The 72,089-nt window shown below is 49.5% G+C and overlaps 1 protein-coding gene across 1 annotated transcript; it reads left to right on the forward strand.

Moving 5' to 3' along the window:
• Positions 1-28,125: 28,125 nt before the first annotated feature.
• On the forward strand, positions 28,126-29,034 carry LOC147979787 (uncharacterized). The gene has a single exon (XM_087515345.1). It carries the CDS (start codon positions 28,126-28,128, stop codon positions 29,032-29,034), a length of 909 nt encoding a protein of 302 aa, XP_087371471.1.
• Positions 29,035-72,089: the final 43,055 nt, after the last annotated feature.

Genomic DNA, 72,089 nt, shown 5'->3' on the forward strand with positions numbered 1-72,089 from the left:
TGGAACAAAACACTAGGCGAGAGGCCGAGCCTTCCACCCTTTACCAAGTATATAGATGCATTAAGATAACATGGCAATATAATGATATCCCAACAAGTAAATAAATGTTCCAACAAGGAACGGTCTCCAATCTTCACCTGCAACTAGCAACGCTATAAGAGGGGCTGAGCAAAGCGGTAACATAGACAATCAACGGTTTGCTAGGACATGGTGGGTTAGAGGTTTGACATGGCAATTTGGGAGGCTTGAAAGCAAGTGGTAGGCATCATAGCATTGGCATAGCAAAAGAGCGAGCATTTAGCATAGCAAAGATAGTAGTGATTTCGAGGGTATGATCATCTTGCCTGCAAAGTTGTCAGAGTTGACTGGATCCTCGAAAGCAAACTCAACGGGCTCCTCGTTAGCGAACTCGTGTCCCGACTCTACCCAAACAAGACAAACAAGCAACAAGGACAAAATCAACCACGTGCAAGGATCAAACAATATGATGCAAGGATGGTATGCTATGCGGGATGCGATGCGGGATGCATATGCAAGATTTGAGAAGGAATGCATGAACCTGGCCTCAACTTGGAAATCCAGGTGTTCCACTGGAAAGATGAGATGAAATCGCTTGAAAACGATATAAAGAACACCGGAATCGGAGTTACGGATTGGAAATGGCAAGCGATTCAAATATGACCATGTTCTGCGATTTACAGCAAGTAGCCATCTAAATGCAACAAGATGAACATGCTACAGCACCCAAACATGGCATCAAAATACATGGCAGGGATGCATTCAAGATGCTTAACAAAAGTCTAGCACTGAGCTACGGCCAATTCACCCATTAACAGGTTCAAACAAGCATGGCAAAAATGCATATGGTAAACAGATCTCAAACTTAGTGAAATTAACACTTGTCTGGAATTTCAGATCAGGTAGCACACTTCGGAGCAACAAAACTATATGCTACAGGACCTGAACATGGCAAAGTAAAGCATGGAATGGAGCTACTCAAAGAGCTTATCAACAGTCCCTTAGTGACCTTGAGCCAAAAAGGGATCAGAAAATACAATCGCAAGCATGTGAACATGGAAAAAACATAATCAGTTCTCAGACTTGGTGAAAACTGTAACATGCTGAAAACAGGTATCAAATAGGCATGTTTACGAGCTCGATGCACTCAGTACGGAGCAAGTCATGACAAGCTAAGCATACATCCATCAATAATACACAAAATGCAAGCTAGACATGGCAAGAACAATAGCATAGCATGCACGGATCAACTACAACATCCTCGGCAAAATCGCTAACAAGTAGTCACGAAAGAAAGGTAGAAATGACCACCGGAGGAGAACGAAGCACCGGAATGCAAAACGGACGACAGGGAAAATGCTCGAATGCATGAGATGAACATGTATTCAAATGCAATGCACATGATGACATGATATGAGATGCATGAAAACGATAACAACACACGGAGACAAAGACCCGAACTCGAGAAAATAAAATAACTTAAGGCCGGAAACGGCAAGAGTTGGAATACATATTGTGAAAGTCATATCCGGGGTGTTACAACACTCCACCACTACGAAAGGATCTCATCCCGAGATCTAGGACTGAAAGAACATCGGGTACTCAGAATGGAGGTGATCCTCGCGTTCCCAGGTAGCTTCACGGTCAGAATGGTGTGACCACTTGACTTTGAGGAATTTGATTGACTTGTTGCGAGTCTTGCGTTCAGTCTCTTCAAGAATAGCAACTGGGTGCTCACGATAGGAGAGATCTTCTTGGAGCTCAATGTCCTCGAAGTTGACGGCGCGGTCAGGAGTCTTGAAGCACTTTCGAAGCTGAGAGACATGGAACACATCATGAACATTTGCAAAGTTTGAAGGAATCTCGAGTTGATAGGCGAGATCGCCTCTCTTGCTGACAATCTTGAAAGGTCCCACGTATCTAGGGGCAAGCTTCCCTTTGATACCGAAGCAACGAGTACCTTTCATAGGAGAGACGCGGAGGTAAACATGATCTCCGATCTCGAAAGCCAAATCACGGTGCTTACTGTCATAGTAGCTCTTCTGACGGGATTGGGCTGCTTTGAGGTTATCTCGAATGACTTTGCAAATTTCCTCTGCATCTGTGATTAAGTCATTTCCCAAAAGCTGACGTTCACCGGTTTCGGACCAGTTGAGAGGGGTACGACACTTCCTGCCATACAGAATTTCAAATGGGGCCTTGCCCGAACTTGCTTGAAAACTGTTGTTGTAGGAGAATTCAGCATAAGGAAGACAATCCTCCCACTTCATGTCGAAGGAGATCACACAAGCCCTGAGCATATCTTCAAGAATCTGGTTGACACGCTCGACTTGACCGCTAGTTTGAGGATGGAAAGCTGTGCTGAAGCGGATGTTGGTGCCCATGGCCTTCTGAAAAGAATCCCAAAACTTGGAGGTAAAGATGCTGCCACGGTCTGAAGATATCACTTGAGGAATACCGTGCAGAGAGACAATTTGAGAGGTATAGAGTTCCGCCAATTGAGCTGCAGTGATAGACTCTTTGATAGGCAGAAAGTGAGCCACTTTGGTGAGTTTGTCGATGACAACGAACATAGCATCATTGCCACGCTTGGACTTTGGAAACCCAGTCATGAAGTCCATCTCAATGTGGTCAAACTTCCATTCTGGAATGGCAAGAGGTTGGAGGAGACCAGCTGGCCTTTGGTGTTCTGCCTTCACTCTTCTGCAGACATCACACTCGTTCACGAATTGAGCAATCTCGCGCTTCATTCGAGTCCACCAATAAGCCTGCTTGAGGTCCTGATACATCTTCGTGCTCCCAGGGTAGATGGAGAGGAGAGAATTGTGAGCCTCGTTCATGATCACTTTACGGAGGTCACCTTTGGATACAACAATACGATCCTCGAAGAAGAGAGTGTCCCTGTCATCAAGGCGGTAGCACTTATACTTGGGTTGGCTCCTGGCAATCCCAATCTTCACCTTTTTCACCATAGTATCAAGAAGCTGAGCTTGGCGAATATGGTCTTCCAAGGTAGGAGAGACTTGAAGGTTGGCGAGGAAACCTTGAGGAACAACTTGCAGATTAAGTTTGCAGAAAGCTTCACAAAGCTCGGGTTGGTAAGGCTTAAGAATCAGGCTGTTGCAATAAGCTTGCCTGCTCAATGCGTCAGCAATCACATTGGCCTTGCCTGGAGTATACTCGATACTCGGATTATACTCTTGAATCATTTCGACCCATCGAGTTTTCCCGAGGTTGAGATTAGGCTGAGTGAAGATGTACTTGAGACTCTTGTGATCAGTGAAAATGTCCACTTTTCTTCCCAATAAGAGATGTCTCCAAGTCAAAAGAGCATGCACCACTGTCACCAACTCGAGACCATGAGTGGGGTAGTTCTTCTCATTGGGCTTCAACTGGAGAGAGGTATAAGCAACAACTTTCTTCTCTTGCATCAATACTGCGCCAAGACCTTGGAGAGAGGCATCACAAAAGACCTCGTACGGCTTGGATTCATCAGGCGGAGTCAGAACTGGAGCAATTATCAATTTCTCTTTCAAAGTGTTGAAAGCAAAGTCACACTCCGGAGACCAAACGTACTTGACGTGCTTCTGAAGAAGATTTGAGAGAGGCTTCGCGATCTTAGAAAAGTTTTCAACGAATCTTCGGCAGTAGCTTGCGAGACCGAGGAAGCTACGGAGTTGCTTCACGTTCTAAGGAGGTTCCCAATTCACAATTGCAGACACCTTCTCAGGATTCACCGCAATGCCCTTGGCAGAGATGATATGACCAAGATAAAGAACCTCATCGAGCCAAAATTCGCACTTGGAGAACTTGGCGTAGAACTTGTGTTCCCTCAACTTATCGAGTACCAAACGCAAGTGCTTGGCATGATCTTCCTTGGTCTTCGAGAAAACCAGAATGTCGTCGAGATAGACCAAAACAAAGTCATTGGTGTAGGCGTTGAAGATGAAGCTCATCATGAGAGAGAACGTTGGAGGAGCGTTGACGAGGCCAAAAGACATGACAGTGTATTCATATGAACCATAGCTTGTCCTGAAAGCCTTCTTGGGAATATCTTGCTCACGGATTCGAATCTGATGATAACCCATACGGAGATCAAGCTTGGAGAATACTTGGGCACCTTTGAGTTGTTCGAACAGCTCGTTGATGTTGGGAAGTGGGTATTTGTTCTTGTTGGTCTTCTTGTTCAATGGACGGTAATCAACACAAAGTCGGTCCGTTCCATCCTTCTTCTTCACAAAAAGAACACCACAACCCCACGGAGAAGAACTAGGCCGGATGAGACCCATTCTTTCTTGAATATCGAGTTGCTTCTTCAGCTCCTTCAACTCTTCAGGTCCGAGCTTGTAAGGACGCTTGCACACGAGTTCCTTGCCGGGCTCAAGATCAATGACGAATTCAACTGGCCGGTGAGGAGGCATTCCTGGAAGCTCTTCTGGAAAGACGTCTTGATATTCGCAAACGACTGGAATTTGCGAGATAGCATCCAGTTCACCCTTTTCATTGAGAGAAAACAGACGGATTGTATCATCACGAGCGGCAAAGACAATTACATCCTCAGACGAATGAGTCAATTGAATCTGCCTGGCTGCACAATCAAGCTGAGCCTTGTGCTTAGAAAGCCAATCCATCCCGAGAATAAGATCAATATCCGAGTTACCAAGAACCATTGGGGAAGCCAGAAACTTGAAATCACCCATCATGATAGAAATATCCGGGACTATTGAAGTAGCCCTCATAGACCTAGTCGGAGAAACCACTCCCATAGGTTTACCCAACATTTGCGAAATGAAGTCTTGCTTGGAAACAAATGATCTTGACATGAAGCAATGCGATGCACCAGTGTCAAAAAGAACTTTTGCGGGAAAAGAGTTAACTGGAAAGTTACCCATGATGACATCTGATGAGTCCTCTGCCTGAGCTGCATTCAGCAAGTTGACCTTACCATGCTTGGGGTTATGCTTGACCACAGCTGTACTTGCCGATCTCACAGGAGGAGGAGGGAGACGCCTCTGGTTGAGACACTTGTTGGCATAGTGACCCTTCTGTTGGCACTTGTTGCACGTGACCTCTGAAAGCGGACGGTGGTACGGAGCACTCGATTCTGGAGCTTGAGATGAAGTCTTATTCTGAAAACCAGGGTTGGGTGGGTGGGAAGATCCACTGCCACCTTTGCTCTTCTGCTGATACGGCTGCCGGAACGGAGGAGGAGGAAGCCAATACTTCTGCTGCTTGGCCACTTGAGTAGAGGAAGAAGGAGTAGCGTCTCTGACTCGCTTCTTGGAAGCATCACACCTCAATTGAGTGGCCTCTTGCTTCAATGCCATGTTGTAGAACTCATCGTACCTCAAGGGCTCAAAGAGAACAAGAGCTAGCTAGATTTCTTCTCTGAGACCACCCCTGAACTAGTATATCATCCTCTTCTCATCAGGGACGTCCTGCTTGGCAAAACGGGCGAGCTTCTGGAACAACTTGTTGTAGTCATAGACAAACAAAGAGCCTTGCTTCAGGTTGCGGAATTCCTCACGCTTGCTTTCAACCACGCTTTGAGGGATATGGTGAGCTCTGAAATCTTGACGGAATTCATCCCAAGTGATCACACGTCCACCTCTGGAGTCCTTGTACTGCTGGAACCATTCTGCAGCTTGATCTTTGAGTTGGAAGGAAGCGAACTTGACGAAGTCCTCAGGCCTGACGTTACTGCACTCGAAATTCTTGCACAGATCCACGAGCCAATTGTCAGCATCGGTTGCCTCAACACAATTGCTGAAAGTCTTTGGCCCATTAGCAAGGAACTGGTTGAGTGTACCAAAGTGATTCTGATTGTTGCCTTGGTTCCCTTGGTTGCCTTGATTGCGCTCTTGAAGAATTTGCATGATCAACTGTGTGTTTGCATTGGTTGCTGCCATCACAGCTTGCCATGCCTCCGAAGGAGGTGGAGGTGGTGGCGGATCTTGATTATGATTCTGACTGGTGCTCTTAGCGGGAGCCAGCCTGAAGAGGTTGACCACCGTTAGCACATAGACAGATAAAATGAAGCTCAATCCAACGGAATGAAAATTGCAACAAAAAGTTTTCGCATCCGAACAAAATGAACGAATGCATTCCTCTTGAAATGGTCACCTATCCATAAATTGAGAAGCCACGTAGAATTTAGGTAGAGAAATAAATCAACAAGGTATGGATCAAGAACGAATACTCGATAAGAAATCCCAATCTCAAACCAATTATCCGTGGAAGAAGAACTAGAGCTACTAGAATTCCCACCTACGAAACTCCCGAACCTTTCTGGTTTATGCAATCAGGTGTTGGGGATACAGGGGAAGCATAATATCTCACCCAAATCTAGCAAATCCTACATCCATCTGTATCCATCCTTCGACACATAACCGAGAAAAACTTCAGAAACCATCTACCTGAACCTTCGAAAAGCATCCGTTATACAAGTTATGGCGATACTCCTGAACTCCCGCCCCAGTACTGGGTGGCGTCGAGGTTATCTCACCAAGGAACTACATAAAAGAGATTTTTGATGTCGGCGTACTAAACTCAGGTATTCTAGAACTGCAACAATAAAATTATGACGACAACACCTCAGAGCTCAACTCCCCGGGACACTTCTACAAAACCCCTGACAGGAGGCACCAAGACAATGTTCTCGTCATAAAACCATCGGAACGATTCCAAGATACCCGCGTGATCCTAAAAAATTTTTTAGTGAAATTTGAGAAGAGAAGAGTCAAAACTCTACGTCAGGATGCCTTACCAGAGCGATGAGGAGACTGGGGAGTAAAAAGAATTCCTAAACTCTCCGATATATAATTCCTAAAAGACTCAAAACATTTTTCTAGACACAACTCGGCCGCTAAAACGATCAAGCAATGGGGGCTCCTAAGGTCGGGGAAGGCTCTGATTACCAACTTGTAACACCCTCGATGCGACTATATCTCCCACGTGTCGAGGCACGACTTAGAGGCATAATCGCATTGAAGGCATATGTCGCAAGTTAGGCAATCTTCACAACATCCCATGTAATATATAATAAAAGGGGAGATAACATAGTCGGCTTACACTCGCCACGTCAATCAAGTACATAAATAACATTAGATCATCCAAACACTCATGGCCCTACTACGGTGCCAAAATAAAAGATAACCCAACATGCGACACGGTCCCGATCACCCCCAACTGGGCACCACTACTGATCATCAGGAAAGGAAACATAGTATCGTTGAGAGTCCTCGTCGAACTCCCACTTGAGCTCAAGAGCGTCACCTAGAGCGGAATCATCAGGCCCTGCATCTGGTGTAATAGTAATCTGTGAGCCACAGGGACTCAGCAATCTCGCACCCTCGCGATCAAGACGATTTAAGCTCAAAGGTAAGGCAAGGTAAATATGTGGAGCTGCAGCAAGCGACTAGCAAATATGGTGGCTATCCTGTTCGCAAAAGAGAGCGAGAAGAGGAGGCAAAGCGCGAGCGAGAAACTAGAGGGCAACCTGCGCAAGCATTACTCCAACACCGTGTCCACTTCCCGGACTCCGCCGAGAAGAGGCCATCACGGTAACACACTCAGTTGATTCATTTTAATTAAGTTAAGATTCAAGTTATCTACAACCGGTCATTAAAAAATTCCCATCTGCCCATAAACGCGGGCACGGCTTTCGAAAGTTTAAATCCCTGCAGGGGAGTCCCAACTTAGCCCATGACAAGCTCTCACGGTCAACGAAGGAATATACCTCCTCCCGAGACGTTCCGATCAGACTCGGTATCCCGGTTCTTCAAGACAACTCCGATAATGCTAAAACAAGTCCAGCAACACCACCCGCTGTGCCGACAAATCCCGATAGGAGCTGCACATATCTCGTTCTCAGGGCACACCAGATAAGCTAAGCGTACGGGAGCCAACATAACCCAAGTTGCCAAGGGACGGCCCCGCACGGTGCTCTAGGTTGGACCAACACTCAGAGGAGCATTGGCACGGGCGGGTTTAAAATAAGATGACCCTTGAGTCCGCGAAACCCAAGGGAAAAGGCTAGGTGGCAAATGGTAAAACCAAGGTTGGGCATTGCTGGAGGAGTTTTATTCAAGGCGGACTGTCAAGGGGTTCCCATTATAACCCAACCGCGTAAGGAACGCAAAATCCGGGAACATAACACCGATATGACGGAAACTAGGGCGGCAAGAGTGGAACAAAACACTAGGCGAGAGGCCGAGCCTTCCACCCTTTACCAAGTATATAGATGCATTAAGATAACATGGCAATATAATGATATCCCAAAAAGTAAATAAATGTTCCAACAAGGAACGGTCTCCAATCTTCACCTGCAACTAGCAACGCTATAAGAGGGGCTGAGCAAAGCGGTAACATAGACAATCAACGGTTTGCTAGGACATGGTGGGTTAGGGGTTTGACATGGCAATTTGGGAGGCTTGAAAGGAAGTGGTAGGCATCGTAGCATTGGCATAGCAAAAGAGCGAGCATTTAGCATAGCAAAGATAGTAGTGATTTCGAGGGTATGATCATCTTGCCTGCAAAGTTGTCAGAGTTGATTGGATCCTCGGAAGCAAACTCAATGGGCTCCTCATTAGCGAACTCATCTCCTGGCTCTACCCAAACAAGACAAACAAGCAACAAGGACACAATCAACCACGTGCAAGGATCAAACAATATGATGCAAGGATGATATGCTATGCGGGATGCGATGCGGGATGCATATGCAAGATTTGACAAGGAATGCATGAACCTCAGCTCAACTTGGAAATCCAAGTGTGCCAATATAAAGATGAGATGAAATCGCTTGAAAACGATATAAAGAACACCGGAATCGGAGTTACGGTTTGGAAATGGCAAGCGATTCAAATATGATCATGTTCTGCGATTTACAGCAAGTAGCCATCTAAATGCAACAAGATGAACATTCTACAGCACCCAAACATGGCATCAAAATACATGGCAGGGATTCATTCAAGATGCTTAACAAAAGTCTAGCACTGAGCTACAGCCAATTCATCCATTAACAGGTTCAAATAAGCATGGCAAAAATGCATATGGTAAACAGATCTCGGACTTAGTGAAATTAACACTTGTCTGGAATTTCAGATCAGGTAGCACACTTCGGAGCAACAAAACTATATGCTAAAGGACCTGAACATGGCAAAGTAAAGCATGGCATGGAGCTACTCAAAGAGTTTAACAAAAGTCCCTTAGTGACCTTGAGCCAAAAGGGATCAGAAAATACAATTGCAAGCATGTGAACATGGAAAAAACATAATCAGTTCTCAGACTTAGTGAAAACTGTAACATGCTGAAAACATGTATCAAGTAGGCATGTTTACGAGCTCGATGCAATCACTATGGAGCAAGTCATGACAATCTAAGCATGCATACATCAATAATACACAAAATTCAAGCTAGACATGGCAAGAACAATAGCATAGCATGCACGGATCAACTACAACATCCTCGGCAAAATCGCTAACAAGTAGACAATCTGCCCAGATTCACGAAGGAGCAAAAGTAGAGCTCGATTGACTCAATCTAGGGGGCTCCAAAATTGCACACAAATACATGGATGGATAGAGCACTACAAGATTAACAAAACATCCTTACTGACCATCCTCAAAAGAGGCATGGATCACTAGGAAACAACACGAACATATGGCAACATGAGATAAACAGCTCAAGGACTTAGTGGAATTGCTAAGTCCCTGAAATCAGCATTACCAAGTGCCTCACTTTGCAAGATCGTGCTAGTCACCACACACATCACAAAAATACATGGGTTGCACCTCTGGAAAGATGGCAAAACCCTTAACAAAACATATGTAGAGCACCAGGGCATATCATGCACACAATAATCATGACAAAAATGACAAATATCTAAATGGAGCAGCAGATCTGACAAATATCTCAAGTAGCCCTCTTCTAACAGCATTTCGAGCATCAAGATGAACTCAAATGAAAATGATGCAATGGAATGAAATGATGTACTCTCTGAGACGAACATTTTATATGCTATATGCCCAAAACGGAGTTACGGATGCAAAGCTACGGCACGATGAAAAAGGGCATATGAACTAGGGTTTCGGGCAAAAGTCAACTCTCAGATCCAGATCGGGCGCGTAAGTCGAGGTTCACCGGAATGGAGCTCGGAGTCGACGGAGGTGGCCGGAGTCGTCAGGGTCGCCGGACTTGACGCTTCCCGGCGTGAGAAGGTGCGAAGGAGGGCTCGGACGACGAGGCGGCGGTCGGGCGCGACGCCGGCGCGGCTTGGCGGCGCGTCGGACGGCGGGGAGCTCGCCGGAGGAAGCAACGGAGCCCGCCGGCGATGGCATCTGCGGCGGGGCTGGCCGCCGGAGCGGTAGATGGCGGCGGCGGGGCGAAGGCGCGGGCGGCGACGCGCGCGTGAGCCGGTAGGGCCCCTCGTGGGCCGAGCGGGCCGGCGGCGGGAGGAGGCGGCGATGTGGGCGCGGCTGCCCACGTGGCGATTTCATCCGGCCGGCACGAGGTGGAATTTAGGGTTTGGACGGGGGAGAGATCCGGATTTGGGAGAGGGGTTCTATATAAAGGCATAGAGGGAGCTAGGAGAGTCCAAATGAGGTGCGGTTTTCGGCCACGCGATCGTGATTTAACGCTCTAGATGATGGATAGGGTTTAGGTGGGTTTTGGGCCAACTTGGGGGGTGTTGGGCTGCAACACACATGAGGCCTCTTCGTTCCCTCGGTTAACCGTTGGAGTATCAAACGAAGTCCAAATGATACGAAACTTGACAGGCGGTCTACCGGTAGTAAACCAAGGCCGCTTGGCAAGTCTCGGTCCAATCCGGAAATGTTTAACCCCCACACACGAAAGAAAGGTAGAAATGACCACCGGAGGAGAACGAAGCACCGGAATGCAAAACGGACGACGGGGAAAATGCTCGAATGCATGAGATGAACACGTATGCAAATGCAATGTACATGATGACATGATATGAGATGCATGACAACGATAACAACACACGGAGACAAAGACCCGAACCCAAGAAAATAAAATAACTTAAGACCGGAAATGGCAAGAGTTGGAATACATATTGGGAAAGTCATATCCGGGGTGTTACAGTCGTGCAAGTGAAAGGCAATTATGATGATATATGATAGACTGACTGAGATGAGAAAAGCTGGTATGAACTCGACCTCTTTTGTTTTTGTAAATATGATGAGTCCCTCGTTCTTGATTCAGCTTATTTTGAATAAACATGTTTGCAATGACAATTAGAGATCGTAGTTGCTTGTGCCATGCTTGATTAGCTATGAGTTATAATGATTTACCTTGTGTGCCAACATGCTATTAAGATGGTTATGATGTGGTATGATGGGGTGGTATCCTCCTTTGAATGATTTAAGTGACTTGACTTGGCACATGTTCACGCATGTAGTTGAAACAAATCAACATAGCCTTCACGATATTTATGTTCATGGTGGATTATATCCTACTCATACTTGCATCCAATGTTTATTAATTCTAATGCATGTACATGGCTGTTGTCGCTCTCTAGTTGGTCACTTCCTAGTCTTTTTCTAGCCTTCACCTGTACTAAGCGGGAATACTGCTTGTGCATCCATTCCCTTAAACCCCAAAGTTATTCCAGATGAGTCCACTATACCTTCCAATATGCGGTATCTACCTGCCGTTCTAAGTAAATTTGTATGTGCCAAACTCTAAACCTTCAAATAAACATTCTGTTTTGTATGCTCGAATAGCTCATGTATCAACCAAGGTTGTCCTTATCTTCCGTGTTAGGCGGGTTATTCTCAAGAGGAGTGGACTCCGCTCCTCACTCACGAGAAAATGGCTGGTCATCGGGATGCCCAGTCCCATGCTTTATGCAAACTAAATCAAAATTAATTGCAAACAAAACTCCCCCTGGGAACTGATGTATGTTGGAGGCACTCGTTGTTTCGAGCAAGCCATGGATTGATGTTTGTTGGTGGAGGGGGAGTATAAACTTTACCATTCTTTTTGGGAACCGCCTATAATGTGTGTAGCATGGAAGATATCGCCATCTCTTAGTTGTTATGTTGACAATGAAAGTATACCGCTCAAAATACAATTTATCTCTATTGCAAAACCGAGCTCTGGCACCTCTACAAATCCCTGCTTCCCTCTACAAAGGGCCTAGCCATTTACTTTTATGTTGAGTCATCACCCTCTTATTAAAAAGCACTAGCTGGAGAGCACAGCTGTCATTTCCATTCATCACTATTAATTTATGTTGGGTGTGACTATGATTGGATCTCTTTTACCATGAATTACAATGTCTAGACAGTCCTTGATCTTTAAAGGTGCTCTGCATTTATGTTTTGCGGTCTCAGAAAGGGCTAGCGAGATACCATCTTGTTATATCATATTATGATTGTTTTGAGAAAGTGTTGTCATCCGAGATTTATCATTATGACTTGCTAGTTGATTATGCTATTGATACGAGTAATTGTGAGACCTGAGAATTATTGCAAATGTGGTTAGTTATGATCTATGCTGAAAACTTGAATGCTGGCTTGACATAGTTACAACAACAAGAGCAAACAGAGTTTGTAAAAGTTTTTCTTTCTTTCAGTTTGTCAACGGAATTGCTTGAGGACAAGCAAGGGTTTAAGCTTGAGGGAGATGATACGTCTCCATCGTATCTACTTTTCCAAACACTTTTGCCCTTGTTTTGGACTTTAACTTGTATGATTTGAATGGAGCTAACCTGGACTGACGCTGTTTTCAGCAGAATTACCTTGGTGTTGTTTTATGTGCAGAAAGCAAATATTCTCGGAAAGTCCTGAAACTCCATGGAATACCTTAGAAAAAATAATAAAAAATCCTTGCCAAATATGAAGACCAGGGGGCCCACACCCTTTCCACGAGGGTGGGGGGCGCCCCCCCTAGGGCACGCCCCCCTACCTCGTGGGCCCCCTGGAAACCCTCCGACGCCAACTCCAACTCTATATATTTGCTTTCGGAGAGAAAAAAATCAGGGAGAAGAAATCATCGCGTTTTACGATATGGAGCCGCCGCCAAGCCCTAAAACCTCCCGGGAGGGCTGATCTGCAGTCCGTTCGGGGCTCCGGAGAGGGGGATTCGTCGCCGTCGTCATCATCAACCATCCTCCATCACCAATTTCATGATGCTCACCGCCGTGCGTGAGTAATTCCATCGTAGGCTTGCTGGACGGTGATGGGTTGGATGATATTTATCATGTAATCGAGTTAGTTTTGTTAGGGTTTGATCCCTAGTATCCACTATGTTCTGAGATTGATCTTGCTATGACTTTGCTATGATTAATGCTTGTCACTAGGGCCCGAGTGCCATGATTTCAGATCTGAAACTATTATGTTTTCATGAATATATGTGAGTTTTTGATCCTATCTTGCAAGTCTATATTCACCTACTATGTGTTATGATCCGGCAACCCCGAAGTGACAATAATTGGGACCACTCCCGGTGATGACCATAGTTTGAGGAGTTCATGTATTCACTATGTGTTAATGCGTTGTTCCGGTTCTCTATTAAAAGGAGGCCTTAATATCCCTTAGTTTCCAATAGGACCCCGCTACCACGGGAGGGTAGGACAAAAGATGTCATGCAAGTCCTTTTCCATAAGCACGTATGACTATATACGGAATCCATGCCTACATTACATTGACGAACTGGAGCTAGTTCTGTGTCACCCTATGTTATGACTGTTACATCATGAACCGCATCCGGCATAATTATCCATCACTGATCCGGTGCCTACGAGTTTTCCATATACTGGTTTACGCTTATTTACTTTCCCGCTTTTACTGTTACAATCACTACAAAATACCAAAAACATTACCTTTGCTAGCTTTACTTTTGTTGCCGCTACCACCACTATCATATTACTGTGCTACTAAACACTTTGCTCCAGATACTAAGTTTCCAGGTGTGGTTGAATTGACAACTCAGCTGCTAATACTTGAGAATATTCTTTGGCTCCCCTTGTGTCGAATCAATAAATTTGGGTTAAATACTCTACCCTCGAAAATTGTTGCGATCCCCTATACTTGTGGGTTATCAGCGAGCTTCCCGATTCTCCCGCGTGCTGATAGATGGTGGGAGCAGCATCAACATACTATACCATGACACCATGGAGAAGCTGAGCATCAAGACGAAGCAGCTCATGCCCAGTCGGACTATGTTCCATGGCATCGTACCCAGCCTGTCCTGCTCCCCAATCGGCAAGACCAAGATAGATGTCCTCTTTGGGGACAAGGATCATTTCCGCCGAGAGGCGGTGTGGTTTGAGGTAGTGAATCTGGAGAGCCCTTACCACACGTTGCTTGGCCGACCTGCTTTGGCCAAGTTCATGGCTGTACCCCACTATGCCTACCTCAAGATGAAGATACCAAGTTCCAAGGGCATCATCACCATAGCCGGAGACTACAAGAAATCCTCCGAGTGTGCGAAAGCCAGCAGCCGGCTGGCCCAGTCCCTCGTGATTGCTGAAGAGAAGAAGATACAAGACCAAGTCGTGGCCATGGCCGGCAAGCAGCCGGCCCTGTCCCCCAACCCCAAGGAGTGTGATGCCCAAGGTTCTTTCCAGCCGGCCAAAGAAACAAAGAAGGTACCTCTGGACTCGGAGCACCCCGAAAGGTTTGCCACCATCGGGGCAAACCTGGACAGCAAATAGGAAGGCGAGCTCGCCGATTTCCTCCGTGAGAATCGGGACATCTTCGCATGGTCCCCGAAGGACATGCCGGGTGTGCCGAAGGAATTCGTCGAGCACAAGCTACACGTCTGAGAAGGTGCAAAACCAATCAAATAGCCCCTCCACCGACTGTCGGAAGAGAAGAGAAGGATTGTAGGAGAAGAAATAGCCCGGCTTCTGGCAGCCGCCTTCATTATGGAAGTTTTCTTTCCAGAGTGGCTCGGCAACCCGGTCCTCGTGCTGAAGAAAAATAACAAGTGGAGCATGTGTATAGACTACACTAGCCTCAACAAGGCCTGCCCCAAAGATCCCTTCACCCTGCCAAGGATTGATCAAGTAATAGACTCCATAGCTGGATGCGAGCTGTTGAGCTTCTTGGATGCTTACTCAGGCTACCACCAGATAAAGTTGGATCCAGCTGACCGCCTGAAGACCGCCTTCATCACACCATTCGGAGCCTTCTGCTACCTGACTATGACATTCGGCTTGAGAAATGCCGGTGCCACTTTTCAGCGTTGCATGCAGAAATGCCTCCTCAAGCAGCTCGGCAGAAATGCCCACGTCTATGTAGACGATATTGTGGTGAAGACGGAGAAGCGCGGCACCTTGTTGGAAGACCTCAGAGAGACGTTTGAAAACTTGCGCTGGTTTCAAATCAAACTCAAACACGAGAAATGCATGTTCGGAGTACCAGCCGGCCAGCTTCTAGGCTTTCTGGTCTCGGAACGCGGCATCGAGTGCAACCCGATGAAGATCAAAGCCATAGAGAGAATGGAGATTCCCACCAAGCTACGAGACGTCCAGAAGTTCACTGGATGCTTGGCTTCCCTGAACCGCTTCATCAGCCGGCTCGGAGAGAAAGCCCTCCCCCTCTACCGACTCATGAAGAAGTCCACTCATTTCGAGTGGAACGACCAGGTGGACCAAGCTTTCCACGAGCTAAAGAAGATGCTGACCACGCCGCCTATCTTGGCGGCACCGACTAAAAAAGATCCCATGCTCCTTTACGTTGCCGCTGCTAGCCGGGTGGTCAGCACAGTTATCGTAGTCCAGCGCCCAGAAGAAGGCCGAGCTCAGTTGGTCCAGAGGCCGGTGTATTATTTAAGCGAAGTATTATCCACCTCGAAGCAGAACTACCGACACTACCAGAAGATGTGCTACGGTGTGTACTTCGCTGCCAAGAAACTCAAGCCCTATTTTCAAGAGCACCCCATCACGGTCGTGTGTACTACCCCTCTCGCTGAGATCATAGGCAGCCGGGATGCATCCGGCCGGGTGGCAAAATGGGCCATTGAGCTGGCCCCCTACACGATCTTCTACCAGCCCCGCACCGCCATTAAATCCCAGGAACTGGTCGACTTCCTCGTCGACTGGGCCGAAACCCAGTACCTGCCACCGGCACCCGATTCCACTCATTGGCGGATGCACTTCGGTGGGTCCAAGATGCACACCGGCTTGGGAGCCGGCATTGTCCTCACCTCTCCCAAGGGCGACAAGCTCAAGTACACATTGCAAATTCATTTTGCCGCCTCCAACAATGTGGCCGAGTACAAGGCGCTCATACACGGGCTCCGGCTAGCCAAAGAGCTCGGCATCCGCCGGATCCTGTGCTATGGCGACTCGGATTTGGTGGTCCAGCAGTCATCTGGCGACCGGGACGCCAAGGACGCGAACATGGCGAGCTATCGTTTCCTCGTTCAGCAAATCAGTGGATATTTTGAAGGATGTGAGTTCCTTCATGTACCACGTGCCGACAACATGCAAGAAGATGCCCTGGCACGAGTAGGCTCCACCCGGCAAGCTATACCAGCCGGCGTTTCTCTCCACCGCCTCCTCAAGCCGACTATCAAGCCATCTCCAGAATCTGATTCCATCTTCGTGCCGACTGACCCCGACGCAGTCGGATCCGACTTGGGGAACCAAGCAGGCGGCGCGGGGACTTCGACAGGCGGCCCGGGGACTGCCGTAGTCGCACCCAGCCCGGGGACTTCGGAACTCAACCCGGGGGCTACTGCAGCCGTCCCGGGGACTGCATCGACACAACAGGCGGTGGCCGACTCCAACTCTTCACCACCCAGCCCACCCACCTTGGTCACAGTAGCAGTCCTGACAATAGAAGAAGTCATAGCTCCATCATGGGCCCAGCCCATCCTCAACTTCTTAGTAAACAGAGAGCTACCAACCGACGAGATCTCGGCAAGACAAGTTCAACACCGAGCCGGAGCATACACAATAGTCAACCAAGAGCTTGTTAGGCGCAGCGTCACTGGAGTCTTCCAGCGCTGCGTCGAGCCAGAGAAGGGCATAGCAATCCTCAAGGACATCCACCAAGGCGAATGCGGCTACCACGCAGCCTCAAGATCACTCGTCGCCAAAGCTTTTCGCCATGGATTCTTCTGGCCGACTGCTTTGGATGACGCCAAGGAACTAGTCAAACACTGCAAAGGGTGCCAAGTTTTCAGTTCCAAGCAACACCTGCCGGCTTCTGCACTCAACACCATCCCCCTCACCTGGCCCTTTGCCATCTGGGGGCTGGACATGGTGGGCCCATTCAAGACGGCACATGGCGGCATGGCACATTTGCTCGTTGCTGTGGACAAATTTACCAAGTGGATTGAAGCAAAGCCGATCAAGAAGCTGAATGGGTCGACTGCCGTCACTTTCATCACAGATATTACAACCCAGTATGGCGTGCCGCATAGCATCATCACCGACAATGGCACACATTTTGCAAAGGGAGCACTGGCACGTTTCTGTGCAACACACGGCATCCGGCTGGACCTAGCGTCCGTCGCCCACCCGCAGTTAAATGGCCAGGTCGAGCGAGCAAACGGCCCCATCCTCTCCGGCATCAAGCCCCGACTGGTCGTACCACTGGAGCATTCGGCCGGCTGTTGGCTCGACGAGCTGCCGGCCGTCCTCTGGAGTTTGCGCACTACCCCAAACAAATCAACCGGCTTCACCCCTTTCTTCCTTGCACAAGGTGCCGAGGCTGTCATCCCAACTGACATCGAGTTCGACTCACCTCAGATCACCATGTACACGGAGGCGGAGGCTAAGGAAGCACGAGAAGACGACGTTGACCTACTGGAAGAAGGCTGGCTGTTAGCCCTCAGCCGGTCCGCCATCTATCAGCAGGGCCTGTGCCGCTACCATAGCCGGAAGGTCAAGCCAAGATCCTTCCAAGAGGGCAATCTTGTGCTCGGGCTGATCCAGCGAACAGCCGGCTAGCACAAGCTCTCGGCCCGTTGGGAGGGCCCCTTCATCATCAGCAGAGCTTTAGGCAACGACTCCTACTACCTAATCGACGCACAAAAGCCGAAGGCACGCAAGAGAGATGATTCCGGCATGTAGTCGGAATGACCGTGGAACGCCAATCTCCTCCGAAGATTTTACAGTTAAAAAGGAGTACGTAGCACGCTACCGTTTGTACTAAGTACGAGACAAAGGGCACCCGAGGAGCAATCGAGGACTACCCTCCTTTATCTATGAATGATGAGTATCACACATGATTATGTTACTACATTTGCTTTTCTCGTCCGGCACCAGGTTCGACCAGTCAGCCCGGGGACTCGCCGCCTCGAGTTATATCTGAAGTTCTGCCTGCAGTCGGACAAGTAGTGTGCCGGCACCCAAGCCCCCTCTTGCCAAAAATCACATCTTGAAGAACCGACTGTCCGATTGGCAAGAGCCAAGGGCAGGAAATCATGCCCACATGAAAAACAGCTAGGGACCAATGAACTTATATAACACGAGCCGGCCTCCCACCGCGCCAGCCGGCTACCAGAGCAGCCGGTTGGCCGGCTTCCTGTTCACCTTGCTGCAATCTAAGAAAGCTCGAGTACTTGCCTTCCCAAAATGACCAAGTCCTTCTCCAGCCACAGACTGCAAAGAAGCTGTCCGGCTAGGAAGGCGGCGGCCAAGGGAAGGCGGCAAAGGAAAAAGCCAAAAGGATGAAAAGCAAACATGAACGGAAGCCAAACACATGCATAATATTTACACAAAAGACCTTCGAAAGGCCAGCATTCAACATAGTCTGAATACACCCCCAGTGGGTGGAACTGTGCAAATTTAAAGATTGTTCAAAAGAGTAACAAGCAGGAAAGCAAGGACGGTGGATCAGGCCAAGGGGACGACGGGCGAGTTGGGAAGGTTGGTGGAGTCGGCAGTGCCGGCTAGAGGAGTGACCGGCTGGCGAGTCTCGGCATCGTTGCTGGAGGCATGATCAAGCTGAGGCGGGCTGGTCGCTTCGCCGTCTAGCACAACGTCTTCACCATCCTCTCCCTCTTCCCCTTCGCCCTCATCGCTGGAAGCAATCTCCTCCACCGAGTCCTCACCTTCTGTTGGGTTCAGCCCGAATCATTCCTCCGACTGAGCGACGCCGGCATCATCCACCTCAGGGGCAAATGCGCTGGTGTCGATGTACTCGGCGATCGCCGAGGCGCGCTGGACGATAGCCGGCCGCACCGCCTCCAGCTCCTCATCAGCCTCCTGCCGCCAGGTGCTCAGCTGGTCCAAGTTCAGCCCAGGATACCAAGCTCGGACGAACTCCAGTGCCCGCCCAGCGCCGGACCGGGCCGCTGACGCCTTCCAAGCCTCGAAGTGGCCGAATGCGACCTCCAGCCAGTCGGCAGTCTGACTTGGGGTGCGCGGAATCACCTCGCCAGGCCAGGGGCGGCTAGCACTTGCACCCCAGCGCGCTGAAGACGGTGGAGCATGCGATGGGCCGGCTGCAGGCGGGCTTGAAGCCCCAGAAGCTGCTCCTCAAGCGCCCGGCTGGCACCCGGTGCGATCTCGGCCCCCGCTTGCCGTCGTGCGTCGCGGTAGGCCTCGATGGCTTGGGTGGCGGCAGCAAAGTAACCGGGAAAGTAATCTGCAAAAAGAAGAAAGCAGTAGCACAAAGTCAAAAGACGAACCAGATAGTAGGGGGCAGGCAAGGAAGCGAAGAAGAAGGTGGCCTACCGTCGATTAAGTCTTCCACCCGGCTATAGCCTTGGCTCAGCGCCTACCTCGTCTCGGCCCAGTTCGCCGCCTTGGTCTCATACTCGGCTTTGAGGGCGGCCTCGCTGTCCTGCGCCGCCTTCAGGGCCGCCTTGTGGCTCTCCTCCTGGTCGGCCAACTTCTTGGCCAGGCAATCGCGCTCCTGAGCAAGGACGGCGCACTCGGCCTCCTTGGCGCGAAGGGCGGACTGGGCTCTGCTTAGCTGGCCCCTCAAGTCAGCATTGGCCCCTGCAAATATGAAGAAAGAAGTTGTCAGGAAAAGATCCGACCCAACTGCTCAGCAGTCGGCTCGAATCTCGGGGACTACACCCAGTGGGTGCGCTGACGCGCCCCCACTTGAGATAAAAAACAAAGCACTTACTCCGGCTCTCTGTCAGGTCAGTGGCTTTCTGATTCAACTCCTGGGCCTGGGAGTTGAAAGCAGCTGTGCGGAGGTTGTGGTACTCCTGCAGATAAGACAAGAGACGCGAGTAACAACAAGACGGCAATCAAAGTCTTCCAAGAAGTTCCAAGCCGCCTACTCAGCAGCCGACTCGGAACTCGGGGACTACACCCAGTGGGTGCGCTAACGCGCCCCCACGGAAGAAATCAAGAGCAATCGACGAAGAGCAGGAGGACTCACCCGAATAACCGTTCGCGTCGTGAGAAACTCCTGAGTGTACTGCTTCAGCGCAGTAGCTTGGGCCTGAAGCCGGTTCCGGACGTCCTGCGCCGCCACATTTAGCACGGCCGTCCCGCCGCCTGGCGTCCACCCGGACGAGCTATCGCTGGCCGCTTCCAGGTCCTGGGCCGACGAGCCGGCGCCAGCAGTTTTTTGCGGGCCCCGCGCTGAAGTCGCCTTCCCCGCGCGCCGACGAGACGGCGACGAGACCACAAGATCCCCTCCCACGGCAGGATCGCCTCCAAGGGGCTGCATGGGCGGCGCTTCAGGCCGGCTTCCTTGGTCCGCTCCAGTCGGCAACGATGGCACCACCTCCCTCTCCATCTCCGGCTAGCCGCGGCCGGCCTCCTCCGACGGGGGCACTGGGATGTCGGGAGCCGTGGCATGGAGGGGAATGACAAGTTGCGGCGGCTGGTTCTGCTGGGCCTCCGCTTCCCTCTCCGCGTCCGCGGCCTCCGCCTCGGCCTTGGCAGCCGCGTCGGCTCGCGCCTCCGCCGACGTCTCCCTCGCCTCTCGAGCCGCCCTCCGCTCCTCCGCCTCCCGCTCCTCCCGCGCTTCCCGCGCATTCCGCTCCGTCGCCTCTAGGAGGTCGGTGCGGGGATCCACACGGCGGGAGCTTGAAAACCCTCCCACGGCTCCGACTATCGAGGCGTCCGGGACCCGCCCAAGGGAAAGAGGGGCCCGGTTTGATAAGTCGAGAAGAAACCTTGGAAGAACATCAACCGAAAAAGAAAAAAGAAAGGCGTAAGAACCGCGACACTTACACTGAAACCGCCTGCGGCTGCTTCACCACCTTGTGGAAGTGGGCCGCCTTCACGGTCGCTTCGTCCCGCTTGGACGCCGCCATGGTACTCTTGGGCTTATTTGGCCGGCTGCCAAAGTGGGTCGACGCGGCCCGGCGCTTCTGCGCGCTGCCATGAGCAGCCGGCCCGGCAGATGGGCCCGCGCCTTGGTGATCAGGCGTCGGTCGGCGGCGCGGAATGACTTCGGCCTCGTCGTCGTCCGGCCAGTCCTCAAAGGCGGCCCCGAGCCCAGATCCGCCTGCATCGCCGCCTTCCCCCGCGACGTCATCTTCCATGGCAGCCGCCCCCAGGTCCGGGTCATCAACGTCGTCCATCGTGTGGTCAGGGAGGAACTGGCGTTCCACCCCCGCGGCCCCGGCTGCCGGCGGAAGCATGGGGTTCTACCAAAAACAAGCCGGCTGGTCAGGAGTTGGCCATCATGAACCCGGCAACAAGCAAAGAAGAAAAGAAGAGAAGCTTACCGTAGGCAGAGGATTGGCGCGAGAGTATGGCTCCTTGCCATACTGCCACTCCTCGGTGAGCTTGCAGTTGGAAATATAATTCACCATATAGGACACCTCGGCGTGAGGCATCTCCTTGGTGCTTAGCCGGCACGGGTCGAAGCGGCCGCTCATATGGCCGATGATGTGAGGTCGGCCTTGGATCGGGAGCACCCGGCGCTCCATGAAGGCGGCCACCAGGTCGGCCCCGGACAGACCCTCCGACTGGATCATCACCCGGAGCCGGGCAACGGAGGCGGCCCCGCCCTAAGACAGTGACCTGGCCCGGAAGGACCATGAGGGCTGCCTCCCAGCCGGCGGGCCGGCTACGTAAGCCGGCAAGTTGATGAAGTCGCCTTGCGGAGCGATGTTCTTCACGTAGAAGTAAGATTTCCGCCAGAGCTTCACTGACTGTATCAGCGGGATGGACGGAAACGGGTGGTTTTCGCTCGTCCTCCGCATGGCAATGAAGGCACCGCATGGGGCGGGCATGCTCGCGACGACAGTGTCAAGCTTGCACTGGAAGAATTCTCCCCACAGTTCGAGGGTGGGGAGGACGCCAAGAAAACCCTCGCACAGGGTGATGAAGGCCGACAGCAGCATCACCGTGTTTGGAGTAAGGTGAGGCGGCTGGAGATGATAAAATTCGAGGAAGGAGCGGAAGAACCCGCTCGCCGGTAGGCCGAAGCCGCCCAAGCAATGCGAGCGGAAGATTACCCGCTCGTCCTCCTCCGGTGTCGGCGAGATCTCCCTCTCCGGCGCGAGACGGACCCGCATGTAGTTCGCGCCCGACAGCCGCCTCGTCCGGCAGAGAAAGTAGACATGGTTGTCATGGACGTTGGAGCCGTCCCAGGAGCTCGACAGCGCCATGAGAACGGCACGGCGACGAGAAAGATGCGGCGGCGGAGAGGCGCGCGACCCTGTCACGACAAAGCAACAGGCGAGCCAAGAAGGTTGGTGGAAGAGCTGAGCGGCGGTGGGGAGTTGCGCGATAGAGTAGAAGAAGAAAAGGAAGGGGTGGGGCGAGGGCGAGCGTGCAAGCGTTTGCCGCTCCCCATCCTCCCCCTACTTACAGCCTCGTGCGACGAAGCCGAGGAGGCGAGGCGTGGGGGGACGTGGGATTAACTGCGCCCACTCCCCCACGTCCCGCGATTATTGTGCCTTCACGGCATGCGGTAACCGCCGCTGGGAGGCGCGCGGTCCATCTGGGCCGCAGAAGATCCAGGAGTGGACCATGGCCCGGTAGTGGCGGGCCCCAGACTACGGCGGCGTCCCGTCGTGCGCGTGGCTTGGCAGGCCCTTCCAGCCATAGGGCGCCACGTGGCGCACGGGCGACGGGCGATCAGCCCGCAGCCTGACTCGCGCGCCGCTTGGTTCCCGCCTACAAACTTCGAAGCCCTCCGGAAGACGGCGCACCTAATCAAAGCCGGCTCCCAGTTTCCGGCTCCTCAAGACAGGAAGCTGTTTGAGCTTCTCGACTCTTTTTCTGCCTCGGAGCCCAACCAGCTTCGGGGACTACTGTCGGAGTAAATGACCACGGGTAGCCTAGCCGGCTCCCCGTGGCACTTCAGAAAAAATTATAGGCCGATCGAGCCTTCAAGCATCCAAGACGCGGGGCCGCCTTCCTCCAGCCGACTGCCCCTCAGGCCGGCTGTGCGAAGGCGGCCCAGGCCTAAAAATCCCCCAGAAGAAAACCCCGAGAGGGCCGGCTCCATGAAGCCGGCCACGAGAAGGCCGACTCCAAGAAGCCGGCCCCCTCCCCCCTCAGCAGGCGGCCCAGGTCGTGCCCTAAAAGTATGCACCCACATAACGGCGATGAGACGGGGCGTGGCTACAGCGAAACCTACGACCCCCGAATCCCGGAATGCGCCTGGCCATAGTACGCCATACGGGGCGGCCATCACCCGTCCAGCGCGGCACTGTTGCCATGTTGACCGTGATGTCACCCACGGCGAGCTGTCAGTACGACCCGTGGGCGGCGGGCCCCATCCGTCATGGAGACATCCGAAGGTGGCCGGGCGTCCCCCAGTCGGCCTGGGGTACGGTCGACTCCCAGTAGCCGGCCAGTCCACTCCCTCAAAGGAGGCACCCCATTAAGGAGATAAGACGAGGTAAGGCTAAAGCGACAAGCCGCCCGATAGCAGTGTTGTAGCCATGCTTACCACGACAAAGCCCTCGTCACCAAGGGCGAGGCCACAGTAACCAGCCCCCGACAGGACCCCCGAGCGGTGGGGTCGGCCTATCGACCAGAGGGCCGATAGCCGGCGGGGCCCGCCAGTCGGTAGGGCCCACCAGTCGGCGAAGAAGCCGGCGAGTGTAGACATAGACGGCTAGGGCCCGTGCCCAGCCGGATTAACATTCTACCCCTGGGGGTAGGCCTATATAAACCCCCCAGGGCACCCATGCATGGAGAGATCTTTTTCAAGAGTTTTAGGCACCACAACGAGGAGAGAAGTGGGCTTTCCTGGCCCTCCTTCATCCTTTCACCGAACAGCTCAAGGAGCATCTTGTAGCTACTTGTCGAGCTAGTGATCATGCGGAGACCCCGCAGAGCAGCATTAGGGGTGTTATCTCCATGGAGAGCCCTGAAGCTGCCTTATCCCGTTTCCAGGCACCGGCGATGTTTTATTGGCTCCCACAATGATAAGCCACCCATTGGCATAAGTCGCACCAACCACCCGACAGGGGGGAGAGTAGAAAATAGATTTGGTGATGATCGTGTGCGTGCCATCCTGCAATATAGGTCGTCGGATTTATATCTAACGGATAGGAAGGAAACTATGGCAATTTTGCAAAAAGATACACACACACCCCTCTCCACGTTTGCAAAAGGCCTTCCCTTGTTCATCCTTTTCTCTCACAAGATAAACTACTCATACAAATGCATCTTGATGTTCCGTGCGACGCATGGGCATCTAGCTAGTTTCTTTTAAAATAGTTACTTCGATAATTGGGTTGAAGTGATATATTCTATGTCTGCCCCGAATGATTTCAGATTCACTAGTAGTAACAAAGAAAAGGTTGCGTTGTTAATTAACAGAAAACAGGGTGAAAACCATCACATGAGGCCAGTAAAAACAAGGCACACTGGGTTCAGCGTCATCGTCACTACAACTGTGCGCGTGCGATAAGTCTACATATCGAGTGGGCTACAGAGAGAGAGACGTATCGACTGTGTCTGAGCGAGGCACAGAGACACAATGTTTAACAGAGAAACAAATTGAGAAATTAAAATCAGATCAAGTTTTCACCCTTCTGTCGGCGTCCTGGGAACAGGGGTACCCAGACTTGCCTGCCTACGGCCCATAGCGTGGCTGCACCAGCGGCCTGGTACGACCCATCATCTGCAGCAAAAACTCAAAACCCTCGCGAGGCGAACGACGCCAAGACCTCCCTGGGGGAAGCATCACTAGGCTGGCTCCCGAGGAGTGGAGATATCTATGCAAGGGGCACCTCGCAAGGTTCACGTGACGTGAGCCATGACGACCAAGGCCAGGCGGGTGCCGGCGGGCGCAGTGTACTAGTTTCCTCTTTGGTGCTAAAGAGGCAGGCACAGGAGAGGAGTCCCGAGGCATTAGGCAAAGGTTTCCTTATCGGTGCAACAAGACCAAGGCTAGCAGGACGGCGGGACGGAGATCACCGCGGAGCCCACTATAGCGTCACCACCAGTCTTTGGCAGGCGAAGACCACCTTTTGTCAGGATAGCTTATACTAGTTGTCCCCCTTGAAACTTGGCCGCTGTTGGATCCCTTCCTGCCTAACATTTGGGAAGAGGACCATGACCTTTATAAATGGGGCTAGCCACCACCGTAGCAAGGGATGGATCATTCGGACCATCCTCACACACACACCAGCTCATCGAGCTCAAGAACACCTCTCCTTAGGAGGCAGTTCATCCATTGTACCAGTTCATCCCTAGCCCTCGAGGCAATCCACCACCACCCCGCTAGACTAGGGTATTACACCACAACGGTGGCCCGAACCAGTATAAACTTCTGTGTCCCATGTTTCTTGGGTTCGTCGAGCTAGGCCGTGGGATCGTCGAGCGAGTGAACTAGAGAGGAGGAATACTTCATGCACACGCCAGTGTTCGAACCTCAAGGGTTAGCCGGAACCCACGATCCGACATTTCACGCGCTAGGTAGGGGTGCGTCAAAGTTTCGTCCCTCCAGCTTCACCTCTCCATCTGGCCTCCATGGCCGGCACCGCTCCTCCGCCCGGACCGACGTGCGCGACGGTGCCATGGGCCTCAGGGCCCTCATCCCCGCCTTGCGGCAAGTACAGTGGCCGCACAAGTTCGGGCCGGAGATGCCGCCTCGCTATGACGGCACAACGGATCCAACGGCCTTCCTGCTAGCATACGAGGAGGCCATTCTGGAAGCTGGAGCAACGACAAGGTCATGGCCAACTGGTTCCCCATGGCCCCCGCTGGCGCGCCGCGTGCCTGGCTGCTCAACCTGCTAGGTTCTTCTGTGGCTTCCTAGGAGGAGCTGTGCAACCTTTTCATCGCACGCTTCACGGTGCTGGCACCACTTGCCGTTGCGGCCCTCCTCGGCGGCTCACAGGCACCGCCCTCCGACCGCCATGCCAAGCAGTTCTTTCACCAGATTGGCGCCGCCTCTGCGCAACAAGGAGCCCCTCCAAGATGGGCAGCACCCAACGCCGACCTCACCTTCGACTCGAGGGACCACCCCGCGACCACTGCTGGCTCGGGCGCACTCCCGATGCTCTGCACACCCACCATCTGCAACATAGCTGTGACCAAGACCCTCATCGACAGCGTATCTGGCCTCAACATGCTCTCCGTGGAAGCTTTTGATTCGCTTCACGTACCATACGGCCAGCTTCGCCCCACCAAGCCTTTCTCCGGAGTCGGCATCCGCTCCACCAGCCTCCTATGGCAAATACGCCTCCAGGTCACCTTCGATACCCGCGACAACTACCGCACTGAGCTGATCAACTTTGACATCGCCTGGATCTGCCTCCCGTACAATGCCATCTTCGTGTATCCTGCCCTGGCTCAGTTCATGGCAGCGATCCACCCGGCCTACAACCTCATGAAGATGTCGAGGAGCAGCGGCGCTCGCACCGTGGCTGGGGACACAAAAGAAGCCCTGATGGAGGGCAGCAGCGGCAGCGCATCCAGCCGACGGAGCCGCCCTGGGGGCTAAGGGCGATGCACCAGCAAAAGAGAAGCAGTTGTTCACTCAAGATCGGGCCAAAACAAAGCATGTGTCGGTGGAGGAGGACGGGGCTTCGGGAGCCACCTTCACCATAGACACCAACCTCGACCCTGACCAAGAAGAGGCACTGGTGAAGTTTCTGCACACGAACAAGGAGGTATTCGCCTGGGAGCCCAAGCAGCTGGTGGGGGTCCCAAGGGAGGTAATCGAGCATCACTTGGGGGTGTGCCCCAATGTGCACCCTGTGAAGCAGAAGGCGCGACGACAGTCCCCGGAGAAGCAGTCCTTCATCGTACAGGAAACCCACAAGCTACAAGCGGCGGGTGTCATCCGTGAGGTCCGGTACCCAGAGTGGCTGGCGAACCCTGTCGTCGTGCCCAAGAAAGGCGGGAAGGAACGCAGGTGCGTCGACTTCACCAACCTCAACAAAGCCTACCCTCAAGACTCGTTCCCGCTTCCGCTCATTGACCAGATCGTTGACTCCACCGCCGAGTGCGACTTGCTGTGTTTTCTAGATGCTTTCTCAGGTTATCACCAGATCAAGATGGCGGTGGAGGACGTGGAGAAGACGGCCTTCCTGACCCCGTGTGGGGTAATACTGCTACACCTGCATGCCGTTCGGACTACGCAACGCTGGGGCGACTTTTCAGCGACTGATGCACATTGCCCTGGGCCAGCAGCTCGGGAGGAACGCTGAGGCCTACGTCGATGAAATCGTGGTAAAGTCTCGGGAGGCGAGGACCCTCATTCAAGACCTGGAAGAGACTTTTGCCAGCCTGCGCCAGGTGGACCTACGGATCAATTCGGAGAAGTGCATGTTCGGCGTCCCCTTCGGCAAGCTGTTGGGTTTCCTCCTATCACAAAGGGGTATTGAGGTGAATCTGGAGAAGGTCAAGGCAATAGAAGATATGAGCCCGCCGCAAACCCTCAAGGACATGCAAAAGCTTGCGGGGTGCGTGACCTTGCTGGGGCACTTTATCTCCAAGCTGGGGGAGCGCGCCCTGCCGTTCTTCAAGCTGATGAAGAAGAAGGGCCCGTTTGAGTGGACCCCGGAGGCCGACCTGGTGTTTCAAGACCTCAAGAGATACCTGACCAGCCCACCGCTGAGGTAGTGCCTCGTCCCCTCAAGCCTTTGGTGCTCTATCTGGCCGCCACGCCTCACTCCGCCAGCGCGGCACTGGTGGCTGTCCGGGAGGAGTGCCAGGTCAAGAGCCCGCCGCGCAGTGCCGCACCTTCAGCAGGGGCGAGGCAGCACCAGGACGGCACCACAAGAGCTGTAGCGATGCCAGCGGATGATCAGGCCCCACAAGACGGAGCTCTTGGGTCAGCGGAGGCCCCGATGGGTGACCAAGCTCTTGAGGTCCCTCCACCTCAGGAGGTGTCCCAACCTTCGGAGGCCTCGGGCTCAGTCAATGCTCCCACCCTCGTCGAGCACCCGGTGTACTTTGTCAGCATGGTACTACGGGATGCAAGGGCACGATACCCCATGCCAGAGAAGCTTCTGCTCACACTCCTAGTGGCCTCACGCGAGCTGCGTCATTATTTCCAAAGTCACCCAATTAAGGTCGTCTCAGCCTACCCGCTGGAGAGGGTGCTCCGGAGTCCCAACGCTGTAGGAAGAGTCACCAAGTGGAACACCGAACTGCAGGCATTTCAGATGGAGTTCAGCACAACCAGGGTCATCAAGGGAGCCGCCCTCGCTGACTTCGTGACAGAATGGACCGACGCTCCGAAACCCGAAGCAAGCGAGTACCGATCCCTCTCGCCAGGAAGTGAAGTGCTAGATGGTTGGGTCATGTACTTCGATGGTGCTTTCGCACGCCAAGGCGAGGGGGCTGGGGCCATGCTCATCTCGCCCACTCAAGACAAGCTATACTACGACGTGCAGCTCCGCTTCCAGCAGGGCGAGAAGGTCTCCAACAACATCACGGAATATGAGGGGTTAATCGCCGGCCTCAAGGCTGTAGCAGCCTTGGGGGTGAAGCGTCTCGCCATCAAGGGAGACTCTCAGCTCCTCGTCAACTTCTCCAACAAGGTCTACGAGCTGAAGCATGATCACATGGAGGCATACCTCGTGGAGGTACGCAAGATGGAGAAGCAATTCTTGGGCCTGGAACTACAGCATGTGCCCCGCGGCACGAACATGGAAGCCGACGACATCGCCAAGAGGGCGTCCAAGTGTCAGCCATAGGTACCAAGCATCTTCGAGGAGCGGCTCTTCAAGCCTTCTATGGCCCCTCCGGCCGCGGAGCCAACACTGCCCTGAGACGAGCTTCGCCCACCACCAGCCTCAAGAGCCCCCGTCTGTGGCTAGAGCCTAGGAGTGCGTCTGCTCCTCGCACTCGAGCCTCAGGAGGGGTGTTGGACCAAAGAGTTCAGGGCATACCTTGGGCAAGGAACACTGCCGGAGAAGGAGGAAGATGCGGAGCGCGTGGCTCGGCAGGCTACGGCGTACTGCATCCAGGATGGTGAGCTATACAGAAAGCAACCAAATGATGTTTCCATGCGATGCATCTCTAGGAAGCAGGGGTACGAGCTGCTAGTTGGCATACATGGAGGAGATTGCGGGCATCACTCGTCGTCATGGACCCTAGTGGGCAAGGCGTTCAGCAGTGGGTTCTACTGGCCCACGACACTCATTGACACAACTGAGCTGGTAAGATCCTCCGAGGCCTGCCAGTTTCATGCCAAGCAAATCTACCAGCGTGCCCAGGGCCTCCAGACTATCCCACACTCGTGGCCATGCGCGGTCTGGGGGCTGGATATCCTGGGCCCTTTCCCTCGAGCGCCTGGGGGTTATCACTACCTCTACGTTGCCATCGACAAGTTCACCAAGAGGGCGGAGGTGGAAGCCGTCCGCACCATCCCAGCAGGCTCCACAGTCAAGTTGATCAAGGGCCTCGTGAGTCGGTTTGGGGTCCCTAACCGCCTCATCACCAGCAACAGCTCGTAGTTCACTAGCAATCTTTTCAAGACATATTGTGCTAACCTTGGAACGCAAATATGCTACGCCTCAATGGCACACCCGAGGAGCAATGGACAAGCCGAGCGCACCAACACGGAGGTCTTGAGAGGCCTCAAGACCAGGACCTTCAAGAAGAAGCTCGAGGCTTGCGGTAGGGGCTGGCACGACGAGCTCTAGTCCGTGCTATGGTCCATCCGCACCACCGCCACCATGCCAATAGGCAGACCCCATTCTTCCTCACGAGGCCAGGCATCGCTCCGCGCGGGTCCTGGCGTTCGACGAGGCACGTCGGGACGCCATGCGGGGCATGGACCTCGTGCTGGGGGAGGAATGCCGCCACCAAGCCTCACTCCGGGCGGCAAGATACCAGCAGGCGCTACGACGGTATGACTGCCGCAGCGTCCGCCCCAGGATGCTCGAGGTGGGCGATCTCGTCCTGAGGCGGGTGCTCTCCAGGGAAGGGCAGCATAAGCTCTCACCCATGTGGGAGGGCCCGTTTAGGATTACCCGCGTCTCCAGGCCTGGCGCCGCGCGCCTGGAGACACTGGACGGGATCCTCATCCAAAACGCCTGGAACATCCAGCACCTCCAGAAGTTCTACCCATGAAGCAAGGCCTAGTGCATGTGAAGGTCTCCGCTCGTGACACTCTCACATAATAATGAGTGGGGATGTACATGCCGCGGAGTCTCCGGAGTGCCACCCTCGAGCCTCGTGGGCTCCCTCCCACGTCCTAGTGGTAGCACTTAGCTTCGCGCTGGTGAGAAGACTAGACTAAGTGCCGGACACGGCTGTTCATTTGCTTTCTGTAGTTGGCTTGCAACCTTTCTTATGGAATTTGAAGTTCTAGTGTTTCTTAATTTGCTTGGTTGAATCCCTTCTTCTCTATGTTTCTTCGCTCGGTTCTTGCTTTGCGCCGGGGAGGACGGCAGTTGCCTGACACTCCCACTCGTGCGCCTCGTGCGGGGGCTGGGCAGGTGTGTGCATGTGCTAGCCTAACCCGGTCGCGGGCACACCTCGCCAAAGCCCTGTCGCTCCAGAGGTTCGGCTCCCCTGATCTTCGCGAGGCACCCTCGATTGAGCTCATGATCAGCGCACCCTTCTAAGTCCGTGCCCCACGGATACCGCGACGTGGTGCGCTAGGCCATGATCATCCTATGCCTGAGGCCTCGCACAAGGAAGGATAAGGATTCCTAACGAATTTTTGCAGCTTCGCGTGTCTCCCACGTTCAGCGGCTCCCGAGTTGGCAGTTGGGAAGCCTCACCAGATGCGAGGAGGCGCGCGCCATCGTGAGGTGGAAACTACCTCGGATATGTTAAGCTAAGTTATCCCTCTACGCCTACATAAAGCACATATACCGCAACACATCATAGAAACGATAAACATAACATGAGCGGCATGAAAATTACGGCTCATTACACACCCTCGCAGGGCCCCATACTTGTTTATTGGAATATAGGGAAAAAGGAAAGGACAAGCAAAAGCGACGCCCATGCCCGCAGCAGCTCACGAGGGCTGGCCCCTAGCGCATCCCCCGGACTCAGCCAGAGTCCTCTTCGCGCTTCACAGGGGCGCGACAGTGGGATGACCACCATCGTCCTCATAGCGAGTCCGGCGGCGTGGCGATTGGTCATAACCACCGCTGCTAGAGCATTCACCGGAGGAGGAGCTGCCACCACTGGACAGGCCACGGCCATCGCCAAGGGCGAGCCCGCCCTCGGCGTCATCAAGACCCAGCTCATTGATACTGCCGCTGTCCTCGGGCAGCTCCCTGCACGGCGGCCATCCTCCCCAAAAACCCTCACGTAGAGGGTCGCGACGCCATCGTACTTGAAGTGGAGGGTGCACCTCCTGCCAAAGCCGCACGCACGAGCAAACGTCTGCCAGCCGCGGGCCAGGACTGCGTTGCCCACAACGGAAACCTCCACCGCGGCACATGAGGCCTTGCTGCAGCAGCCATCAGCTTGTAGCTAGAAGCCGTCGAGACCTGCGGCCGGCAGCTCACCGGCGAAGGAGCGCGGGAGCTGGAGCCAAGTGCTGCCGGCTTCTCCGACCACACAACGAACTCCGGGAGCACCTTCACCGAATGGAAGTTTGGCCGAGGGGGTCGGGCGACGACGGCGCGCCTTCCCTCGACGCAAGGGCTGCTTCGCTTGGAATGGCCCCCGTCGCGGGAGGAGGCACCACGGCGGCCTCCAGGGATGACACCACCGGTTCCCAAGGGAGTACGCCCGCGCCCCTGGGGTGCTGCGGGAGGGGTCGCAGCGTGCTTGCGGCGACGGCCGTGCCCCCTCTTTGGCAGTGGTGAGCCGGGCCCCTCTTAGCGCGTCTTCCCCTTCTCTGCGGCTGAGAACCTCTTCGTCGATGCCATGGGTGTCGCGGCAAGATGACGAAGTGAGGAGGAAGAAAAAGAAGTAGGCGGAATGGAGGAAGAGATGAGCGACGGGGCTCTGCACCCCTCCTCATTTATAGCCAGAGGGAGGCCAACCGCCAGCCTCCACGATCACAGGTAATGGTGGTTTTCTTCTGCATGCAGTAGAGACTCGTCACGTCGAACAGATATCAAGGCAGCATGGGGAAGCGGAGGCGCCCACGTCCCGTCAATTGCCACGCGACGACCAAGGGCGCAGGCGGTTGGGGCCCGCGGCGCTCCGCACTTGCCCTTTGGCTTCGCCTCGAAGCCAAGTTCAAGCGCACCTTGGGCCCGAGGGCTACTGTCGGCGTCATGGGTATGGGGGTACCCGGACTTGCCTTCCTATGGCCCACGGCATAGCTCCACCAGTGGCCTGGTACGGCCCATCATCTGCAGCAAAAATTCAAGACCCTCGCGAGGGGCCAAGCCCCATGAGGCGGACGACGCCAAGACCGCCCTGGGGGCAGCCTCACTAGGCTGGCTCCCGAGGAGCGGAGATATGTATGCAAAGGGCACCTCGCGAGGTTCACGTGACATGAGCCATGATGACCAAGGTCACGCGGGCACCAGCGGGCGCAGTGTACCAGTTTCCTCTTTGGTGCTCAAGAGGCAGGCGCAGGCGAGGAGTCCCGAGGCATCAGGCAAAGGTTTCCTTATCGGTGCAACAAGGCCAAGACTAGCAGGACGGCAGGACGAAGGTCACCGCAGAGCCCACAGTAGCATCACCACCAAAGTCTTTTGCAGACGAAGACCACCTTTTGTCAGGATAGATTGTACTAGTTGTCCCCCTTCAAACTTGATCTTTCTTGGATCCCTTCCCGGCTAACATTTGGGAAGAGGGCGAGGGCCTCTATAAATAGGGCTAGCCACCACTGTAGCAAGGGACAGATCATTCAGACCATCCTCACACACACCTGCTCATCGAGCTGAAGAACACCTCTCCTTAGGTGGCAGTTCATCCATTGTACTAGTTCATCCCTAGCCCTCGAGGCAATCCACCACCACCACACTGGAGTAGGGTATTACACCACAACGGTGGCGCGAACTAGTATAAACCTTTGTGTCCCGTGTTCGTTGGGTTCGTCGAGCTAGGCCATGGGATTGTCGAGCGAGCGAACAAGAGGGGAGGAATACTTCGTGCGCACCCTAGGGTTCGAACCTCAAGGGTTTTCCGGAACCCATGATCCGACAACTTCTGCTGTCATTGTTGGGGTGGGGTGGGGAGAGGGGAGAGAGAGAAAGACATATCGAGAGTGTGCACGGTAGGCACAGAGGCACAATTAGGGGGTGTGTGTATGTGTGTGTGTTTGAGAGAGAAGCAGTAGATAGATTACTATCAAGATCGAGGTGCCACCCTACTCCTTCGGTGTCGGGTAGTGTGTGTGTGTGTGTTTGAGACAGAAGCCAGTCGATAGTTTAGTATCAAGATCATGGTGTCACCCTACTCCTTCGGTGCCGGGAAGTGTGTGTGGGAGGTGTGGGGGGAGCAATGACACTTACATATCTCTACTCTTATAAAAACAGAATTGGTGATGATGGTGTGCCTGCCATCCTAAAATATAGGCCATCCGATTTATATTCGATGGATAGGAAGGACATTATGGCAATTTTGCAAAAAGATACCCACACCCCTCTCCACATTTGCAAATAAGGCCTTCCCTCATTCATCCTTTTCTCCCACAAGATAAACTACTCATACAAATGCATCTTGATGTTCCGTGCAACGCATGGGCATCTTGCTAGTAGGGAGAAGGAGTTTGTGCGACACATATCTATATTAAGGGATAGGTAGATAGCATGTGTGCGAGGCATACTTAAAGCATCACGGAGATAAACAAACGATGTGCATGCAAGTGCCATAAAAAATGAAGCGAGAAACAATGTGTACGCACGTGAGTGTGTGTGTGAGAGAGAGATAGATAGAGAGAGAGAGAGAGAGCGAAATCTCAAAACAAAAGGTGCTCTGTCGGAATCCCATTGTATGTATTCATATGGTTCCGGAACTCGAGCTAACCTTAGGCATATGCGTGAGAGACATAATCATACTTTGTGATATTAGTGGCTGTGGGTGGGCGGAATTAAAGGGGTAGGCGTGTTCCACAGAGAGAACATGCATGTTTCTGTGTGAGAGACTTGCAAGAAGGGCTAGAAAGACGAATTCTAACCTTGACGGAGGGAGAGAAATACATGAAGTGCGCGTGTGTGATTCGGATGCCGACGGTGAAATGCGATATGTATGCGTGTGAGAGAGATTGCACAGTTCATTCCTGTATCACTATCTAGCGATCGTGGACATGAATCGCTCAAACATAAATCAATATCTACTTCATATCGTGGCCAAAGGTACAATATCGATTCAACGCTACAAAGATTGGACACTCACATATCACATTTTTTCTATCTAAATAAACCTTTTCAATTGTGCATGCCAAAGTTACAGTGATGTTTCTTCAAACAACCAATGTAGCTATCATCTACATGCACCATTGTTAGTCTTGCATTCAAATTCATTAGTCTTGGATGATTTAAGGTTCTACTATGAAGTAATATATGTAATATTCATATATGAATTCAACGAGTACGCAATTTATGGAATGGAGGCTATGTAATAATATGAGGTAACACTTTTAAGTAGCAGACTACAATATCCATTTCTTTTCTGGGACTACAATATCCATTTCTTTTTGTGCGCCTCTACACTAACACGTCAATGCGTTATGTTTAAAGTAAATAACCAATGGCACTAAATTACCTATTTACATGAGAAATACATAGGTTGAGCGTTTGATCCTTTTTTCGATAACGCGCCTCCACACCCGTACGATTGGTCGTGCCCGTGTGAACGTCCAAGTTATCGGTGCATCACCCTGAGTTATTGTCTTTTTTCCGGGGTGGGCTTCACACCAGTTATTAACTGCTGACGCGTGCCCCGCGTACACAGTCTTGCATGACCTTCCCGCTAGCACGGTCCAAAATTAGTTTAAACTAGATACGAACGATCCCGCAGGTGGAAAATCTCCCGCCTCCTTCTAAAATTTCCGCCACCTAGTATTTAGCAGGCGAAATTCCCCTTTTGTCCTTGCTGCATGGAGAACAACAGTTACAATACCCTCATCTACATAATAGGTCGGGGCTGCTTTGGTAACTTCTGGTTCCCGCACCACACGACACCCCCATTTCCTCCCCGCCTCCCACAAAAACGACTAACTCCACAACACCAGAGCATCTTACATCACGTCGTCTGTATTTCATCGGCCTTTCTAACCCTCCCCTCTCGAAACCCTAGAACGCCCATCCACTGGCGTACCTGAGCACATTCACTGCCAGCGGCGTCCACCTTGCTAGATCTGCTTCTGCGGCCGCATCTACCCCTCTCACCTCCCCTAGAAACAAGTAGACTACTCATCCACCACTGTACCACAGCCCATTCAGTGTCGCCCTTGTCCACGACGCCGGATCTGCTTCGCCAGTACTCTCATCAACCGCAGCGCATCTGCAGCGGCTCCTTCGTACTCCCCACCGGAGACGCTTCGTCCACACCCCCTGGGAGCCGCCCCATCGACGCCCCCGTCGATAGCCTCTGATCCTCTTCGCGGACACCTTCCTCAACCCTACCGGAGCCGCTTCACCGACACCATCGTTAACCCTACCAGAGTAGCTTCGCCTATAACATTCTCAACCCTACCGGGGCCACTTTGCCAACTCACAAGTCCACGGCCTCAGATCTGCTTTGTTGCACCCTCGTCCAACCTACTGGAGCAACTTCTGACGCCCCGTCCACGGCCGTAGATCCGCGTCTTCAACACCATCCTGAACCCAACCACCGGAGCAGCTTCACCGACGCCCTTGTCCACGGCCACATATCCACTTCACCCACACCGTAGTCCACCCTACCGGAGCCGCTCCACAAACACCCTACTCGATGGTTCTAGATTTCCTTACCGGACCCTGACAGCCAGCGCAACATCGTCACCATTGACGTTTCTAACCTGATTCCCACCGTCTGGCAAGATGCCAAGCACCCGCCACGGACTAGGTACTTGTCACCTTTAAACCCGTCCAGCATCACCTGCCCGATGTACTTCAAATATACTAACAGGTCGCTATTACATGTTATGTAGTTGGCAAAAACTACAAGGACGATGTTTCTTCTAGATCTAACAGCTTGGCCAACCAAGATCCTGGACTGAGGCATTGCCATGATCTTGTAAGTGCGTCTCTCTCTATTGTATTGTTGCTAGGATCTTCGACATTAATCCCTTTGTGCGGACAATGATTTCTACTACCGGCTGCTAAATTAGATATGTAGATGTCATACATGGTACTACCTCGTACCCCTGTTCCTAAATATAAGTCTTTCTAGAGATTCCACTATAGGCTACATACAGAGCAAAATGAGTGAATCTACACTCGAAAATGCATCTATATACATCTATATGTGGTCCATACTGGAATCTCTACACAGACATATCACTACAAAAAAAGACACATCCGTGACATTTTGGGCCGAACAAAAAAAATTCTGTCATGCTTATGACACTTCTATGACGATAATTGTGAGAAAACCCGGTATCATCATAGATGTGGTGGGCTCCTACTTCTATGACAAAAAATCATGACAGAAAATGGGCTTCTCATCCTGGGCGGGCCGGAGACGTAGCTGCATGACATTCTTTGGGCCGTCCATGACGAAAAAAACTGTGGTAGAAGCGAGGGCGAGGAAAATATCGGGGAGTTCCCGGTTACGGTGGGTGGTCGGGGCCGAGCGATGCACGTTTCTCTCATACACGTACGCGCGTGGGTGCGAGGCATTGGGCTCTAACTGAACGCGAGCGAGGCGTTCGCCTACTGAACCCGAGCGATTGCACTGCAGGCTATGCGTTACTGAATCCGAGCGATCAATCGATGGCTATTAACTGAATCCGATCGAGCGATTCCTATGCTACTGCTGCTAACTGAAGCTGGTGCTGCCTCTGGATGAACAGTGAGCGCTGTTGGGGGGTTTCGGTGAACAGTTCCCGATGGGGGTTGGATGAACAGGACCCCGTGGTGTTGCCTCTGGATGAACAGGTCCCCGATCGATCGAGCTGGTTGGGGCTGGATGAACAGGACCCCGTGGAGGGCTGGATGAACAGTAGCCGGTGGAGGGCTGGATGAATAGTAGCCCGTGGAGGGGTGGTTGAACAGGACCCCGTGGAGATGGCTGGTTGAACAATAGCCGGTGGAGGAGCGGTGGAGGCTGGATGAACATGAGCTCGTGGATGAACAGTCGCAGGTGGAGGCTGGAGGACGTCGACGGTGGAGATGAACAGTATCTCGTGGAGCCCCGTTTTGTGGTACGCCACACCCCTCCCGATGAACAAGACCCCCGTTTCGACCGTAGTGCTCCAACACAAGTCGGTTTCCTCTGTTTTGTGGTACACCACACCCCTCCCGATCAACAGGACCCTGTTTCAACCATAGGAGGTCCGAGAGAAGTTCGTTTCCTCCGTTTTGTGGTATGCCAGACCCCTCCTGATGAACAGGATCCCGTTTCGACCCTGGCCGGTCGAACACAAGGCCGTTTCCTCCGTTCTACGATACGCCAGGCCTTTTTTTGGTTGGTTGTTCCGTCCAAGCCGGTTGGCTCTTGATGAGCACGGCGTATTCTGTTGCCTCCTGATGAACACAATGCATTCCGTTGCCTCCCGATGAACACGACGACAACGCAGTTCCTCCGTTCCGACCCAGCCATGTACATGAGACCTGGCCGTACGTATGCGTGAGTAGGCGTTCGACACCCTTCTCGTATGTACGTACGTTGCCGTATTTACTTTCTTGCACCCTGGCCGTTGTACGTACGTGTAGACGATATTAATGGGGCTGCGTGACATGCTACATGCGCGCCTCTACAATGACACGTACCCTTCCTTGTACGGCCAAGGTTCATCGCTGCAGCCTGCAGACAGACCAATCGACCAGTATGTACGTACACGTTCGTGACCAGAATGACAACACTACGTACGCTTCGACCAGGTGGGTCCCGACTGTTAGGCACTTCCTTGCGTGCAAAGATGTAGCTAGTGGGTCCCAGCAGTCAGGGGGGAATCGTTTTTTTGCCCGTAATATGGACACACTTCCTTGCACGTGAATATGTAGCTGGTGGATCCAAGCAGTCAGGGAGGAAACATTTTTTTCACGAAATACGGTGGCCCGTCCGGTGGGTCCCCGCTGTCAGGTGGAGGAATCATTATTTTGCACGTAATAAGGAGGCACTTCCTTGCGGCGGCCGTGGACCCAGCTGTCAGCCTCTCCACGTACAGTACTCTTTCGATGGAAGTCGTTCCTTGACCACATTGACCACGTCGCACCGAGAGCACCAAGCCAGTGGACGACGATGAGGCCTAGGAAGGGGACACGCGGAGCCAGGGAAGATGCGATGGTGGATGCCCGCGCGGAGAGACGGAGAGAAGTACGAGGGTTCACTGGTTCGGCTTCAGTATGAGGGCGCCGTCGCCATAGGGCCTGGCCAGCGTGGGAGTAGTAGGGGCGGTGAGGCCTCCACGGCATCACACCCGGCCACGGGAGACAGGAGCACGCGGCACAACCGACGCTGGTTTGGGCGGCTGGAGCAAGAAGACCAGAGGTTGAAGAAGCACGACGGCCATTAGATGGGCATCGTACGGTCACTTCAGCTAGAATTGTTTATATTGACTAAGTTGACAAAGCTCTTGCTATGCGTCAACTTAGTAGGCCCACAGGTCAGCCTCTGAAACGATGCGCCCCAGATGTCAGGGGGAGGAATCAATTTTTGGGCGGCTGAAGAAAGAATATCCGAGATTGAAGAAGAAGCACGACATCCGTTGGATGGACATCCAATAGCCACTGCTGCTAGAACCGTGTGTTGACTATAAGTTGAGAAAGCCTTGCATATTTTTGATGGGATCTGAAATATTTTTATCCCAAAATTTCTAGTCAGATTAAATATAATTTCAAAATAAATTTGTATTGCATAAAAATCCAACAAAATATTGCACGCGCAACAAGTAATGAAATTAAAATTTTCAAATTCCAAAAATAATATATTTTTAAACTAATTACGTGTTTGGTGCATTTTTTTATAGTTACTGCACAGTTTTTATAATTACATCCCATTTATTATTTCTTAAAGCCCATTTTCTTGTTAAGCCTAATGCATCCCTCCTAGGAAAGATTTGCAGCCCAGCGGGGCGGAGAATAACAAGTTGACACGGATTGTGTACAACTGTCGGCCCAGTTGCATTGCTGATGTTGAAAAAAAGGCGTGTGTAGTATAGTACAACCTTACATGGCTACTCAGCCCACATTCAGCGACGTTGGAAAGGCCCAAACAAGGCTTCTATACAACTTTTTGAAGTCACTAAGATCAATTAATAACTTAAGAAAAAAGTTAGAGTACAGTGGAACCTAATTAAAAGATGTCACGAGTGAAGAAATAATTCAACGGGTCCCACTTGTGCATGTGTGTGTGTGTAAGAGAGAGAGAGACCCATCGGTCGATGCTCATAAATACATCTTTCAGTCATATGCATTGATGATGCTCAGTAAAAACTTATATAGTTGACACAATCATATAGAACATCATAGCACACTGAACTTGCATACAAATATTTCACGCAGGCGGCACAATCAGGGTGGAAGCAGTGGATCGCTATGGGTAGGGCTATGTTGAAACTAACGAACTCGTACATAACGGTTCATCATGTTTATCAATGACGGGGAAATATCTTGAATGTTGTGCAAAGAAAACAGACAGACAACACAATATATAAGTTCTGCTAGAACATTAAGTTGATGTACAACCCTTTCTAAAAAAGTTTAGGTAAAAAATAGAACTGGTCACAATCAAATGTACTGGAACATCAGTGGTTCACACCTATAGCTCGGATTTAACTAGTATCTAACAAGATTCAGTTGTTACCTCAAATTAGAGCACATCCAGGCAGCCAGCCCTGCCTCTTCTCCCAAAGAAGCAGTGGCCTCCGCCACGCGATGGAGTAGGCCCTGTGCCATCCATCATTTCGAGCAACACGGGGAAAGTCTGACGATGACTCCTATAATGGAACTCATCGATGGACTCGGGCACCAGCGGGGGCGGCAGGACTTCGATTGATGGATTGACCACTTCTTCGACATGTGCGAACACTCGATACAGGTACATCCCTAACATGGTCCGCGACTGCCTTGGTGGCGATGAATAGTACAACCCCGGTTCCTGCATCGGTATCTCAACACCAATCACCTTCGGTATGGTGGACGGCTTCTTCATCCATGCCATAACCGTTACAGCCCAGCTGTCTGGAGGAACAAACATACTTACGATCTCACCTCCAAGGTCGTTAGTAAGCTCATTCATGGACTCGTCGTTCCAAACACGTCGAGGCATGCCGTGGAAGGTAAGCTTTGTTAAAAATTCAAGCTCAGAGGGCACTGAGCCCCATCCTGGGTGCCACCGATCAAAGCTCACCAGTGCGCCATCGCAGGACAAACGCCGGGAAGATTCGAACACACAATTGTAGTCGAAAGTTTTCTGGAACCTGACGAAGAAATCAGCCGGTGGCGGACAGACTTGCAAGTCACTTATTTGGATGCCGTGTGGAATGCCAAGAGCTTTGATAAGGTCGTCCGACGAGACGAGAGGTTGGTCGCTGTTGATGGTTACCATCAGCACTTTGCCGACAAACTGGTCCTCAAGCGCTGCCATGCCACTGTTGAGCGACAGCACGCAGCGACCAAAGGCAGGACAGACCTCAGGATCTCCGGCTCGGAGATCCGCATTGACCGGCGACATGATAGTGCACTTGAGTACAGGGATTACAGGTGGGGGATTTGGGGGAACATGAGTAGGAATCGAGATTCCAGAGGTGGGGGAGGGGCGGGAGATTGGGGATGAAAAGGTAGCATGAATTTCTAACACGCGCCAATATGCTCTCCGCGTGCAAGCGCACGAAGACACCGGTGGCGCCCACATGTCGGCGCGCAAGAGTCCCAATTCTTTCTTTTTTTGAGAGCCCGACCTTTTTTGAGGATCTTTTGAGAGCCCGGCCTGGGAGTCATAATTGACCTGTTTGGCATTGCATTACTACTCGGCCCATATTCAACGACACCTCACTGGCCTAAACAAGTGTACATCATCGAAAAGACACTGAGCTCAAATTGTAACTTGAAAAAACGAGATATACTCTGAACACTGGAGAATGGTGATGCCATCATTTAGCCCACCACCAGTTCGAGACAATAAATAGTTCGAAACAACGATATATGTACAACATTCAAACACTGACTAGTGACTACTACTGACATAAACAGCAAGACATGATAGTTCATAATAAGTCTTGCTACACCACCAAAACGCACCCATCTGCAGCGCTCAGACTCTCGTGATCCAGACAAGAATGACATTCTAAATAGAGGCAACTATTTCATAGTAAGAGTGACATAGACGAAGATGACCAAATGACAAGGAATATGCATAAGAAAAGAGAGAACTACCCATCCAGAACAAGCAGCAGAGACAACAAGTCATTCAAAGAGGGATGATCCAACACCATCATAATTTGAAGCCCCGCTTCAGCCACCAGTGATCCGGAGAGACCAGTACTCCACCCTTTCGACACAACAGCCCAATTACCTATCAACGTAAATACTTGAACCACATCGCTGGCTGTTGGACTCGGCACATCCAAGGATCAAAGTTAATCCAGATGCCTTTGTCATTCTCGCCTTCTTTTGGTTGCAGGCTGTATTGTTGACAATCAGGGGAGTTTTCTCCAAAACTCCTAGGGCTCGCCGTGTAGACACAGTTTTCCATAACAAACAGAGCATCTCTGCCATCAAGGTCCTTGCCAACGGTGATCTCCCGGTCAATTGGATAATTGAGTCCAAGAAACAGAGAGTGTGAACTAAGGCAGTTTACCCACCTCCAACTCAAAAATCCTGAAGACCCCAACAAGCTGGCATCCTGCTCATAGACGTAACAGCCATTGTCCGGATGCTCATGTATTTCACGGTGCTTGTATACAGTGGGGTTTTTGCAATATAACTTTTCGGGCTCATCTGTCCAAATGATCACCAGTCTTTTGTCGTCATCTAATCGAGCGAGGAACCAGTTGTGCTTCCCTGTTTTTGGCAAAGGTGGTGTGATTACAAAGGGCAGTAACTATAGGGACACTGCATCATATCAAAAAGGACAGGCATTGTTAATGTAAGATCAGCATTGTTCAGAGTATGAGTAGGATAATGCAAGAAACAACATTGATATGTCCCTGTTGGAACTAGGAGGAAAATACAGGGAAAAGTATACTGGGTTCAAAAATATAGAAGTGCCATGAATGGTGTTATCTCATAATTGATTCTTCACAGGAAACTACCAGTTCATGCATGTTATGTAATCATGTTCTGTCTTCACAAACAAATTCTTCAAGGAAACTAACAGACCATGCATTGTTATATACTCATGTTCTATGGGAAAAAAATTGTGAGCATATTATTCTAGCCATTGATTGCTGAAGGGCGAATATAGGTATGTACACATGGTAAGCATTACAAGATTTCACTACCTCCAAATATAGACTTCTCCATATGCACATTTACTTCCCTAATGTATGGTTAGATGAAACCAACAGTGTGATGCATGTTTCTCCATCATGAAAATGAGGAAACTAACATGGCCATTAATACACACTCATATTTAGTAGTATATAGATTACTATAAAATAAGGAGAATATCAATATCTTCCTAACTGTTTGATTATTCGGGGGTACAAATTGGCTGTAATGACATGGTCAAAATCGCATGAATTAACTCATTCCAAATATAGCTGATTTATGGTGTCTCTAATACATTGCCATAGTTCCACTCAAATTCTGCTCAAACAGGGATATGCCAATCATCACAAAAAGTTCAAACAGTGTCATGGAGGCATCATTGACATCAGACGGAGACAACTTACAGGCGTCATCCCAGCAATACGTGGTGCCATCTGCTTTGTCGATCGTGTAGATGATGCCATTGTGTTCAATAGCATCATAGAAGTGTGTATCAGCTTTGATGATGATCCACTACGAGTTGAGTTGCCTCCAGCAAAAGAAGGCACCGGCGTAAAGATAGGGGAGTCTGCGGTCGAACAAGGCAATTAGCTTGAAGTCTGCGTAATCCGCATGTTGTGTGGGCACTTGGCAGATTACAATCTTCTGCAAAACAAGGTTCGTCCAACTGCATGGTAATCTAGATGACTTGGACCGTGATGGTAAAACTCTATATAATCTGACGGAGGAAGGATAATCTCATGGGAGGTCTGGAAGTTCACGAGCACCAACTTTTTCCTGTCTACTCTGACGGCAGCCATCTAGTGGGAACTCATGCCGACCCAGTACATACCTGCCAAGAAGTTTCGGGCAATGGTGATCGGATCGAAGTCGAGGGAAATGATGTACGGTGGCCACTACATACCTGCAAAGAAGTTTTGGCTAATGGAGATCGGATTGAAGTCGAATGGCATCATGTATGCCTCCGTATCATGGTGAGAAAATCTCGCAAGACTGGATAGCAGCAAGAAAGGTGTCTTGAAAAGCTTAGGCCTCACTTCGATGATGGTCGTGTGCATGTCCCTCGAGCATGCAGCCACCCGCAGGGCGCTCAAAATATCCATACATGAACAACAGAGGTCGAGGATGTCACTGGGGAGATTGCTCCAATCGTGGCTCATATGGATGCTGCGCGGTTCGCATTCGGCCATGGTGGAGTTTGGAAGGTGGGGGTTTTCGGGGCTTGATTTATGGTGGAGAAGGCTCTCGGTGCTGGAGCGGCTTGCGAGGGAATAGCGGTACTGGGGGAGGCGAGCGAGGCGAGAGTACGTGGGGGCACAGTGAGATGATGAAGAGCGACCTTAGGATCTCCGCCGAGACGGAGATGGAGATAGAGATGGAGTGGTGCTAAGGGAGAGGGAGATGAGGCGAGGCATGCTATACAGCGACGGTGACAGTGACTACACAGTGCACAAGGTGAGGCTGACTTTGGTAACCAGAACACGCCGCCTGGACTGGTGTCACCTCGGGCACAGGGTCTTGTCAATTCACTGTGAGGACCGGATGAATAATATTTTGACCATTAAGTGTACCATAGTGTAGGATCGAAAGTATGTCTAGAGGGGGGTGATTAGACTACTTGACCAAATAAAAACTTAACCTTTTCCCAATTTTAGTTCTTGGCAGATTTTAGCTATTCTAGGACAAGTCAAGCAATAATCACACAATTCAAGCAAGCATGCAAAGAGTTTATGGGTAGCGGAAAGTAAAGCATGCAACTTGCGAGAATGTAAAGGGAAGGGTTTCGAGAGTTCAAATGCTATTGGAGACACGGATGTTTTTCCCGTGGTTCGGATAGGTGGTGCTATCCTACATCCACGTTGATGGAGACTTCAACCCACAAATGGTAACGGTTGCGTGAGTCCACACAGGGCTCCACCCAAGGGCAATGGTTGCGCGAGTCCACGAAGGGCTCCACCCACGAAGGGTCCACGAAGAAGCAACCACCCACAAAGGGTCCACGAAGAAGCAACCTTGTCTATCCCACCATAACCATCGCCCACGAAGGACTTGCCTCACTAGCAGTAGATCTTCATGAAGTAGGCGATCTCCTTGCCCTTACAAACTCCTTGGTTCAACTCCACAATCGTGTCGGAGGCTCCCAAGTGACACCTAGCCAATCTAGGAGACACCACTCTCCAAGAAGTAACAAATGGTGTGTAGGTAATGAACTCCTTGCTCTTGTGCTTCAAATGATAGTGTCCCCAACACTCAACTCTCTCTCATAGGATTTGGATTTGGTGGAAAGAAGATTTGAGTGGAAAGCAACTTGGGAAGGCTAGAGATCAAGATTCATATGGTAGGAATGGAATGTCTTGGTCTCAACACATGAGTAGGTGGTTCTCTCTCAGAACATATGAGTTGGAATGATGTGTGTGTTCTGATGGCTCTCTCACTGAATGAGAAAGAGGTGGAGGGGTATATATAGCTTCCACACAAAATCCAACCGTTACACAGTTTTCCAATCTCGGTGGGACCGAATCAGGAAACTCGGTCTGACCGAAATAGTAAACCTAGTGACCGTTAGGAATTTCGGTGGGACTGACATGCAACTCGGTAGGACTGATTTGGTTAGGGTTTGGGCATAACGTAATCTCGGTGAGACCGATTACACAAACTCGGTGAGACCGAATTTGATAATTAGCTAACCAGAGAGTTGGTCAGGCAAACTCGGTGGGACCGATTTGCTCTTTCAGTGAGACCGAAAAGTTACAAAGGGGAAACACTGAGTTTACATTGCAATCTCGGTGGGACCGATTCGCTCTTTCGGTGGGACCGAAAAGTTACGAAAGGGAAACAGAGAGTTTGCAACCCCATCTCGGTGGGACCGAGATCCTTATCGGTAGAACCGAATTGCTAGGGTTTGGCAGTGGCTAATGACAAGTGAAACTCGGTGGCGCCGGATAGGAAGAATCGGTAGGACCGAGTTTGGCTTAGAGTTTTGGTCATATGTGGATATGGGAAAGTAGTTGAGGGTTTTGGAGCGTATCACTAAGCACATGAAGCAAGAGGCTCATTAAGAAACACCTCATCCCTCCTTAATAGTATTGGCTTTTCCTATGGACTCAATGTGATCTTGGATCACTAAAATATAAAATGAAGAGTCTTGAGCTTTTGAGCTTGAGCCAATCCATTGTCCTTAGCATTTTGAGGGTTCCACTTTCACATCCATGCCATGCCAATCATTGAGCTTTCCTGAAATAATTATCTTGAAATAGTATTAGCTCAATGAGCTATATGTTGTTATGAATTACCAAAACCACCTAGGGATAGTTGCACTTTCAATCTCCCCATTTTTGGTAATTGATGACAACATATAGATCAAAGCTTCGACAAATGATAATAAGCATGAAATGTATCGTCGCTTTGAGAGGTATGTGATAAGTAAGAGCTCCCCCTAAATTTGTGCATATTTAAAATTTGCTTTGGACTGCAAATGCACAAAGAATTAGAATCATGGGTTACTCTTCCATGTCACATACGTCTTGGTGGAGCGCTCAAAAATGATAAGATTGAAATACATGCACTCATCACCAAGAATAGTGAATGATCACAAACGATAGATAGAATGATAATATTTAAGCAAGCATCAAGCAAATATTAAGTGTAGCTTATGATCAAACACATGATCATCGATGTCTCACAGGCATAAGGACGTAGTATCAAGCACTTTAAAAGCAGAAAAGGTTCGAAAAACCACCAAATAAAGCAAGAGAGAAAAGCAACACTCTCTCTCTCTCGAAGCCTATGATCTATACATCTTCTCCCCCTTTGGCAACAAGTTACCAAAAATTTTCTAGAAAATGCATAGCACTAGATCGACACTCAGGCTTGATCTTCAGGTGGTGGTGGAGTCCGGATCACTCCAAGGACGAAGGCTTCTGTAGATGTTGAAGTAGTCGCTGGAGTTGAGGCTGAAGTAGACGCTGGAGCTGAGGCTGTAGCTGGTGCTGAAGTAGTGGCTCTGGTGTCAGCAACTGGCACGGCAGACGACCTCGGACCTCGTGCCACTCTAGAAAAAGCATGAGTCATGGTCCTGCGTCTCCTCTCATTCATGTCCTCCTGGAGCTGCTCCACTGCAGACTGAACTTCTGTTACTTTGACATCCAAGTCATAGAACTTCTGTTCCATGATCGTCTCTAGGCTCTGCTGATTCTTAGTGAGGTTGGCCATACTTTGCTCAATTCTCAGCGTGGATGCAATCAAGTAACCAAGCTGCTCTTGTTTGGTCTTCAAGAAGTAATCAGATGCCTCCGCTTGAGTAGGCATCCTGGCAGCTTTTTCCTTCTTCGCCTTCTCCTTCTTTGCAAATACTTGGGCAGATGATGGCTCGTTCTCAGTCATAACAACTTCATTGTCCTCGAAATCTGGACGGATGGGCATGTGTTCCTTATCCAACAAATATACGCCCGTGCCCATCTTGGAGTTGATGAGCTCCTGAATCTGAGGGGCATATCCACAGCTCCTCTTCTGATCTGCCGCAGTCCTTTTGATTGTTTCCACTATAAGGCTCATGACTTTGAATTTTTGAGGCACGTCAAAAACATGAAGCAAATTGATCGCGTGACCTCTGATCATCTTGTGATCTCCAGACTTGGGCAGAAGGGTGTGCCTAAGTATCCAGTTGATCGTAGGCAATCCTGAGAGCAGATAATGCACTGAGCCAAACTTGAACGTGTCAAGTGCTTCATTCGGAATCTCCTTGTACATGTTGGACATGGAGTTATGGTCCATCTTCTTCTTGGCATAGATATCCAAGTCATCTGCTTGCTCCTCTGGGGCATTGATTAGCTTCGCCCATTCCTCAACAGTAGAGTGGTACCTTGTACCTTCTGACATCCATGTAATCCTGCCATCCGGATGAAAGTGAGCTGTGGAGTAGAACTGCATGATAAGTTCCTCGTTCCACTTTGTGAGCTTCTGCCCAACAAAGTCCGCTACTCCACAAGCTATGAAGTTGTCTTGCACTCCAGGATAGTGTTCCTCATTCTCCTTGATATATGTCCAATCAACCCATCGCATATCACAGACAATGGGCTTCTTATCTAGCAGCACAGTCTCATAGAAATCCTGTTGCTCCTTGGTATGAAACCTGTAGTCCACTGCAGTCCTTCTCCTAGAAGCATATGGATCTTCTTCTCTCCATTTCCTGAGCCCTGAGTCTCTCCTTAGCTTCATATCCTCAGCCACAGGATGAGCATCGTTGTGGTCTGGGATCTTGGGCTTGAGCTTCCGAAGGACACTCTCTTCTTCTTCCTCTGCAACGGTCTCAGGCACTGGGGCCTTGTTCTTCTCAGTGGCTGGGATGCTTCTTGTGTTTCTCTTTGGTGCACTTTTAGGCTTAGATGCAGCCTTAGGTGCTTCCTTGGGCTTGGATGCAGCTCCCCTTGACCTTATGGAATCTCCCATAAGTTTGGCTGCCTTGGGCGCTGGTGCAGCTGCCTCTTCTTCCTCCTCCTCTTCTATCATGATGGAGGCCTTCCCAAGCACTCTAGCCATAGTCTTTTTCACTCTGTCCTTCCTCTTCTTGCCCTCAGCTGCAACGGGCTCAATGGGAGCAGGCTTCTCAGTTGAGGCTCTAGCCTTTGACATGGGCTGCCTGCCTGCTGGCCTTTTGATTTTCAGGCCTGGCTTTGAGCCTTGACCTGGCTCAACTCTCTTGGAAGTGGCCTCTTCCTCTGCCACATAGTCCTCATCTTCAGAATCTGAGGTTTTCTTCTTCCTTTGTCTCGTGGCAGCTTTAGGCAGGTTGCTGGGTGTGCTCCTGCTGCCATCATCTGAGGAACTTGAGGGGCTAGTGCCCTCACTCAGCTGCACTTGCTGCTCTGACAAGTTTTGGCTGTCACTCTGGTCTGACATGATGCAAACTGACTGCTAACCCTGTGAATAGATTATAGAGGAGATAGAGTGGATGAGCATCACAAATTGCAGAGATTTTTGCAAAAAAGGAATGATTCAAAAACTTAGTTTTAGTTTCCCACTAAAATCATCTCGGATCTACCGACTTTCAAACTCGGTGATACCGAAGCAGTTCTGGAACCTAAACTAGTGAACTCGGTCGGACCGAGTCACAGTTCGGTGGCACCGAGACTGCTAGGGTTTCACTGAGTTCAAAAATCGGTCACACCGATAAGTAATTCTCGGTCAGACCGAGTCTCACTTGTGCAATGGCATAAGCCAAATCGGTGGGACCGAGTTTTTCAACTCGGTGGGTCCGAGATGGTTTCGGTGGAGACCTAAACCTAGAATTTTTGAATCAAACCTAATCTATGAGCGTTTTGACTGGATAGAAGTGTTTCAATCGTGGCAAGAATCAATATGATCACAATGTGCTAGGAATCAGATTGAGGAATAGCACAAAGATCAAGTCCATACCCTAGTTCGGCGGGGACTTGCTATGGCGGCAACGGCGGGGCAGAAATCCCGTTGACGGCGACGGAGACCAGCGACTGGAGGCTGCTGGCGGCGAGAAGACGATCCGGAGACCTCGGGGGCACAGCAGGCTATTGCGCGGGCGAAGGGGTTCGGAGAAATTTCCAAATTTTTCCCGTGACTATATATAGCCCGACACTGTCGGTGTGACCGAGTTGAACAACTCGGTGGCACTGAGATTCATAACTGCGTGCAGTTACTGAAACTCGGTGAGACCGAAAGGTTCAGATCGGTTGCACCGAGATCAAAAACCTAGATCAACTTAATGATCTCGGTAGGAACGAAAGTGGAGTATCGGTTAGACCGAGAATCATAAAGAGGTTTTGGAAGTTTAAGTCTATGACGAATCGGGGACTCTGAGCGCTCTTCACACAGAGTGGTTCGAATCTGACTTGATCAAATTTTGTGATGCAGCATGAATAGAGTTTGAGACGAGAAAAGCATAGATAGCTAGAGGAGGTTCTTAGGCATTCTTGTCCATCCACTTGGCAAAAAGAAATAAAACCGAACAATCAAAGCAACAAGTGGATGTCCTCGAATGAGTAAAATAGCATGCTCACACAATAAGATGGCAAATGAAATATGTGGCAAGGCATGCACAACCAATTCTAGCATCTATCAAGCAATTTGCGATGACTAGGTCATCTATATATGAGTATATTGACTTAGGAGTCAAGTGAGAACACTTGATCGTAGGTCATACTCATCGTTTAAGCTCAAGTGGGGTTACCACTTTTACATAAAGCATTGTTTTGTTCACATCTTTAGAGTTGCTTTAGCTCAAGTCTTAGAGTAAAGCTCCCCCTAGATGTGATATCCCCCCTAAGAGGGATGAACTAACCTTGGGTTTTGTCGATGATGACTTCATGTAGATATTGAAGATGTGGATGCTCAATGTTGATGTAGATCTCTTGGAGCTATCCATTTGAGTGAATTGCACTTTCAATACCTACATGGGTTAGTCCCACAAGGAACAAGCAAGGATATCCATAGACATAGAGTGATGCACACAAAAGATGATGTCCATGAAAACATTTAGGTTACCTTGTCCCTTGTCTTACCAACAAGAGGGTTTGTGACTCCTTGAACTAGTGCAAGATGTGGAAGTTGATTGCACTTGTTCTTGCCAAAATGATAAGAGTGAAGTATGTTGGCGGAGTCACCCTCAAGAACTCTCTAGTTCTTCTTCTTTTGGATCCACATCATCTTGATGGGAATCCTTGGAGTTGTAGTCGTACTTGATGAAGTGGAACTTGAAGAAGTCTTGGGAATCCACTTGACTAAGGTCTTAGGAGCTTCTTCAAATGCATCAATTTCCTCTTGAAGCTTGTCCTTGCCTTTTTGCTCGTAGTCTTGTGGTGGAAGATCATCTTGAGCTTGTGTCCTCTTGAAAGAAGTATACTTCTCTTGTTGAGGAACAAACTTTGTCTTGGGGTATTGATCTTCTTCCCATTCAACTCCATTGGCATTGAACTTTCGTTCAAAACCAACACCTTGATTCTTCCGGTGCATTCCTTGCTTGCGCACAATTTCCTCGAATTGCTTACTCCCGGCAAGGCTTTTGTACACTCCTTTCTCTATAATTCCCTTCAATAAGCTATTTTCTTGCTCAAGTGTAACTTGGCTAAGAGAATCATTAGTGGAATCAAGAGAACTACTAGAAGCAACAATATTGAATTTAGCATGATCATTGTTACAACTAGAGGAAGAATCTTTCCTGTTAGACTTGACTTGAGGCATGTATGTGGATAAGAGTAAACGCTTGGCAATGTAAGAAGAACTTTTCTTGCGGAGATCATCATTGATTGCTTTTAAGAACTCATGCTCTTGCTCAAGATTGAGCTTTTCAAAGCGTAGTTTCTCATGAGCTCTTAAAAGTTCTCGATGATCTTCGAAGATAGTGTCATGAGCCAACTTAAGAGTTTTTAGTTCTTTAGTTAGAGCCTCAATCTGCTCCTTATCATTGTCACTCGTTTTATCTTGATTAGCATGATTAATTGGTCTTTCATCATAGTGTTCATCACTAGAGTTGTCGCCAAGCAAATCATCACCTAACAAGTCATCTTCATCACTATTGAAATCAACATACTCGGGGTGTGTTACCTTAGGACCTTTGGCCATGAAGCATCTTCCAGCTCCTTCATTTGGTGAGTCAAATATGTCGTAGGAGTTGGTTGACACAAGTGCTAGACCGGCAACACCTTCATCTTGAGTATCTTCGGAGTCGGAGTGATAACTTCTCTTGGAGTGGCTGTCGGAGTCGGAGCCGGATACCCATTCACCAACATGAGCTTGATATCTTCGTCTTGTGTAGCTCCTTGATGATTTTTCCTTCCTTTCCGAATCCTTGCTTCTCCGTGAGTATCTTCGTTCATAACGATAATCTCTACTCCTCCTCTCTCTTGGTGGTGATCCTTTGCTTCTTCTTTTTGGAGAATCTTCTCTTCTCTTGTAGGGAGCCGTACACTCATTGGAATAGTGTTCGGGACTTCCACAATTGTAACAGTTTCGCTCTCGACTAGAAGATCTTTTGTCATTGTAGGACCTTGATTTGGATCTTCTATCTTTGCTTCTACTATTGTAGAACTTGTTGAAGTTCTTCACCATTAAGCTCAATTCTTCATTGAAGTCTTGTTTCTCACTTGATGATGTAGGGGCTTCACATGAGGCTTTATAGGCACCACTTGATTTGTTGTGAAGTTCCTCTTTATCCTTAAGTGACATCTCATGAGCAACAATTCTTCCAATCACCTCCGTTGGCTTGAGATCTTTGTAATTGGGCATCATTTGGATCAATGTGCACACGGTATCATATTTTCCATCCAAGGCTCTTAGGATCTTCTTGATGATGAATTTATCGGTCATCTCTTCACTTCCTAAGCCGGCAATCTCATTTGTGATGAGAGCAAGCCTAGAGTACATTTCAGCGACACCTTCACCATCCTTCATCTTGAACTTGTCAAGTTGGCTTTGAAGCACATCCAACTTGGATTCCTTGACGGAGTCGGTACCTTCGTGCATATCAATCAAAGTGTCCCAAATTTCCTTTGCATTCTCAAGGCGGCTGATTTTGTTGAATTCTTCGGGGCACAATCCGTTGAAGAGAATATCACAAGCTTGAGCATTGTATTGCAACATCTTAAACTCATCCGCGGTAGCTTCACGGTTTGGTTCTCTCCCATCAAAGAAGTCACCTTGCAAACCAACACACACAATAGCCCAAACAGCGGGGTTATGTCCAAGAATATGCATTTTCATTTTATGCTTCCAACTAGCAAAATTTGTACCATCAAAGTAAGGACCTCTACGGTGATAATTTCCCTCGCTAGACGCCATACTCTCCTAGGTTGTGAAACCAAGGCTATGACCACCAAAAGCTATGGAGATCTAGCAAATGGAAACCTGGCTCTGATACCACTTGTAGGATCGAAAGTATGTCTAGAGGGGGGGTGATTAGACTACTTGACCAAATAAAAACTTAACCTTTTCCCAATTTTAGTTCTTGGCAGATTTTAGCTATTCTAGGACAAGTCAAGCAATCATCACACAATTCAAGCAAGCATGCAAAGAGTTTATGTGCAGCGGAAAGTAAAGCATGCAACTTGCGAGAATGTAAAGGGAAGGGTTTGGAGAATTCAAACGCTACTGGAGACACGGATGTTTTTCCCGTGGTTCGGATAGGTGGTGCTATCCTACATCCACGTTGATGGAGACTTCAACCCACGAAGGGTAACGGTTGCGCAAGTCCACACAGGGCTCCACCCAAGGGCAATGGTTGCGCGAGTCCACGAAGGGCTCCACCCACGAAGGGTCCACGAAGAAGCAACCACCCACGAAGGGTCCACGAAGAAGCAACCTTGTCTATCCCACCATGGCCATCACCCACGAAGGACTTGCCTCACTAGCGGTAGATCTTCACGAAGTAGGCGATCTCCTTGCCCTTACAAACTCCTTGGTTCAACTCCACAATCTTGTCGGAGGCTCCCAAGTGACACCTAGCCAATCTAGGAGACACCACTCTCCAAGAAGTAACAAATGGTGTGTAGGTAATGAACTCCTTGCTCTTGTGCTTCAAATGATAGTCTCCCCAACACTCAACTCTCTCTCATAGGATTTGGATTTGGTGGAAAGAAGATTTGAGTGGAAAGCAACTTGGGAAGGCTAGAGATCAAGATTCATATGGTAGGAATGGAATGTCTTGGTATCAACACATGAGTAGGTGGTTCTCTCTCAGAACATATGAGTTGGAATGATGTGTGTGTTCTGATGGCTCTCTCACTGAATGAGAAAGAGGTGGAGGGGTATATATAGCCTCCACACAAAATCCAACCGTTACATAGTTTTCCAATCTCGGTGGGACCGAACCAGGAAACTCAGTCTGACCGAAATAGTAAACCTAGTGACCGTTAGGAATTTCGGTGGGACTGACATGCAACTCGGTAGGACCGATTCGGTTAGGGTTTGGGCATAACGTAATCTCGGTGTGACCGATTACACAAACTCGGTGAGACCGAATTTGGTAATTAGCTAACCAGAGAGTTGGTCAGGCAAACTCGGTGGGACCGATTTGCTCTTTCGGTGAGACCGAGTGGAACTCGGTGAGACCGAAAAGTTACAAAGGGGAAACACTGAGTTTACATTGCAATCTCGGTGGGACCGATTCGCTCTTTCGGTGGGACCGAAAAGTTACGAAAGGGAAACAGAGAGTTTGCAACCCCATCTCGGTGGGACCGAGATCCTTATCGATAGAACCGAATTGCTAGGGTTTGGCAGTGGCTAATGACAAGTGAAACTCGGTGGCGCCGGATAGGAAGAATCGGTAGGACCGAGTGTGGCTTAGAGTTTTGGTCATATGTGGATATGGGAAAGTAGTTGAGGGTTTTGGAGCGTATCACTAAGCACATGAAGCAAAAGGCTCATTAAGCAACACCTCATCCCTCCTTAATAGTATTGGCTTTTCCTATGGACTCAATGTGATCTTGGATCACTAAAATATAAAATGAAGAGTCTTGAGCTTTTGAGCTTGAGCCAATCCATTGTCCTTAGCATTTTGAGGGTTCCACTTTCACATCCATGCCATGCCAATCATTGAGCTTTCCTGAAATAATTATCTTGAAATAGTATTAGCTCAATGAGCTATATGTTGTTATGAATTACCAAAACCACCTAGGGATGGTTGCACTTTCACATAGTTGCACCACTACTAGTAGGAGTAGTAGGAAAATGAGTAGTACTGTATAGCAAAAATGAGTAGCATGCCTCTAGGTTCACTTCATCCTCTAGGTATCATCCATATTGCGAGCAGAACCAAATTCTCGTGCATGCGGAAGCGCGAAGAAGGCCTTTTCTTTTTTGAGGATAACCGCATATTCCTTCACTAGAGAATGTTGTGTCTCCCACGCACGCGTCAACATCCATCCAAACCAGCTACGACACATTTTTTTATCCGTTTGCATAGGTCCCACCTGTCAGGATGGGTGCAGAAATAAAAAGGAATCATAAAATGTCTCACCACGGTGATTCAAAAGAGTGACCTCAACTAACCAGTGGCACATGTAGCGCTAGAAGGATGGGCGCGTACAGGGACATGCACCACTCCTTAGTCTACCTGCAGGTCACTTCTCCCATTTACTTCTCCATCAGGAACCGATTTTCCTCGGCTTCTTCACTACTCCTTCATCTTCATTTGCATCCCGTGGGCCACGAGAGGGAAATGTAACTCCTGCACCATCCTGCAATATAGGCCATCCGATTTATATCCTACGGATAGGAAGGAAACTATGGCACTTTTGCAAAAAGATACCCACACCCCTCTCCACATTTGCAAATAAGGCCTTCCCTCGTTCATCCTTTTCTCCCACAAGATAAACAACTCATACAAATGCATCTTGATGTTCCGTGCAACGCATGGGCATCTTGCTAGTATAAGAGAGTAGTAGACTAGCAAGATGCCCGTGCGTTGTACGAAACATCAAGATGCACCTGTATGAGTAGTTTATCTTGTGGGAGAAAAGGATGAACGAGGGAAGGCCTTATTTGCAAATGTGGAGAGGGGTGTGGGTACTTTTTTGCAAAATCATCATAGTTTCCTTCCTATCCGTCAGATATAAATCGGACGGCTTATACTGTAGGATGGTAGGCACACCATCATCAACAACTCTGTTTTTTATAAGAGTAGAGTAGAGATAAAGATAGAGACTACTACTACCAATGTGTTGGCCCGTGCGTTGCAATGGATCCAAAGTAGTAGAATAATACTTGTTCATGGGCTTGAAATATAAACACTCTAGTTTTGATATACATATATCAGTAAAAATAAATCACGCTTCACTCAAAATATATTCCTTAGGCTGTTTTGATGAGGTGAGGGGCGGGTGTGGCTGGTTTGAAGATAACAGGTTTTAAAAAATTGGAGCTATTTTTTTTACATTTTGTAGCGTGGCACGGCATCTAGTGCACCTAAGCGTCTGAAAAAAATTGAGTTTGGGTCAGTGGCACACCCTGCGGCAGGATGCCCGTGTGGGCTTCTTCTATAACTAGCAAGATGCTCGTGCATTGCAGGGAACATCAAGATGCATTTTTTACAAAACACCTTTTGTGATTGACCCTTGCAGGAGTAATCCCATGTAAAAAAACTAATGATATCTCGAGAACTTTATCAGAAAAATGGTATCTTTGGAACAATTTTTCTCTACTACTGCTCCTTGTGGTGAGCGGTATGCAATGCATGTGTCGGCAGACATGATGGCTTGTCCATGGAAGTTGAACCACGGCGACCATCACGTTTCTTGTTTCTACCACTACCACACGCACACACGTTTCCCACGACGCCGCTCCAACCCACTGCACGACGTCCCCCGACATGCGCCTCATCCCTCTCGGCCCCACCGCTCCTCTGCCTTTGTGTGCATGACATGCGGGCTAGCTGAACTGCGGCGACCATCAACTTTCTACCACAGCCACACCCGATTGGACGTGGTTTGCCTGCTCCGCTCCTGTGCTCCGATCCTTACTCCCGCACCATCGAATTTTCATCCAGCGGCTGTGATACATTTCATCCCGCGAATCAATCCTCAGCTGGAGTACTTCTGTACTACAGGTAGTACCCGCCGGTGTGGCGATCTATGCCTCGTAATGCCTCGACACCCAGCTGTGGCACCCTCGCCACAGCCACGCCACCACTGGACGGTTCATCTCGAACGAGTAAGTCACGAACCACGCCACCACCATGAGAATGACATGTTGGCCAGCTGCATTTAAGGTCCACATGGAATTGACTCATAGGCCGGTGCACTAAGCCACTAAAGCTTGGTCCCATGGGCCCCGAGAGGGAAATGCAACACCTACGGCAGGCCTTGTGGTGCTCCCGCAGTACGAGCTCGTGCCAAACCCAGAATTTGTTTCTTACTACTACCAACTAGTAAGTACACGTGCATTGCACGCATGAGATTTGGTAACCAAATTATGAACAAATAACACACTATAGCATGTAAGGTTTGAGTCATACATGAATGACGTAGATGTTTGTTTAATTCTTATAGTTCATCTAGTTCAAAATCAATTAGTTTTATAAAAAAATGTATTTTAAGATTCATGGAATTGTGCATTTTAAGCATAAAGTAAAAACAAATAGTGATAATTCATTTTGAAAAAAGAAGTTTGGGCAATTAAGATATGGAAGATTATAGAACAAAGGAAAAGTGCTTGTGTTTTGAGGTTTCTGCATTATGCTTAAGTTCAACCATGGAGTCTTCTAGATTCTACATGCGGCACAATCTGGGGGAATGTAGATGATATCCAACGGCAAGTAGTGCTCGGATTTGCCATCTTTGTATTGTCAGATTGGCTTCATCCAATGACCAACTTTCAAAGTTATTCACACACTATCTCTACTCTTATAAAAAACCGAGTTGGTGATGATGGTGTGCCTGCCATCTTGTAATATAGACCGTCCGATCTATATCTAACGGATAGAAAGCAAACTATGACAATTTTACAAAAAAAACGCACCTCTCTCCATATTTATAGATAAGGCCTTGCCTCGTTCATCCTTATCTCCCACAACCTCATTGCCGAGCAAATAAAAAAGGAAATCTCTGGAACAATCTGGCATGGTGGCCGCTACCGGCGCCGTCCATCCCCATGCCTCCGCCCAGTCCGACCATCAGTCACCACCATGCCCCACTCCTCCTCACCTTACCTCTCATCTTTCTCGAGATATCATTTTTTCAATGAAATACTCGAGATACCATTTTTCCGGTAAAATTCTCGAGATATCATTAGTTTTTACACATGGGATTACTCCTGCATGGGTCAATCACAACAGGTGATTTGTAAAAAAAATGCATCTTGATGTTTCGTGCAATGCACGGGCATCTTGCTAGTATCTCTACTCTTATAAAAAAACAGAGTTTGGTGATGATGGTGTGCCTGCCATCCTGCAATATGGGTCGTCCTATTTATATCTGACGGATAGGAAGGAAACTATGGCAATTTTGCAAAAAGATGCCCACACCCCTCTCCACATTTGCAAATAAGGCCCTCCCTCGTTCATCATTTTCTCTCAAAAGATAAACTACTCATATGAATGCATCTTGATGTTCCGTGCAACAGATGTGCATCTTGCTAGTAGAGGTATAGATGTGTCGGCCCGTGCGTTGCAACGGATCCAAAGTATATCTATTTAGTGGAGTGCACTCTAAACACATTATCTATTTATTTTTCTCTAACCTTTTGTAGCCATGCAACCAAGCCGCATAAGCTTCATGGGTGCCCCCCACATCATATTATTCATACTACGTTGACTGAAAAAAAGATAAACCACCCAAAACAAGATCTTCCTGTTTTTTGTTCCTACGATGATGTGCCATGCACGTACCTAGTTGTATAGTGGTAGTACTAGTTGTAGTACAAACTTCGTACTAGTAGGAGTAGTAGTACGGAATTCTCCTACTCTATCAACGAGCCCCATCAGAGACCAAATTTCTTGGCTTCCGTGCTACAGCTAGATCTTCCCCTCGTTTCTGTTTTCCAACCCGCAGCGGGCGGGGTGTGGTTTGCCAATAGTTGGTTTGCTCAACGGCGGTCCCACATGAAAGTGAAAATGCTAGGAAACACGCCTTCCCTAGCTATTAGCATGTGGGACGGGCCGTGGAGTACTCTCGATTCCCGGGAGTGTGGGGGTGCGACGCAAACGCGGCAGGCCTTTTCCTTTTACTAGCAATGTGCCCGTGCGTTGCGACGGATCCAAAGTAGTAGAATAGTAGTACTTGTTCACAAACTTGAAAGAAATCACTCTTGTTTCGATATACTCCTAATATATTACTTTTCACTCAAAATATATTTCTCAGACTGTTTTGATGAGGTGAGGGAGAGATGTGGTTACTTTCAGGATAATAAGGGGTTTTCTGCAAATTGGAGCAGAGAAGTGGGCTACTGTTGCAAAAATGCCACAACTTACCTCACAGCCGTTAGATGCAGATCTAATAGTCAGAAATGATGGATGGCAGACACACCACCATCACCAACTAAGTCTTTCATAGTAGTAGGAGTAGAGAAACATGTATAAATTGTAACATTTGGTTATGCTCCTTGGCACGATCGATACATAGAAATAACGATTGGAAACGCTAGGGCGGGGCTATTTCCGCCAGATAAGCAAGGTACGTAGTAGCTAGGTTGGCGCATCGTTAGTTTGGTCACATGCGGTCCAACATGTTCTAGTGTTTCTAGCAAGATGCCCGCACGTTGCATGAAGTTGATGGAAAAGGTAAGCACAACTTATAAATTGATGGATGGATTACTAGTTACAGTGATGCATATAATTAAGCAAAGGGATCGCACATGTCGGTATTGACTGGAACGAGAATGCAATAGCACAATAAGAATTAAGGCCACGATGATGCAATCGTAGTGGTGGTTACAGGAGGCAAGAATAAAGATGCATCCATCAACGTACAACCTCCTCCTCCTCAACTTAGTGCGCCGGGCCACCGACCGGCGGCTTTTGTGGCGAGGTCAAGGTGCTTCTCAGCAAAGGCATCCAAGGCTTCCAGCTGGTTGAGGAAGGCCAACATCATAGCGTCCTCACTAGCCTTGTAGATACCTATGTACACGATTTGCTCGTACATGTGGATGTGTAGGTCGACGAATTCTTGTAGGGCGAGGCGCCTCGCGGCGAGCGCGACCTCCAGGTGGACATTCTTCATGGCGTCGGCGGCCAGTCGCAGGGCCACCAGTGCTTGAAAGAGGTTCCGGGCATGGAGGGCGATTAGGGTGGCAGGCAACGAGGAGCCCGGCTGTGCGGGCTAGAGGAGTACGCCGATGTCGTCCGCAAGCTTCTTGAGGACGGTGAACTTGTTGGTGGTGGCAACGATCATCTGGCCCAACTGAGAGTCGTAGTTGGCGTCGATGACGGCCATCCACGAGCCGGTCGCCAACACCGTCTGGAGACGATCCTCGGCGCCCTGACCAGGAGGGCGTCGTGGACCATCTGGCACAGCCGCTGGCAGCTCGTGCACATCACCTCCATGGGTCTGGAGTGAGCACTTTTACGCTTAGTGTAGGTGCTTAGTCAAATGCTTAGGTGCGTATGATGTGGTAGATGCATTGGAATGGAGGGGCGCCTTTATATGAGTGCAAACTGCATTACATTCACATCATGCAGCCTCTTTTCCCAGTCCTCCTCCCATTACTTCCCTCATGCATTCACGGTCCTAATTGAAGGAGGATGCATCATTGGTCGTTCAACATTTCGGGAACTGTTACCCCCTCCCTCGTCTGCATTAAAGCCGTATTGGAAACTGCGCCGCCCGCTGTCAAATTGAATAGTACTGCGCCGCCCGCTGCACACCCGGCTGAACACGCCTCCTCGCCTCCATCAAACCCCTCCGTTAAACCCGCATGCAAACCTAGAAACCTACTCCGTCCAGACGTCCGCTCATGAGCGGGCCAGAATTAAACACATCACCAGCCGAATTCCACTTGTCCGCCCTTAGTTTAAACAAGGCCAGACACCGGCCAAGCTCCTACCGTATGCCCTCTATTTAAAAGAGGACAGACAGACAGCGGGAAAGAATCGCACCCCTCCACCACTCCCCCATCTCCTCCTTCACCATTTTCTGCATTCTTCCGATGGCTTCCGAGGAGCTGTTCTCCGGTATACTACCCGATTGGGTGGCCTGCCAAGCCCTCTGGATACGGGCGAGGCCGCTCGTTGCTTCACCAACCTCGCTTGGCCAGACGGAGCCAGTTACTGTGGCACCCCGGCTCAGAGAAACCGGAACGCCCTGTATTCCAGCCCAGAGATCGAGGAGAAGTCTTCTAGAATATGGCACTGCTTAGCATAGAACAAACAAGCTTTCTATTATTACACGAATATGAATACAAGGGCTCCAATATTACAATGAATAACACCGGCACGGTGACACTATGCCTGCCACGGTTGCTCCATGCAAGCAGCAGAACAACACGATGCAGCGGAATAATTCTAGCAGTGGAACAGCAATGACGGTGATGATGGACTCCAATCCGCAGGGACTCTGGCTGGAATGTTTATCCTAGCTCATGAATCACAGGAACAACACCAAACAAGCAAGCAATCCAGGCACGACCTGCAAACTGGCATGACACACCAGGTCAGTACATTGAATGTACTTGCAAGCTCACAATAACTAGAAGCATTCAAGACAAACAACAGCATGGCAATTATAGGTTAAGAAGGAATTATCATAAGATCATCAGAATAACGTGGCATGAACCACATGAACATGATACAGCTGGAACAATATCAGCATGGCATGAACATATAAATCTGACAACACTAGCATGCAACATGATGACACTATATGCACCACTTATTCTGCTCGGGTTATCTCATAACCATCACATGCAGCACTTACCAACCTCGGACATCACACGATCGTCTCAGGATCAAATCAAGCTTGGTATAAGCAATACCGTAGTAATCATTAAATGACCACAAGAAGCTTGATCTTTACCCATGATTCTCGCACAACATCACGAATACCCAACAACTCGGTATCCTCAATCCCACGGTGATCATCTCATGACCAACGGAACCACTCTTGGTTCAACGGGTTACCTCGTTACCAAATGGTGATCAATCACGGATCACAAACGGAACCACTCTGGGCTCAACGGGTTACCTCATAACCAAACGGTGATCATCCACGGATCACATATCCAACTTATCTCATCATCGAACCGTAGTTGTTATTAATCAAGTTATTATTAATAATGTTGACTCACAGTGTGACCAACTATGAACTAGGCCCTTATTCGCGGGCGTGGCTATCGATAGATTTAATATACACTCTGCAGAGGTTAGCACACTGTACCCACACCACGGAACCCATGGCCTCGCGCTCCCATTCGGGTGGGCCAACGGCATTCCGACAAAACCGATCTACTGCCATGATACTCTCCCGGCCACTCCAACCAACTCCCCTCTGGGCTAGGACATGGGTGGCCCCGTGCCTACCAAAGGCACCAACGGCCACCGTCGTGGAAAAACGGCCACCGTCGTGGCAAAACGGCCACCATCATGGCAAAACGGTCCCAAACGGGGACAAGGATCCATACAACAACAACGGGCACACAAGGCTTATGTCCGCCTACCTGATCATGGTAGTGCGCGCCCATAACCTTCCCTCGTTGGAGGCACTGGCGAGAGGCATGATAATAGACCCAGTTAGGACCTTCCCATAAAGGCAAGCGTGGTTGCACTGGTCAGTTTGATATGGTGGCACCATGACTCAACCAACATTTGTTCAAGTTCAATTTAATCCGGTAAAACATGAATGCAATATGCTGAGCCATGATAAAATAACATGATGCAATTACAATGCATGAGCATGATATCAACATTAGCACAGGGTTCAATATAACTATCCACCATATCAACAATGAATCATGTCCAACTGAGCATGGCATAATGACGAGCATGAATATCACAAGTACAACACTACTCATAGCATAACAAGACCACAAGCATCAACCTAAAATACCATGCACAAACTCATCAATAACATTACCGAGTGAACACTTAACCAACTAACAGCGAAGGAACAATGCATATTACAGGTACTCGGTAATAGACGACAGTCATGCCTCGAAGAACATGACCAACCCAACATGTACTACTATCAAGTAGGACCAATATGAAAGTAATACTAGCAGGTAGAACATGATAACAGAGTGCAAGAAACATAGCATGACAGTAATCACCGATCCATAAGCATGGTCAAAATAACGACAGCAGTATGAAAACAAACATATAGTTATTAAAGATCCAAGTTGAAAACCAAAGCTACTGCATGGCTATCATGCAAATGGTGGTTGTGGCTTGCCCGGGGTAGAAGAAATCACCGGGAGAAAGTGCGAGAAGCTCGCGGAACGAATCGTCGGAAAATGTTCTCTCTTGGAGGGGCTGATTTTAGTGCAAGGGCAAACAGGTCATTCTCACAGTGTCAAACCATAGTGAAAATGAAACGAACAGAACGAGCTCGACGAAACGAAGACGTGGGCTTTGGGTTCACCACATTTGGAGTTGGGAGCAAAAACATATGATAGTTTTTCTGCCAGGGACCCATTTGTAAATAAAAGCATCACAAACAGGACCTCAGCCAAAAAAACAGAACACGCCTTTCAAAGAAATACGCTTTCTAGAGAGGAAAACGCATTCCGGGCTGAAACAGAGAGGAAATATGCTTTCAGAATAGGAAAACATACTTTGGGTGAAGGAGAGGGAAAATACGCATTCTAAAAGCAAGAACGCACTCACGGGTTTGCGCCTCCACTTAATCCAGTCGGTAGGGTGCGGGGCCGGGCCTAGTCTCGCTGACACGCGGGGCCTGTGCGGGCCAAGGCCAGCTGGCGGGGAGGGATCGTCGCCTTCGTCTTCTCCCCGTGCTCACCACGGTCCAGAGAGAGGCCGCCGGTGCCGGCGCTCGCCTGGCCGACTCCGGCCATCCCCCGAGCCGTGCAGCAAGTCGGCATGCTCAGGGAGATGAGCCGCACCCGCCAAGAGCATCCACGCACTGCGGGGAGGACGGCGTCAAACAAGGCCGCGACTGTAGCGTACGGTGGCTTCGGGCGGTGATGGGCTTGTGGCCAGAGGCCACCGGAGGAGGATATGAGGTGTTGGGTGGCTTCGGGGTGGTGATGGATGTCGCTAGGGGTGGAGAAGAGGAGGGGGAGGCTCGGCTTCGGGCTAATTTAGCCGAAGTACCGAGGCGACCACGGCGGCAATGGAGGCGCAAGAAGGGCGCTTGAGCTCGGGCCATTGGCTGGAAAGAGCTAGAGGAGAGTAGTGGAGTGAGGGGGTGGTTGGTGAGCTCGGGAGCGATCGAGGATGGCTATTTATAGCCGGGCGAGGGAGGCACGGGCTCAGGTGCCACCGGGCACTTCCGGCCGAGGCTCTGACGAGCTCATCGAGCATGGGAGGGCGCAGGAACACGACGAGCCATTGATTCAAAGGTCACGGAGAGGTATACGACGCCGGGGAGCAGAGGAAGAGGCCGAACCGAGCGCGGAGCCAAACGGGGCACAGTGCACCCGTGGGCGAGGGTCGGCGAGCGTCGGTGAGGAAGCTGCCGGAGGGGGTGAGCTGTCCAGGGAGAAGGCGACGACGCAGTAAAACGGTTAGACATGCTCATGAGCGCGAAGGCGACGAGAGGAGGAGGTGCCAAAGCACAAACGGCCACTAGACGCGGCCACTGCAAACAGAGCGCGTGCACTGTGATGCCATTAACGCGGTCACCGCGTGCACTGGCATGTAGTGGGGAGATGGGCTTGAACGTGTTCTCTAGTGCGTAGTCCATCTAGGGGAGGTTACAACTGAGGTGGTTGATCAGTGAAAAGTGCTCTGGTTAAATGGAAATCTACCTCTGAAGTTTACTGCAGTAAACTTGGTCGTGTACTGCTGATCAACAGGGAAATGATTGGGAGCAATGGAGTTGTCTGCGAGGTTTAGGGTAAGAAAGACTTTCATCCTGGTAACTTTGAGAAGATTTGGACCAGCAATGAATATAGTTGCTTCACAACTACATTTTTGGTCCAGAAATAAGATTTGGATGATGCACTCACATGAAGCATCAACTTGAGCTGAAATTTGGCAAGGCATTATGATTTTGTCATAGTAAGAAGCTTTAAAAATTTCATACCAATTGGATTCACCAAAACGGTACTTCCTTCACAGCTATTCTCTCTGTCCAGAAACTTGCAAAAACTCCAGAGAATATTTGCTTGATTAATTGGTCCCAAATTTGGTGGAGAGAGGTTTTATGGTCATGAGAATTCTCTGGGAAATTTTCAGGCAAAATGAAGTAATATAAAATGTACTTGCTTCAAAATCTGAAAATATTGCCAGAATCAAAGATTTGGTCCTGTGCTCACATAGATGATTGGATAAGGCTGAAAATTGGAGGAGAGAAATTATATGAGCACATTAAAGAGTTTGCAAAATTTCAACTCATTTGGGTAACCCTAGCTAGCACTTCCTTCACAAAGGCTTCCCTTAGACAGGAACTTTGAAAATTCACTGAGGAAGTTTGGCTAGGCAAATAAAGATGAATTTTGGCACAGGTCAATTATTTGGACAGAAAAAGATGTCCAAAAAAGTTTGGGGTCAAACAAGATAGGATAAACAACAGTTCCTTCTCAAAATACCACTCTGGACAGAAATTAAGAATAATTTGTGGAGAATTATTCTTGGGCTAGGACAGGAAAGTTTGGGCATATTTGAGCAATATATGACCCAAAGAAATTATGAGAATTATTTGGTAATTTTTGGATGGGCAGAAATATAGGTTGCTTCACAACCTAGGGCAGATATGGTTATTCCTTTAATAGGAAAAGGAATATTCCTGAGAAAAAGAAATTAGGGTTTGGTCAAGCAGTGGAGTGACATGATCTTGGCAAAGTATTTAGGAGATGAGCCACTTGGGAGGGGGAACGAGGAGGATTTCCCAGGTGGCAAGGCCACAGAACCACTCCAAAAAGAAAATAGAGCAAAAACCAATTAAATTGAAAGAAAAAGAAAAGGGCCGAAAACTAGGCTGTTACAAACCTTCCCCCTTAAAGAAATCCCGTCCTCGAGATTTGGTTGCTCAGGGAACAAGTATGACTTTAGGACGCCGTTTCCAACTCGATATCCTTTTTCCTTTATGTATTGTTCCCCCAAGAATTTCATATGATTTTATTCCCTTGCTCTGGGATGGTTTGCTTCACCTTTCCCCAATTCCTAACAGGTCTTTGTGCATATACCAATTTGTTTTTACTGACGTTGATTCTCCATACCTATGGTGACATCCAATGGATCTAAGCATAAATTTTCTTTTGGTCATAAAAATCCTTTTTACTTCTGTCGTGGGGTTGCTTCAAATAAATGCAGGCCTTCTGGTTTCAATAAATGCTAAGAATTAATCATGGCCATCTTTTGACGGGATCTGACTGCTCATAGGTGGTACTAATTTATTTTGATTTACCCCTTTGGCTCGAGCATGAGATAGGTACCAATGATTCGACTGCCTTTTGTTAGGAGCAATATAACGGTGTATGGAGTTATAGCTGTGTCATACCTCAAATATTTTCGTCGTGAGACTGGCCTGACGGTGGGCTGACGGACAATTGCTTTTCTTGACAGACTGACTGTGTACTTGATTATGTTGGTGAGTATACCAGGTCTGAGCTGATTGTTTGGATTTTGATTTTCTCCTTTTGTCGGTATACCCATTTGTATTTTCCACCCTAACCATTCCAAGCGAGTCAGTGGGACATGATATCCTTGTAAAGAGTAGGCTGCTGAGGGTATGCCTTTGTGGACCCATATGGAATTACTGCCTCCAACTGATTTGGGGTATCCGGACCCTGATGGTCGTGCAAAAATCATCATACCTTTGTTGTCAGTCTCACCCTTTAACGGTCATGATTTTCTTTGTGAGGATACCTTACTGGAATACCTTGGCCACACCTGTCCTTGATTCTTCGTATGACCAGGGACGTGATTAGTGCAATATTTTTGACATTATTCCCTTGTGCCTGTTTTCTGACCTGGATCCGCACATATATGACATATAATCGGGACTTGTAGCGGTACGGAGCTCATTGCTAAGGCCAATCATACAAGAAGGTGACAAGATTTTAGGACATCTACATGTCAGTTGCGGGAATAATGACCTTGATGACCATTTTCAAGACTGTTGATTCAGTGATGTCATCCCAGAATCTTGTCCATTCTTGTAATTCATGAGATGTATCTTTGCTTATTTTCCTTTGCCTGACTCATGAGGTTGTGGCATCCTCACTTTCCTTAGGTATATCTGCTGGATCCTTGCCACAATCTCGTATGAGTGACTAATATGACTGGGGGTACATGCTCACCATATATAAACCAAACATTGGCTTTCTGAAGAAGACACATGCCCTCACGGATTTGTGCTTCCGACAAAATGTTGTGAGTCTGATTATTGAGCGGTACAGCTTATCATATAACTTCTGAGGATGGTGTATTAGTATGATACTGACGTAGACTGGATGGCTTACGAGAGAAGCCATCCGAGTAGCTTGCTGGGGAAGACTTGTTATCTTCTGCGCAAATCTTTTGTCTGGGTATCGTGCAGAAGAAGGCTCTATATCATACAGGTGAAGCTTGGTCTGATTATTGTGCTGGAGAAGCCTGAGTTCTGTACTTGAGAAGCTTCTCCTCGGGTTTGCTTGTTAAGAAAAATTCATTTTCGTCTCTCATAAGATTTTACCGCGGTATCTTGCGGAGAAAGATCGGGTATCTTGGACAGGAAATTGCTCACATATCATGCTAAGAAAACTTGAGGAGCCTTGCATCATAAATTTCTCTTGATGATGTGTGGAAGAAGACCGAGTTTCTTACATCTCAATCTTCATACTAATATTTAGAGTGAAATCTACACACACGCCCATAATACTCTGGGGCTGATTATTTGCATGAGAAAATTTGTTTGACTGTCTGCCTTGAGCATATCACATTCTGACTTCATTTCGGATGATAACATAATTCAAGCATCATGCATGGCTGAGCCAAAGTTTTGTATATGATCCATACATTTGAATGAAAATGTACCGTTGATCTTGTACCTGACTTGTCTTGCTGCTGACTTGATCATTACTGTTGTGCAGATTTTGTACTGATGAAGATTTGAGTTATTAGTACTGTTGTGAGGAGTGCACACTAATGCAAAATTGATTATCAGCCTCATCATCAGATATTCCCCGTTTCACTGCAGTCGGCTGAGAATTCCATTCTGTTTAGCTGAGGTTCCAAATATTTGAAATCCTTATCACTTCTTCGGGTCCGGTGTCAGTTGATGAGCACCTCTTTATAGGGGGGAAATAATGTAACACCGGGGCCCAAAAGAAAGAAACAAAAGAAAACTCAACTAAAGAAAAGCACACAACAACAATCAATTCACATACAATCAATCTCACATATTACTGTTAGTCACACAATATGCATGCCTACTTAAGCACACAAATCTCGCGGGATCTCCGGTTCTACGATCTAGCATGCTGTGACGGTGTGCACGAGGATGAATAAATGTGTGGAAGAATTGGTGTAAACAGCGCTACACCAAGTGCTAGCTTAGCCAGGTAGCAACCTGGACTAGCTCGGAGGCGAGGACGCACTCAATAAACCTGTAATGGGGCACGAAGGTCGCAACCACATTATTATCAAGAGAACAGAAAAGATCCGTACTCGTCCAAGAAATAGGATAGCGGGGAAAAACTGAGGCTGCTGACATTGCCCTTTCTTGATAACTAAGATCATTAAGGGTTGCCAACATGAAAAAATGAAGAGCGATTCGGGATAGAAGCATGTCTATCACCGAAACGATAGGCGGGGCTGAAAGGAGGATATCGGCGAGATATCTAAGCACCAGTTTTGCAAATGGTGTCGGGATCACTTGGCATCACTCTGCTGGGATAGAAATGACACCAAACACCGAAGAACGAGCAAGAAAATAAAAATTGGAGAAATGCAAAGGTTGAGTTGTAGTGGATCCGAACCGATGCCAGCTACACTCACCAGATAAACCGTTAGCAACAAATACTAAGGCTATATGCATGCTATGCAACAAACAAATACAACAACCAAAAGCAATAAACAAGCCGGACTTTAAACTACCGGTTTCTACCGCTTGTGCTGACTAGGGAATCCTATAGCCAGACCTGCTCTGATACCAAGCGCTGTGGCACCCCGGCTCAGAGAAACTGGAACGCCTCGTATTCTAGCCCAGAGATCGAGGAGAAGTCTTCTGGAATACGGCACTCCTTAGCATAGAACAAACCAGCTTTCTATTATTACACGAATATGAATACAAGGTCTCCGATATTACAATGAATAACATCGGCACGGTGACACTACGCCTGCCACGGTTGCTCCATGCAAGCAGCAGAACAACACGATGCAGCGGAATAATTCTAGCAGCGGAACAGCGATGACGGTGATGATGGACTCCAATCCGCACGGACTCTAGCTGGAATATTTATCCTAGCTCGCGAATCACAGGAACACCAAACAAGCAAGCAACCCAGGCACGACCTGCAAACTGGCATGACATGCCAGGTCAGTACATTGAATGTACTTGCAAGCTCACAATAACCAGAAGCATTCAAGACAAACAACATCATGGCAATTATAGGTTAAGCAGGAATTATCATAAGATCATCAGAATAACGTGGCATGAACCACATGAACATGATACAGCTGGAACAATATCAGCATGGCATGAACATATAAATCTGACGACACTTCATGCAACATGATGACACTGTATGCACCACTTATTCTGCTCGGGTTATCTCATAACCATCACATGCAGCACTTACCAACCTTGGACATCACACGATCATCTCAGGATCAAATCAAGCTTGGTATAAACAATACAGTAGTAATCATTAAATGACCACAAGGAGCTTGATCTTTACCTATGATTCTCGCACAACATCACGAATATCCAACAACTCGGTATCCAACTTATCTCATCATCGAACCGGGGTTGTTATTAATCAAGTTATTATCAATACTGTTGACTCACAGTGTGACCAACTATGAATTGGGCCCTTATCCGCAGGCACGGCTATCGATGGATTTAATATACACTCTGCAGAGGTTATGACATTGTACCCACACCATGAAACCCATGGCCTCGCGCTCCCATTCTGGTGGACCAACAGCATTCCGAGAAAACTGATCTACTGCCATGACACTCTCCCGGCCACTCTGACCAACTCCCCTCTGGGCTAGGACATGGGTGGCCCCGTGCCTACCAAAGGCACCAATGGCCACCGTCGTGGCAAAACGGACACCATCATGGCAAAACAGTCCCAAACAGGGACAATGATCCATACAACAACAGGCACACAAGGCTTATGTCCGCCTACCTGATCATGGTAGCGCGCGCCCATAACCTTCCCTCGTTGGAGGCACCGGCGAGAGGCATGATAATAGACCCAGTTAGGACCTTCCCATAAAGGCAAGCATGGTTGCACTGGTCAGTTCGATATGGTGGCACCATGAATCAGCCAACATTTGTTCAAGTTCAGTTTAATCCGGTTAAACTTGAATGCAATATGCTGAGCCATGATAAAATAACATGATGCAATTACATTGCATGAGCATGATATCAACATAAGCACATGGTGCAACATAACGATCCACCATATCAACAATGAATCATCTCCAACTAAGCATGGCATAATGACGAGCATGAATATCACAAGTACAACACTACTCATAGCATAACATGACTGAGGGAGTCCTGGATTAGGGGGTGTCCGGACAGCAGGACTATATCCTTTGGCCGGACTATTGGACTATGAAGATACAAGATTGAAGGCTCCGTCCCATGTTCGGAGGGGACTTTCCTTGGTGTGGAAGGCAAGCTTGGCGATACGGATATGTAGATCGCCTACCATTGTAACCGACTCTATGTAACCCTAACCCATCCGGTGTCTATATAAACCGGAGGGTTTTAGTCCGTAGGACAACATACACATCAACAATCATACCATAGGCTAGCTTCTCGGGTTTAGCCTCCTCGATCTCGTGGTAGATCTACTCTTGTACTACCCATCTCATCAATATTAATCAAGCATGACGTAGGGTTTTACCTCCATCGAGAGGGCCCGAACCTGGGTAAAACTTCGTGTCCCTTGCCTCCTGTTACCATCCGGCCTAGACGCACAGTTCAGGACCCCCTACCCGATATCCACCGGTTTTGACACCGACATTGGTGCTTTCATTGAGAGTTCCTCTGTGTCGTCGCCATCAGGAAGGATGCCTCGCCCCGTCTTTAAAGACGGCGCCGTTGCTAAGGGAGCTTTGGCTGTCAGCCAAACCCTCCGGCTAGGTGGTTTTCTTATGACCGCCTGTTCGGCTTCTACGCCGACGATGACCTCTCGAGCCATCAAAAACAATCTGCATGTCAGCTGGGAACTCGTTGAGCAGTTAGATCCAATGGAGCTCTCCTCTATAAACGAGCTCCTGGATCGCTTCGCCGCCCTGGGAGTCGCCACGGATTACGACCAGATTGGGTCTAATCCCGATCTGAGAGAGATTAACTCTCCCCAAGTCACCCATCACGTTGCCGTGGTAGAGGGACAGTGCGGCGACCCTTCATCTATCTTAAAGACTCGCTACGTCCGGATTCCCGATCCCTCCAAGACGGATACCCGCGGAGGGGAGGATATCACTCAAGACCTGAATTTAGACTTAGGCGACGGGCTGGATTCATTGGAGAACATCTAGGAATCCAAATTTTCGAGTTCGGAAATTCCTCGGCCTCTGAGCCTTAGATGGGGTGAGGCTTCGGATTTAATCCCACCCACCCCAACATAAGCGATCTATCCAAAATCAGGCAAGAACCCGATGAAACAGTACATCATTACTGGGCCAGATTCCTCCTGGTTAAGAACAGGCTAAGGGACTGCCGCGAGGAAGACGCAATCTCAACCTTCTGCAATAATTGCATGGACAAGGGAATACTCAACGCCATAAGTCACCGTGATATTACACGCTTCGCTGACTTGGCGTCCATTGTACAAAAATACTGTGCGATGGAAAGCACCTGGAAAACCGAAATAAAATTTTGGGACAATCCGGACCTGAATACAAACTGAGTCCGAAATAAAAGGGTGCATCATCACCAGTCACCCGGATCAATCACTAAAAAGCAAAAACCCTCTACAGGGCATGGAACCGTACTGGAAGGATGGCTTAATGGACCCTGTAAAATTCACAGTACAGAGGACGCCACACCAACTCACAGCCTTAGAGCATGTTGGATACTCCGGCAAGTGGCCAAAATTTGCGAAAATCTCCTAATTCCGGAGGCCACAGAAAGCCACCCCAGAGACACCAATATGGTATTGACAGTCTTCGAGACTTTCGCATCAAATAATATGCGAAAAAGGACACTCCACAGCCTTGCCGAAGTCTACCAAGTAGCAACAATAAACCCATGGAGTGACACGGCTATTACCTTTAACGCCAGTGATGAACCTAAATCCCGAACAGACCAAGCACCAGCCGCACTGGTCCTCAGTCCAATAGTGGATGGCTTTCATCTTACCAAGGTACTCATGGACGGCGGCAGCAGATTAAACCTCATTTATGAGGAGACCCTTCAAAAAATGGAAATAGACTGGAACCGCATTGAGCGAAGCAGCACAACCTTTAGAGGAATAATCCCCAGTCGGGAAGCGCGCTGTATAGGAAAAATCACACTAGATGTGGTGTTTGGCACACCGGATAATTACAGGTCCGAAGAGGTCAC

This window comes from Triticum urartu, chromosome 3A (assembly GCF_056163025.1).
Source record: "Triticum urartu cultivar PI428250 chromosome 3A, HENAU_Tu73, whole genome shotgun sequence".
NCBI classification, from domain to species: domain Eukaryota; kingdom Viridiplantae; phylum Streptophyta; class Magnoliopsida; order Poales; family Poaceae; genus Triticum; species Triticum urartu.

Bases quoted from the DNA above. Each gene is read 5' to 3' on its own strand.
- LOC147979787 (XM_087515345.1), top strand. From the start codon at position 28,126: ATGCCAGCGGATGATCAGGCCCCACAAGACGGAGCTCTTGGGTCAGCG.